The following is a 72089-nucleotide window of genomic DNA, read 5'->3' as shown; positions in this document are numbered from 1 at the left end:
TTATCTGTCTCGCTCATGTCTGCGGTAGGCTTGCTTAGCATAGGGGGTCTAGCCTTAGGACCCTTACTGGATACAGACGCCCCAGGCAGGAATCGAACTTGCGATCCTCTGTTCCAAAGGCGTGTAGTCTAACCACTACGCTATCCAGCTGCCATTATTTATTTATATATATATATATATATATATATATATATATATATATATATATATATATATATATATATATATATATATATATATATATATATATATATATATATATATATATATATACACACACACACACACACATATACATATACATATATACATACACTGGGTGAATGTGCAGTAGTAGCAGCAAGCAGGTGAATTCTGTACATTAATATGAATAGACATCTGACTATTTTACAGGATAGACAATATAAACATATTTAAAATTAAAGGAATTTGAAATGTACATTGTGCCTTGGTTTAGAGTGTCTGGAAGAGAGTCCTGTCTCAGTCAATTATAGATGATGTGAGAGGGCGGGTGTGTGTGTTTAGGGCACGGATGGCTTGGGGATAGAAGCTCCTCTTGAGTCTCTCTGTCTTTGCCCGGAAGATGCAGAACCTTCTACCAGATTGCAGAAGTTGGAACAGTTTGTTGCCTGGATGGGACGGGTCCTTCAATATCTGCGCTGCTCTAGTCCGGCATCTCCTGGTGTAGGTGTCCTGAAGCGGGGGGAGAGCAATCCTGCAGCAGCGTTCTGCTGTACGGATCACTCTCTGGAGAGCTTTTTGGTCCTTCACACAGCTGTTCCCGAACCACGATGTCATGTTCTGTGTGAGGATGCTCTCCACAGCGCCTGTATAGAAAATCCTGAGGATCTTTGGAGAGACCCTGAACTTCCTCAGTTGTCGTAGGTGATACAGGCGCTGCCTAGCCTTTTTGGTCTGGACCTGAATGTGGGCAGCCCATGTCAGGTCTGAGGAGATGTGGACACCAAGATACTTGAAGGACTGCACCCTCTCCACTGGAGCTCCATTGATGATAATGGGCTTGTAGTCTCTGTGCTGACCCCTTCTGAAGTCCACCACCAGCTCCTTGGTCTTGCAGACGTTCAGCTGGAGGTGGTTGTCCTGGCACCACGATGCCAGATTCTTCACTTCATCCATGTAGGCCGCCTCATCGTTGTTGGAGATGGCACCCAACAACAAATGAAGGTCCGGAAACAGCTAATTTCATCAGATTTGAAAGCTTAAACAGACTGTGTCTGCTGATACTCTTGTCCTCATCTAGATGATGGAGAACAAGGACAGTATATGCTTTCCAGAAGTCTTCAACTCTTCCTGCAGGAGACCAGCATTTCACTGGTCTGAAGCTGTGCCCCTGAATACCCTGCTGTGCTCCATCTCTGTAATCACCATAGCTCTGAACCTCCTTGTCATCATCTCAGTCTCCTACTTCAGGCAGATTCCATTTTCTATTAGATTTAATTTGGGAAGTTTTCGAAATATGATCGTGCAAAACCTGATGTACAGAAAACCACCACTACACCTTTCTCCAAAACAGGTTATTTTAATTGTTTTACAAAGTTAAATTTAACATAATGTTATGGCAAGTTCTGTGGCACTAACATAAAGTTTCTATTTTTAAGGGAAGATTTTTTTGGTAATGGTGCTTTTTTGACTTATTCCAGGCAGCTCCACACACCCACTAACATCCTCCTCCTCTCTTTGGCTGTGTCAGACTTTCTTGTGGGGCTCCTGTTGCTGCCTGGAGAAATCGTCCTAGGAATAGCCTGCTGGGCTTTCGGTAACCTTTTGTGTTCTCTCTTTAATTATGTGTCTTTCATCATTACCTCGGCTTCAGTGGGAAACATGGTTCTCATATCAGTTGACCGCTATGTGGCGATCTGTTATCCTCTGCATTACTCTACCAGAATTACTGTGACAAGAGTTAAACGTTCTGTTTGTTTGTGTTGGCTCTGTTGTGTTTTGTATAGTAGTCCTTTTAAAAGATGAGCTGATTCAACCAGGAAGGCATAATTCCTGCTATGGAGAATGTGTTTTTGTCATCAACTTTACAGGAACTGTTGATCTTTTGTTAACCTTTATTGTTCCTATTTCTGTTATCGTAGTTCTGTATATGAGAGTATTTGCAGTGGCTGTGTCTCAGGCCCGTGCCATGGGCTCTCATGTTACAGCTGTCACACTGCAGCTTTCAGTGAATCTGACAAAAAAGAAATCTGAGTTGAAAGCAGGAAGGACTCTTGGTGTTCTAATAGTTGTGTTTCTAATGTGTTTCTGTCCATACTATTGCATCTCTCTTGCAGGGGAAGACTCACTCAGTGAGTCATCCACATCAATTGTCCGTTATCTCTTCTATTTTAACTCCTGTTTGAACCCTCTGATCTATGCACTATTTTACCCCTGGTTTAGAAAAGCTATTAAACACATTGTCATGCTTCAGATATTTCACAGTGGCTCCCATGAGGCCAACATACTATAGAGAGGACCTAAATGAGTGAATAAGTGAAATCTGCTGAACATATATTTTTATCCTTAAACCGTATAATGTTATGCAAGATGCCTGGAATCATTTTGTTGTTTTAGCTCCAAAATTGTCATAAAATCAGCGGTATGTTCTTTGGTCCCTTTTCAACATCTGGTATGTAGTTGTTTGGCATTACTGTACACTATCAGTGTGTTATCAACGATTAAAAACAGAAGAACACATTTTCCTGAATAAGGCACTCAGAATATGTAAAAAAAAATATATATCATTTTCAATTTGAACTCTAAGCTGTAAAATATAGAATAATATCAAGTATGTGACCTTTGGCCATGTGGTTTGTTATTGGAAATCTTTGTCTAAATAAGTCACTGTGTTTTTGGCCCCTTGAATAGCTCCGAATGAAACTCCTCTCAAGCTACAGGCAAAAGCCTACATTGCACTGCTGGCACTTTTTGCTTGCTTTTATACAATATATTTTCCTGAGTCCATGTTACATCCCGGTCTAGGGGTACACAAGTGCAACATAAAGGCTAAAGAGGGTCCCCAAAACCAGACCCAAATAGCCAATATACTATTAAAGGTGAGGTTTATTGGCACCAATAACACCAAAACTGAAAGCATTAACTCCAGGGTTACCAAGGGTCAAAATAATAAACAAAAGAAGCTATTTCAAAAAGTGCTACCTAAACCCTGCATGACACAAAACTAAACAAAAGACAAGCACTAATGTTAGCGCCCTAATTTAACAAGCAAAAGAAAACAACAAATGGGTAGTTCACCCCCTTCTGCTTCCGTGCTCATTTACAAGTGGACCAGACTATTTACAACACTATATACAAAACCTAATTTCTCTCAGAAGACTAATACTCCACTGCACTTTGCTGAATTACCCAACTGAATTCAACCTTTCCACTACTGTTATTATTCCCTATATAAAAGTATTTGTGGTTTTGTTATGTTATTTGTAGCTTTGTGGTTAGTGGCTTTGGCTCATTGTAAACCAAAGATGGTAATGAAGGAGCTGGGCAACAAACGTTCTGTGACGTTCAGTCCTGTGACTTTATAGTGGATGGTGTTAATTTACAGGATAATATTATTAATTGTGTCTATAGACTTTCATTTTCCTGTTAAGGAAGGAGAAACGTTTACAATCAATTAGACAGAAAAAAAAAGACAGCCTACCATAATAAGTTTATCTGAACAGCAACAAAAATGTGGACCCATATGACCAAAGGTACAGTACTTCCTCAGAAAACCTAAAATATTGTTGTCTGTTTTTTACAAATAGAAAACTAAAGTATTTGTCTTGTGATTATGTTAATATATAGTTTTGTAATGCTTTAATGAGGAAAAAATAGAAGGAAGGGTTGAGGGAAGAAGCAGAGGAGATGGGAGCTGACAGAAGTAATGAGCGTGTGAGGTGTCTGGAAGGTGCCAGAGACATTTCTTGGCAGGAAGTCGAGACCACCCAGGACTCAGTGTGTCGCAGCAGGCCTCCCTGGGGGGATTTTTTTCCCCACCTCCAGTCAGTTACTGAAAGCTTCATCCGCATGCATTCAAAGTTTTGGTGTAAATACTCGTGAGGAGCCTTGTGCTGACGCTATCGTACAACACCTGCCCCACATTTCTTCTTTTTTCTTATAATTGCACCGTGAGACTCAGTCACACTTGTAATGTTCACTTGTTTGGAAACGTACGCCGAGACCGAAAAACAGACACATCTGTCTTGTTCAGGTGCAGAGTACACAAAACCTGATTTCTTTCTCCCCATGGGTTTTTAACACTGTTTTGCGCTCCCTTTAAATTCCTCCTTTATTGCATTGTTTTGAACCTGAATGAGCTCTTCATCAAGTACAACAAAACTGTGTAATAAAGCAAGAATTTTAAGAGGAGCCGATAACAGGGTTACAAGTCCCAGCGGAGATAAAATCATAACGACATACAGCACTTCTGCAGATGCAATTACAGGAGGTCTCATTCCAAAGCATCAAAACACCATTAGCCTCTAAAGTCACATCTAAAGTTAGAGTCTGGATAAGTTTAAGAGTTAATCCCAAATTGTTAAAACATTTTTAAAAAGTTCAGTGTGTTGCTTTACACCTTTTATTGTGCAGAAAGGGCTATTTCCAGATAATGTAGCACCTACTAGAAAAGCTCCTGGTTCAATCCGAGCACCATCGAGGAGAAGCTGTCTCTTCACTTCAACTAGACAGACATTCATTTGGCATTTAGGGCTCAAATTCTGAGCATTTCACAAAATCATTCATCAAATTAATGATTAAAGGTCTGAATCTTAAAGGTCGATGTAGGCAGTACCTCATATGTAAACTAGAGATGGCACGATACCACTTTTTTATGTCCGATACCGATACCGATATCATAAATTTGGATATCTGCCGATACCGATATGAATCCGATATAGTGTTTTTTAATCAACAAAACTGTTTTTTTTTAAATATCTTGCTGCATTTTGTATAAGTTCATACTCAAGTTTAAAACAACAACTACACTAAAGCTATTCTGTTATACCTGTATGCAAAAAAAAATATTTCATAGTTCAGCAATACTGATCAATCTAATAAACTCAAACCTACACCATCCTCCCTATTCTGGTATTTTAAAGAGTACTTAGCATAAATATTAAGCAACCTAACTAATAGGGTTCCAACTCCCAGCAACAACAAAAATAAATAAATAAAAAATAGGGAACCACCCCTCACGCTCCACCTCATGATGCTTAATCGACGTAATCAACCTTAATTTGATGCAGTGTGGAAAAAAATGCACAGAAATCAATTATTTTTCAAGAAATATTAAATAGATTCAACATCTTTCTTCAACAGAATTGCAGACTGCACAGATGGTACCTTCCCAAAGGAAAAAGTACTATAGCTTACTAGGGTATATATATTAGACTTAATAGTTACTATATACAGTAATTGACTTCTATTCATTTTACATCAAATTAAAACTTTGGGTGTCAGATAATTATTTATTAAAAGCTTGACATTTTAAATGAGAATAAGAAAGAAAAGTATGTCTTTGTGCCCCCTTTTCCCTGTTAAGCAACTTAAACGCTCTAAGAGGCATTCCTAAACCAGCTGAGAGATGTAACCTCAAGCATTTCCAGTGCCTGCTCCAGGGTCTCCTCCAAGTGTGTCAAGCCCAAGCAATCTAAACTGGCTCCTTTCAATGTGAAAGACTGCACTGTAAAAACTATGCAAACTTGTTGCCTCAAAAAAAAATTGAGTAAAGTTGATTTAAGACGACTACGTTTTTGCAACTTATTCACTTTGAGTACAGAGTATAAAATCTATTTAGCTTCCAGAACTCAAAAAAGCTATGCATAACTAAGTAAGGCTTACTTAAGATGACTGTTAGGATAACTTATTCATTGCAAGTCTGCAGTATTAAGAATAACTTGATATTTCTGACTGTGCAATACTAATTGTTTACCCTACTGACAAACATTTCAAGTTCAACTAAATTAAAAACCAATTTGTGGTAACCTGAATATGAGTAAAAAATAATTAACAACACTTTTCGTAATGATGTTAAAATCGGCCAAACTTTTTTTTTTCAAATGCAAAAAAGTATAATAGCCAACGTACTGGAGACTGTTCTGCTGAACAACAAACAATTATATTGCCATCATTGTTATAATCTCACAATGAAACAAAGTCTCAGATTTAATTATTATGAAACTAAGTTTAGGCTTTCCACAGCTTTTTTTTGTACTTACATTACTTATATAATGAAAATTAAATTTTTATTTATTGTTCAGTCACAAGTGCAGTCTCTACTTTACATAACACATTTTTTTTTCATTCAAAAACATGAGCTGGAATGTTATAATATTTTAAGGATGGCTTGTTTCCAGTCCAGGCATTATTGCCTGAGTGACTATCATGGATCGAGGTGATCCAAATGTAAGTGCAGGAGAAAGTCTTTAACTTCCCTTAAGTACAGTGGCAGTGGATGTGGATTGGAGATGCAATGAGCTTGAACCTGCAGGTGACCATCTTCACTGACCACACCATCTGTGACGGAGGACTCATCTCTCCTGGTGTCCTGCAAGCAAACAATCATATTTTTTGGAACACCAACTTATTTGCTTTCTTAAAACATTTTTTCTGCACTGCGTATAGATCAGACTCCAATTTAGACAATCTCAGGCCCCCTCCCCACCAGAGAGGGGAGGATGTCAATCTGGATAGCCCTGTCCACCACCCGACACACAATATGTCATGTATTTTTTTTTTTTTTTAAAAAGGGCTATGCAAACATGGCCAATAACTTTCATTCTAATGATGTGCAAATTTATTTGGGCACAAATTTCACTGTTCAAAAACTTCACTATATACAGTGCAGACAATGTAGACCCTCTAAACCAGCGGTCCCCAAACTTTTTTGCGCCATGGACCGGTTTATGCCCGACAATATTTTCACAGACCGGCCTTTAAGGTGTCACGGATAAATACAACAAAATAAAACTAGTACCGGTACCGAAAAAAAGGCCTCCTGAGGCCACATTTGTAGGCCAATTATGTCACAGCGACTGACGAAGGCTGTCCAAATTCGAAGACTCCAGCCGAAGACTCAATTCTCAAGTACGCAAGTCTGTACTTGCGTTCTATGTGCTGATTCTCATTCCCACTTGGCTGCGAACTATTCCTGTACGAACTGGAGGCCATTACCTGATGAAGCCAAAAGAACCAAGTCATCTCAAAAAGCAGAGATGACATTCTGAGACTGCCCAAGTGGAAGCCTTCCGCCACTTGGCTACACCTAGAAATTCTGTCCATGAAAATTATGAACAGAATCAGTGACAAAGATGACAAAGGGCAGCCCTGGTGAAGTCCATCACCCACCGGCAACAAGTCCAATGTATTGACAGCTATGTGGACCAAGATTTTGCAACGAATTGAATTGCCCGTAACAATGACCAGACACACACCATACTCCTGGAGCACCTCCCTACCGGACACTCCGAGGGACACGGCCAAATGCCTTTTCCAAATCCACAAAACACATATAGACTGGTGGGGCAAACTCCATGCATCCTCCAGTATCCTCAAGAGAATAAAGAGATGGCCCAATGTTCCACAACCAGGAAAAGGGTGGGGTGCTCACTCTGGGTTAGGAACGAGTTCCTGCTCCAAGTGGAGCGCATGGTTCCTCCTGTATCTTTCTAAGGGAGGCTGAGGAGTGTGATCCCCCTATATCAGAATCAAAATCAGCATACTTTTTTAATCCCTAAGGAAATTATGTAGGTTTAGTTGCTCCAGAACAGTAACAGAAACAGACTAGGCTATTTAACAATACAATATGTCGCAGATTCACAAATTTAAGAAATAGCACAATACATACAAATCACTCAATAATATATATGAAGGATTGACAGAGGGGTTTGTAAATAAATATCAAGAATACTGACAGCAACATTACTGAGTAGAAAAGAGTGTGTGCAAAAAGGATGAAACTATTGTAGTGTTTACAGTGTACAAGATGGAGGAGTTGTTCAGGGAGATGGCCAATAGCAGAATAATTTCCTGTGTTGTTCAGTGGTGCTTTTTGATAATCTCAGTCTCTCACTGAGCGTGCTCCTGTGGCTAGCAAGCATGTCATGGAGTGGGTGGGAGATATTATCCAACATTGTCTTTAAATTGGACAACATCCACCTCTCTGACATCACCTTAAGGGAATCCAGCTCCATCCCCATAACATTACTGGCCTTGTGGATCAATTTATTGAGTCTGTTGGCATCTGCGAATCTTAACCTGCTCCCCCAGCATGCAACCACATAGAGCATAGCACTGGCCACAACAGACTCACAGACAAATCCTGAGCATTGTCTGACAGATGTTGAAGGACTTCAGCCGCCTCAGAAAATAGAGATGACTCTAGCCTTTCCTGTAAAGTGCAGTGTTGTTTTTAACCCAGTCCAGTTTATTATCTAAGTATACTCCAAGGTATTTATAGTCCTCCACAATGTCCACATTGATCCCCTGGATTGAAACAGGGGTTAAGTCCACCATCAATTCCTTGGTCTTTGCCACGTTGAGCTGCAGATGTTTCTGCTTGCACCATGTAACAAAGGAATCAACCTGGTCAGCCCAGTACTCTGACTAATCACCCCTGCTGATGCATCCAACCACCAGAGAGTCATCAGAAAACTTCTGAAGATAGCAGGTCTGTGCAGTGGCTGTAGTCTGTGGTGTAGAGGGTGAAGAGGAAGGGGGAGAGGACATTCCCTTGTGGTGGCCCTGGTGGTCACCACCTCAAAGCCCCCAAAGCACTCCATTGAGCTCCCTCCCTATGATTACCTTGTCAGACACACAATGTGGAAAACGCACATATTGTGGTCTTCGCGGTTAGCATTTATGTTAGGTTATCACCCAGGAGGGTTGGCCTGATTGTGTTGAATGCACTGGAAAAGTAAAAAAACATGACCCTCACAGTGCTCACTGGCTGGTCCAGATGGGTGTAGACATGATGGAGCAGGTAGATGATGGTGTCCTCAGGGCGGGGCTGGTAAGCAAACTGAAGGGGATCCTGATGTGGTCTGACTATGGGTTGGAGCTGGTCCAGGATAAGTCCTTCCAGAATCTTCATGAATGTGGGAGGTCAGTGCCACAGGCCTGTAATGCTGGGGGCCACTGCGTCTTTGGTACAGGGATGAGGCATGATGTCTTCCACAGCACTTGGACCCCCTGTAGACTCAGACTCAACATGAACAGTTTATGAAAGACTCCACAAAGCTGGGAGGTGCAGGCCTTAAGGACACGGGGACTCACCCTATTTGGTCCAGCAGACTTGCCTGAGTGGAGTCTCCTCATTTGCTTCTGAACCCGGTCATGAGTGACAGTAATATGTGGGGGAGAGGTGTCAGGACTTTCACCGGAGGCAACTATGTGGAGAGAGAGAGAGAGACAGTGCACAGTTCAATGTCCGGGCAGCAAATCCTTTCTTTGATTGTTACGTGGGCAGGGTTACATCAACGGTTGTCAACAAGAACAGGAAGCCCCCGTCCTTTCACTTTGGCTATTAGTTTGCGGCGCTGTCCCTGTCTGCCCGAACAGCGTGGAAGCCTTCCCTTCCACGAATGTGTTGTGGTCGGGAATATCCTGGTGCATCCATGATTCAGTGAAACACATCGAGCTACACTCCCGGTATTTCCTCTGACTCCGTGGAGAAGTCAGAAATACTCCTGTCTCACCGTCTCCTTCCTTGTCCTCTTCTGTCCTCCACCTCTGCATCCTCGGTGTGTTTTCCTCCAGATTTCAGCTGGTACATCTGTGGTTCTGACCGTTGAGCAGGCGACATCAGTGCGATCAGCTTATCTCTCGAGTAAGCAGCCTGTGTGTATGTAGTAGTTGTGTTGTGGTCCCATTGCTCAATAAAGGTAACAGTTCTGCGGTCACAAGCAGAACAAAAGTTCTCTTGATCCACATGACTGAACGAAAGATATTCAAACAGACCAAAGTCCAAGTAAAGAAAAAGAATAAGTAAGAAAAAAGCTAAACTAAAGAGAAAAAAGCAGGAGCAATTGTAACAGGCCTCACGCTGGTTGCGCACAAAATCTATATCTTGATGCATGCTCAATCATCCAGATGAGTAAATCCCAAAAGGTTCTTTCTGTACATCTGGACGTAGCGTTTTCTTTGGGAGAAACATTTCATCACTCATCCAACTTCAGTCTGAGCTGACTGCAGGTTTCCCCAACCTTCCCAAAGTTTCTCCCACTGAAAGCTGTACTTCCAAATGAGCAGAATCAGCATTTTTGGGTTGGCTATAGTTGGAACACACCCTTTGATCCCCTTTCTTAAAAATGGGTACCAACACCCTAGTCTGGCAATCAATAGGTGCCACCCCTTATCTCCACAAAACATTGTAGACGCGCGTAAACCAAGACAGTTCTACAATATCCAGACCCTTCAGGAACTCAGGACGAACCTCATCCACCCCAGGGGCCCTGCCACCAAGGAGTTGTTGTTTAACTGCTTCACCCTGGAGATAGACGAGTCATTGCCCTTGTCCCTAGACTGCTTCCTCCAAAGAAGACTGTGAAATGCACTACACACAGGTACACACACACACACACACACACACACACACACACAGGTCTTTATCACCAGATTCCACATTTATTTATAGTTTTCCCTGGGTTATGACTGAACACAGTCTGACAGCTGTCGGTCCCAGCTGATTTCCCTCCCCCTCCGCTCCGTCTCACTATAAAAAGGGAAGGAAACCACCATCAGTCCAAATCGCCAACAGCTGTTCTCACCGGCATCTCCAGCACCGCCCCGTTGAGCTCACTGCACCACTCCTCCCCTGCAGCCGCGCCCGGGACCACACCTCCGCCACAAAGACATGCCAGTGGTATTCTTTTCACCACCTGACAATGAGTCAGGAGCGTGCCACACGCACTATACACACATTTACATTTCATGTTCATACTTGAGGTAACTTGTTTGATGCATATTCAGAAAATTGATGTTTGAGAATATTTTACATTTTATCATTATTTCAGTTTATTTTGAAAAATCTCAAGGATGTTGAGCTTTATTGTGAAAGGTTTATGTGGAAAATAAACAAGTGGCTGGCGGAGCCAACACTATGGTTTCACCGTCGTTGTTGCTAACAAACCGAGGCATAAAACTAGTTGTTTGTCTGTCCCAAATCCCTTGGTAGAACCTGGGACCATTTCGTGGCCTTTCCGTTTTTTAATTCCACGCCATTTCCACTGTGTTTAATGGAGTATAGCCAAATTTTCAAACATGTATTTTTTTCCCATTTTATTTTAAAATTTCAGTCTGAGTTTTTTAAATGAGCTTAAATGGCTGAATAAAAGGCATACATCCACTATCGAACCTCGTGGCCGATTTGTGCCCCATTGAAACCCATTATAAACGCTATTTTTCACTGTACAATTATTACCATTAACGTCGTGGCGATGGCTTAACTTTCACTTTCATTCTGGACTCAGGGCCTTAGAATTGTAATTTTTTATTTGGCCACCGGGTGGCGCCCTTGTTCCACATGTGACGCCTGCTGGAACATACACACCTTCTCCAGCGGCCTGCTCGAGACAGATACCCGGAAAAGGCAGACTAATTTCCCGCGTGCAGCAGCAGCTTGGCCCGCTGCTCGTTCCGGACCATTTTCTGCCCTTAGGATCGTTTGAGGGTGCATTAATTTTTTTTAATCAACAGGAAATGACGTATTTGTTTTCACGTGGTAGCGGAAGTGTGTGCTGCAGACACGGGAACCGAACCATATGCTCCGGCGCTGCGCGAAACACACCCGCGGCAGAGGCACTCCTCCCCGGGGGAGCAGGAGCAGCAGCGCCGCCTGGGGACATTTTCGGCTTCTGCAAAAAAAATTAAAAACGGATCGAAATTAATGTTGGTGCCAATCTTTTGTCCATCTAAAGGCCTAATTATAATAACAATAAAATATTACTTCAAATGTTTTTTTTGGAAAATATTTTATGTTTTATGTTTTTGGGGCAAAAAAAGCAGTGCGCTCATGTGACGAAACCGGGATATAAAGGGTTAAAATCCGCGAAATGTAATTAAAACTTGACATGAATATTTCAAGGAGAAGTAGGTCTAAAAGATTGGCTAATTTAAAGTGGAATAAAATATTAATATATAAATTTTTTATAGCACTTTTTGGGCGTGGTCGATAGTGTGCATTTTATGAAATGCGCTCCTGGAAAAAAAATAAAAGGCGATCGAAATGACTGTTGGTGCCAATCTTTAGTCCATCTAAAGGCCTAATTATAATAACAAACAAATATTACTTCAAATGTTTTTTTTGGAAAATATTTAGTTTTTTTGTTTTTTGGGGCTAAAAAAAAACAGGGCGCTCATGTAATAAAACTGGGATTTAAAGGGTTAAAACAATGAAAATATAATTAAAACTTGACATGGATATTTTAAGCAGAAGTAGTTTTAAAAGATTGACTAATTTAAAGTAGAAAAAAATATTGATATATAACATTTTTAGAGCACTTTTGGGGCGGGACCATTTTTGGTCCCGAGGTTCACGAAAGGATGGGATTTTGAGGTTCTACCAAAGGTTATAAATGTACAATAAAATGAAAACTCAGCAAGAATAATATAGCCACTACAGTTGGTTGTTTGTTTGGTTTTTTTATTCTTGTAATCACAACTGATTTCGGGGCAAGATATGTTTGGAAAAAGCAAAAACAAAGGACTGTAGAGAATTTAAACATATTTTTGGATATTCTGGTGGTCGTCATAGAATTCATCTTTTTACCTTCAAAAAAGACACAACACATTCTATTAAATTGTTTATTCTCAATTGATAATTTGTGTTTAACTAGCTCAGATTGCCCCAGGCTAAACCTCTTGATCCATCCAACATTGCAATAAACAAAATAAAAAAAAAGTGCTCTGGGTGAAATTAATTTTTATCTTTTACATTTTCTCTAGATACTGCAATAATATTGTGAACATAAAATTATTTTAGCCAACGCAATGAAACAAAAGCTCAGATAATGTAACAGCTGTATTTTCAAACAGAGTATTATTTGGCCACATCAACACAGTCTTGACTTATGAGATTCTGGATCGTTTTTGAATTTTATTAGCTCTCAAACTCTGAAAGTGCTGCCGCTGATCTCAATAAACAGACTTTACTCACTTCCTGTACAGAGATTTAGAGATGGGTAAAAGCGGAGTATAGATATGTCTGTGTAGGTTCTCAGTCATCCAGGTCTTTGTAGTCTAAGGAGCTTGGAAAGACAAGCGTCTGAACTTCTTTGAGTTGCTTGACGATGTTTCAGGTGAAACATCTTCCAGCAACTCAAAGGAGTATAGATTCTACAGGTGATATGCCATAAAAGGCAGAAATAGTCCACCATCAAAGCAGCCTGTTTTCCAAGTTTGATATGTATGTGGGGTTTTTTTTTTTACGGAGAACATTTTTGCTTTTGAAATTCAACATTATTACATTGTAAGTCAAATGGCAAACAAGTGCCAACTTGAAGTAGAATTTAACTCTGGCACAAATTTCACCCTGGTCTTGGCAAACAAAAATTTGTAATGTAAGTGGAAGTGCTCCTCAGCAGCCATTAGAGACACACAAATGTAAGAAGTCACTTAGTCTGAAAATATTGGCATCAGACAGGACATTCTTTTTTAGAAGAAAAAGAAGTTGTAAATGGTGAAGAAGGCTGAGTATACCAGTTAGAAAGATCAGAGAGAGACACAGCTAAGGGTACTGCAGAAAAGAAATTGAAATCCACAGTGAGGGATGGAGCACATAGATATCCAACTGACATTGAGAAAAAGACGAGGGGCGGAGTGAGAAGGGGTGAGTTATATAACTAATTCAGTTTGTAATGCTACATAGAGCTACAGGTCTCTCTGAAAATGGATACACAGGATGTGGCAGAGCTCTGTTTTCCACAACTCTTCAACACCTCCTGCAAGAAACCTCCTCTGTCAGAATTTGTGTTCCTTCATGTTGTGTTGTCCTCCATCTCGCTGCTAACTGTGACTCTCAACCTGCTCATTATCATCTCAGTCTCCCACTACAGGCAGAGTTGTTGTTATTTTTTTAATAGCTGTGTGTAGCTTATACATTCTGTGAGCTAATTGACTTAAGATGTTTTTGTGACCTCAGTGGTGTATACAATTAAACTATCTGATATAGAAGTGGTCGACAAGAAATGATCAAAACTGTTTTTCTCTTACCAAGAGCTAATGTTTTATTGTTTGTTGGGTTGCTTTAATTTAGCGATTTGAGGACTGTTAATTTAATAATTTTTGTGTCTTCTTGCAGGCAGCTCCACACACCCACTAACATCCTCCTCCTCTCTCTGGCTGTCTCAGACTTTCTTGTTGGTCTCCTGTTGATGCCTGGAGAAATCCTCCGAAATACAGCCTGCTGGTTTCTCGGTGACCTCACCTGTTCTATGTACAATTATATGTCTTTAATTGTTACCTCTACCTCAGTGGGAGACATGGTGTTAATATCAATTGACCGCTATGTGGCTATTTGTGACCCTCTGCATTACCCCACCAGAATCACAGACAGAAGAGTGAAACTCTGTGTTTGTCTGTGTTGGCTCTGCTCTGTTTTCTATAGCAGCCTGTTTGTAAAGGATGATCTAACTCAACCAGGGAAGCATAATTCCTGCTATGGAGAATGTACAATTGATGTTGACTTAATTACAGGAACGATTGACCTTCTTTTAACCTTTTTTGTTCCAGTTACTGTCATTGTAGTTCTGTATCTGAGAGTATTTGTGGTGGCTGTGTCTCAGGCTCGAGCCATGCGCTCTCATGTTACAGTTGCTGCTCTGCAGCTTTCAGTGACTCTAACAACAAAGAAATCAGAGTTAAAAGCAGCCAGGACTCTGGGTGTTCTTGTAGTTGTGTTTCTACTGTGTTTCTGCCCTTATTATTGTGTTACTCTTGCCAGGGACGACCTACTCAATAGTTCATCTGTATCCTTTTTGCTCTATCTGTTCTATTTTAACTCATGTCTAAACCCTTTGATCTATGCACTGCTCTACCCCTGGTTTAGAAAAGCTGTGAAACTCATAATCTCTTTACACATACTGCAGCCTGGCTCCTGTGAGATTAGCATTCTGTAAAAAAAACAAAACAAAACAAAAAAAAAACAAATAAAAGGAACACTGAACAATTGTTGAGTTATTTTGTTGCCCTACTGGTTGGCTACTTTTGGGCTTCCATTTGTGTTATTCTGTGGCGCTGGAAATGATGCTGTGTCAGTATCACTGTGTCATCGATGACAGTAACTTGTTGGAAAAGAAGGATGGAAAATATTTTTCATGTTGGCCCTATTAAATGCTGCTACCTGTAATCTGAACTCACCCATTGCTAATTAGCATTTTGTTTGTATATCATCAGAATTATCATTATCGCAAATTTGCCCAAGTATTGCAATATACTTTTGAAGCTATATTGCCCACTGCTACACAGTAATTGTCTCTTGTCTCTCTGTGATCCACAGAGAAGTTTGGTAAATGGCCAGCACCATGGACCTTTTTAGATGATCCAGACCGCAGCAGTCTTTAATGGCAGCGCCTTCAGCATTAGTACGCACATATGTAAAATTAGTCTCAGTCCTGGGCTCAGTTAGAGAGGTAAACAAAACGCACAGACAAAACTGTGGGTTTTCCATGTGTGTAACGTGCAAGAGCTGCGGCTCTGTCAGAGCTGTTTTTTTCCATGCTAACATACTTGATGATTGTGTGGAGCATACACCTGTGTGGGGAGCCTGCCGTTAATATTTAAATATGAGTTAAGGAGAGGGTCACTTGCTGTGGGGGGATAGTACTGTTCACCTACAGGATAACTGCTTACAACAACACAGCTATGGATTTAGGGGGAGAACATAAATGTAAATAGAAACTGTTTAAATAACCTGTTTAATCATCTCAGTTTATTATTGGTGAGAACTTGTGCCTTTTTAGAAATACAGTAAGCATGGCTTTTACTGTGATACCTCTGCATGTATGTGTATTTAATGTAATTTTCTCATTTCTAATTGGCACACTAACCAGATTAAAAAAACATTTGGATCACGTGAGGGATCACCTTGATATATGATATATATGTGATATTACCATTACCAATAAGTTTGATGTTGTCACGGCGGGGTGCACCGATGTGTGTGGAAACAGGACCCAAAAGCAGATGACGAGGAATTGTAATGATTAACAGAAAGGTGAACCTTTAATGCGATGACGGCAGGGAAATGAACCAAGAGACCAAAAAAACAGGCAAAACACTAAGAAACAAAATACTAAATGGTACTGAGACCAAAACCTAAACTATGACTGTGGTGGAAAAATAATAAACAAAGACCATGACTAAGACTAATAATACATAACAGATGAAAACTAGAACTATGACTGAGGTGAGGTAAACAGGCTAAGACCATGACTAAAACTGTGACCCTGGTGAGATAAACAGACGAACCGACAATGGCATGAAGAAAACAAAAGGCTTAAATACAGACATGAGGTGATCAGGGGAAGTGGGGACACATGGGGGAACAGCTGACAGACATAAACCTAATGACAGGACCAGGAGAGAAAGCTAAATACAATGAACAAAGAACACATGACATTGTCAAAATAAAACAGGAAATACTAACAACTAAACATGACAACACAACTCAACAGACCCAACACGTGATGAATAAATACCAAACCCCAAAACATAGAAAACCCAGGAACAATAACCAATAACTGCCTAAAATAAAGGCAAAATAGGAAATAACACAAACTAATAACATATCAAAAAATACAAAGAAAACTCAGAGTGCTGGGTCGGAGACCCAGCCTGTGACAGATGTGTCACATGGCCCTCTTCCTATTGAAAAAACAAAAGTTGTATCCAAGATGGCCGACTTCTAAATGGCCACCATGGTCACCACCCATCTTGAGGAGTTTGCCCCCTCACATATACTAATGTGCCACAAACAGGACTTTAATGTCACCAACCATTCCCATGTTATTACGGTGTATCCATATAAATGGCCCACCCTGTATATGTGTGTATATATAGAAAAGAATTGACTGCCCACAGGGGGCGAGTGGGGAATTTTTTTACATTTAGAGAGAGAGAGATATCTATCTGTGGTCGTGTCCAAATTCATGGGCTGCATCCTCCTGAGGCCGCATTTGTAGACCGATTACGTCACAGCGATGCGCCGAAGGCTGTCCAAATTCGTAGACTCCTCCGAAGGCACCCAACAAATGCGTCCTTCATTTCCCCGAATTTGAAGGATGGGTCGGGTGTGTCCTTCGTGGCCCACCAATATCCCAGAATTCATAGTGCGGCCCAGCCAAACTCCAGTTTCCAACAATGGCGGCCGCTACTAAGTTTTAAAATTACTCATACTGTCATGGTCCTGGGTCGTGCGACCCAGTGTTTTGTGTTTAGTCTATTTTGATGTTTATTGTTTGTTAGGTTCATTAAGTTATTCCAGCTCATTTGTAATTATATTACCCTTGTATTGAGCCTCCCTAGCCCTTCATGTGTTTATGTCTGTGTGTCTTGTGTTAAGTTCATGCTGTCGCTTCTGTCATCTTCCCCTGTACTCCGTCTCCCTGGTTCGTGCGTCTACCTGTCATGTCTGCATGGTTATGTTTAGTTCAGGTCATGTCTAATCTCCATGTTTCCTGTGTTACTTTGAAAGTCTGTATTCAATGTCAGTGTATTTAGTTTCACCTCTCCTGTCCTGTCGTTAGGTTCATGTGTGTCAGCTGTGCTCCCATGTGTGGCCACTTCCCCTAATCATCCCTCATGTGTATTTAGTCTCGGTGTTTCATGCAGTCTGTGTCGCGCCGTCTGTCTTCCCACCCTCCGTGTTTCCATGCCCAGTCTTTTGTATTCCAAGCCATAGCCTTACCATAGTTTGTTCCCAGTTTAGGTTTCTGTTTAGTTACTGCTCTTGCGCTGCCCTCATTCTTGTTTGTTTCTTTTGTGTTCATCAGCCACAATAAAGGCTCGCTTTTGTTTAAGTTCACTCCCGTATCACTTGTGTCTGCACCTGAGTCCTCCACACACAGCGGACCGTGACACATACTAATCTTTCTGGGTCACAAAATAAACTTAACATATTTTCAGGCGAGAAAGTAGCCATGTAAACATCAAATATCTGCTCTGTTTATCAAGATATCGCATCTTTGCTAAAGTGCTTCGACGTTTTCGGAGACGTCTGCTACCCACCAGCTCGATAGCTAGCCGGGAGCTCGAGGGTTACTGATGCGGCCGAGAACGGCACAACTCCCGGCACATCATTTTCAGATCACCGCGGACTTTTGCTGCTCGGGTTAAACGTAATATATAAGTCACTTAGACAACCTAAAAATGTTATTGTTGGGCCTTTTTCAGTGTTTTGTTTGTTCGTGAGTAAATCGGTTTGGCTGAGATTAAAGTTATTAGATTAGATTAGATAAAATAAAATTTTATTAATCCCCCGGGTGGGTTCCTCCTTGGTTTTTACACAGCTGACTAAACGTCAAACAGAAAACTGATTAAACAGAAGTATGAGACAGTCGAGAATTTACGCCAGTGTCCTGCTATATTTTAGATAGCAAGGAGCAGACGGCTGAGTTTATTAAACTCCACCGAGACAGCGGTGACGCTAATCAGAAGGCTAGACCGTCCAATTTCACGGCCGTTTACTTCCGGCCTACCCGACCTTCTGAGGACCCGGCCCACGTAGACTGCGAAGGCCGGGTCCTCAGGAGGATGCAGCCCATGAATTTGGACACAACGTGTGTGTGTGTGTGTGTGTGTGTGTGTGTGTGTGTGTGTGTGTGTGTGTGTGTGTGTGTGTGTGTGTGTGTGTGTGGGGGGGGGTAGTGTGTGTAAATAAGACTAGAATTACTTTATGTACTATTTAGGTTCAGTGCTTGGTCTGTGACCAGCAGCTGGCCTACAACAACAACACCTCATCAATGCTGAGGTATTTCCGTGCTAAGCATGATGCGGTCCCATCTACGAGTACAATGACAGTGAATCCAAGCATTTATGGTATGGACATCAACTGTCAGTCATTCATTCATGTCTCCCATCACTAGCACAAAATGTCACTAATTGCGTTTGACTTCACTTTTTGGGTGAGAGGATGTACTGGTTAGTGGTTCTTCCGCTTCCTATGAAATGTCCGCAGGCTATTGGTAAGATGGGAGACCCATTTACTTGATCCCACAACACATAATGACTATTGAACTACCTGCGAATAATGGCATTAAAGCCTAATCAACTTATACAACATGTTAAGCCTATTTTTATCCTCATATTCAAATGTTTGTGTGTATTGAAGGGATCATGAACACAAAGCCCACTAAGATGCTGCTTTGGTGAACATGATCGTGAAGGACTCGCAGCCCTTTTCCATTGTTGACGATGCTGGTTTCAGACAGTTTGTTGGTGTCTTGGACCCAACTTACACAATCCCCACCAGAAAGGCTCTAAAGGAAATGGTGGCGGAAAAGTTCAAAGAGGAAAAGGAGAAAGCAAAGAGAGAAGTGGAGAAGGCTAAAGCTGTCAGTCTCACCAGTGACATGTGGACATCCATTCATATGGATGCCTACTTGGCTGTGACATGTCATTTTGTCAATGAACAAGATACACTGTCCACAGTATTGCTAGGAGTGGGACATTTCTCCAAGGCAAATACAGCCGAAAATATTGCTGAGGTGAAAAAGGTTTTGATGGAGGAGTGGGGCATCCAAAATAAAGTCAGATGCCTCGTCACTGATGCAGCACCAAACATGATTTCCTCATCTAAAATATTGAAAGTGCGCCACACAAAGTGCATTGCACATACTCTGAACCTCATTGTGAGAAAATCAATTGACAACACGCCTGGGCTTGAGGAGATCAGAGGTAAGGCTTGTAAAATGGTAAGCTATTTCCGATCTAGCGCAACAGCAAAGGAGAAGCTCTGCCAAATGCAGCAGCAGATGGGCAGATCACATCTAAAGCTCCTTCAGGAGGTTGACACCAGGTGGAACAGCACATACACTATGCTGCAGCGTCTGTATGAGGAGAGAGAGACAGTTAGTGCTGCCCTTGTCTCAATGAGAACAGATCTCTCACCGGTCACTGCTGAGGAGTACCTCTCAGTTAAAGAGTGCCTGGAGGTGCTTTCTCCTTTTTACACAGCCACTACTGAACTTTCTGGAGAGCAGAGAGTATCTGGGTCCAAAGTCATTCCACTTGTCTGCATGCTGCGGTATTTAGCAATTTTAGCAATTGCTAAAAAAAAAAAAAGTTCTGGATGACAAAGCCCGCCAGCTGTGCATGAACCTCACAAGAATGCTGGGTGAATGTTCGTCTTACTTGGAAACAATGAGTGTCATGACCATTGCTACCCTGCTTGATCCAAGATTCAAGGCTGTGGGGTTTTGCAGTCAGACCAATGCTCAAGCTGCAGTGAGACGTCTGACTGCAGAATGTGCCACCATCATTGAAAATGAAAAAGACCAGATAATGCCTGTCCCTCCTGTCCCATCTACCTCGTCACAGCCAGAGCCAGCAACCAGTTCTGCAACTCAGTCAGGTATGGCTTTTGTTGACCTGAAGTCCATAACACAATGAAAGGGTTCCAGCTTATTCTAAAAATGTCTCAATTTTAAATACACGTAGACATTGAGGGCTAGCAGGAGGGACTATGCGCTTACCTGCTGCTCTCTGGCAGGTAGCTCCATGCCCTCCTGGGTTTTAATTGCACCTTAGAACACACATGCATCAACACTACAATGAGCGGGTGGAGGGAGGTTTGGAGTCTTCTCTCACCCCCGTTCTCTGCGGCCTGCTGGAGCGGGGGGGCTAGGAGGAGTTGGCCGTCCGACTGCGGTCTGGGGTGTGGGGCCTCCCTGCTGCTGCGGAGTCGGGGCGGTCTGCCTCTCCCCACCGCAGGGAAAAGGGTAACACCACCTGGGTCTGGGTGCAGTTCCCCCCTCCAGGGGCAAGGGTACCTAGACCCGGTTCGTAGAGTACGCTTGGGGAGTGTGATCGTGTATACAGCGTCTCTTTATGTCTGTCTCCACGTCGGTTGAGTGTGAAGTGCATATGAGAGCATGAGGGTGGGAATGGATGTTTGTGTCTGTGTGTGCCTGTATGTCTGTGTCTATATGTCAGGTTGGGTATCAGACGCCACCTCTCTGGGGACATCTCGGGCCCTCCAAGGTTTGGAGGCCTATCTCCCCCCACCACCACTTCCCCTGCCGGTGGCGGACTCCCTCAGGTGTCGGTGCGTTGGTGGTTCTTTGTATCTGGGGGTGGGCGTCCGGGTACACGCCGGCTCACTCCTTGGCGGCCGCTTATTGGGGCTTGCTCGGGCCACTTCGGAGGTGGGGTGCCCCCGGCCTCTCGGCCTGGGGCTCGGTCACTCAGGCACAGCTGGCTGCCGGCGGAGCTCAGGGGGAGTTGCACGTCACTGCAACTCCCCCTGGCTTCTGCTCCGCGGCTGCTGAATGAGCCCTCATCTGGGACTCTCCTTAGCTGTTACTGGGACAGTGGCGCAGCTGCCCCTCTGTGGGTCTTCCTTGGTCTCTTGTGCTCTGGGGGCCTCTGGATGTCTGGAGTTTTGATCTCCTCCATATCTGCTTGATACCATAGAGGACAGGGCTGTGGCTCCCCACACTCCCTAGCAGATCATTACATGGAGAAACCTTTGGAATGTAAGCATGCTGATCCACACAGGTATGCACACAGGTGTACACATGGGTATTCACAGACGCGGACTACAGCTTTCTTGGCTGCTGCCTCAAAGCACACTGTGCGCTGTCTATCTTGCGTGCTGCACAATATCGTTTATTATTTAGTAACTATTGATATCACTGCTAGCTAGTTTATTGTGATGGTGCTTTTTTTTCTTATTATGTTGCTCTTTGTTGTTTGCTTTCCCCTCTGTTTTTTTTTTCTCCATACAGGTGACCCAGGAGTTGTTTTTTTTGTTTGTTTGTTTGTGTTTTTCTCTCTTCCCCCCCTTCTCACCGTCTCTTCTCCCCTTTGGTTTTCTTTCTTTCTCTCCCTCTCTTTCTTTCATTCTTTCCCCCTGTCCTATCCCACAGTCATGTCTGTCCTGTTTGTAGCAACTGAAAATAAAATAAGTTCATAATTATAATCAAGGTCAGTCAAATGGACCAATATGGCAAGGCCATGATGATCCACTTGGTAAAATAAATCCGCTTGGCATCTTTCTTGGCCTTAAGACAACAATTCTGATGGCTATAGATCCAAACGGGACAAGAATAAAAAAATGTCTCAACAGTAAGAATGTTTTAATATCCCAAAGTTTCAATTCTGTTATTGGAGATATGTGACTACAAGAAGTTTTTTAACAAAACTAAAATCTGTTTGTCAAAATATACATTTCATTAGATATGTTTAGTATCACTTACATTTGAATATTCACATTTGATGTAATGCCCGACAATATTTTCACGGACCTTTTTCACGGCCTTTAAGGAGTCGCGGATAAATACAACAAAATAAAACTAGTACCGGTACCGAAAAAAAGAAGATTTATTCATAACACACGTGAAAAGACCCAGGAAAACAGAGTTAACGATAAAAACGATAACAAAATAACGCTGAAAACCGTTAAAAACCCTGAAAACCCATACATTTCACACTTGAGCCTCAACTCTCGCGGCCCGGTACCAAACGACTCACGGACCGGTACCGGTCTGAGGCCCGGGGGTTGGTCACCGCTGGTTTATAGGAAAGTGAATCATTCGCTGGATTTTGAGTTGATTTTGCTCAATTTATTTTATCTGCCGAAGTGAAAAACTTGAAACGTCCAAAATCATGTTACCATAATGTAAATATCATTACAGCATATGACTTTAAAAACACTTCCATGTGAATTAAAGCTAATAAAGACTAAAAAAAAAAAAAATGTATTTGACACTATACGTTAGATTCAATTACATTGCTACACATTTTAGAAAATCATTTTGTTTATTGTTTTCAGGTGATAGTCTGCAGGAAGCAGTTCCGGCACTCCACAGCCTCTTCTGTTCCATGCGAGAGGATTTTCTCTAGGGCAGGAGAAACTATTTCTAAGAAAAGAAACAGACTCGGCCAGTGCACAGTAAAACTAATCCTCTTTTTAAATGAAAATAACAAAAGGGCTACCTTACATAGATCATGTTTTTACTTTGCAAGTTCATGATTAGGGGTGGGTTTTGATTATCACTTTTCTGATTACAATCCATACTAAACTGAATAGTGATATTGATTCATTAAAATCCTGCGTCGATTTGTAAATTAAACGTTATTATGCCTGAAACGCCAGCATCTCAGGTTAAACCTCAAAATGTCGTCAAACACCAAACAGAATCAGAATCAGATTTTAATGTGTCGGCGGGTCCGCCCTGTGTTTACCTCTTTTTTTTTCCCCCGCTGGCTTCTGCAGCTTTCATAAATCTCTGTTTACATCTCTAAGTCTCACAAGTGTCAGCTTTCTTTTAATAGATACGAAATTATGGATATATACTGATAAATGATCAGAATTGTAATATTTCTGACTGTCTGAGGCAAAACTTTCCAGATTCCAATCAAATTGAATCGGATCCTGTATCGAATCAAAATGATTCTACAAATCAGTGACGATGCAGCCGTACTCAACCCCCTAAGCATTTCCCCTTTCCAGTTCACAATCAATCCTACCCCTAGGTCAAAAATATGTATAGGACAATTGGCCTAATCTAATAGTTTGTATGAACCTGACCAGCTGTCCAGTGATTAAATGCACAAGTAAATGGAGGCAGGACTTCACAGCAGGAGCATACTCCATCATGTGCTGTGCATTATCATATGTATATTATATATATTGCTCACTTATTGTATTTACCAACATCAAGGAGTCATGAGCAAAGAAAGGCCACACCATAGTGCATGTTTAAATAGGGAAAGTTTATTGATCAAAATGCAAATAAGCATTACATTTTTTTCAGCCCCCCAATCGAGAAAAAAAAACCAATTACATGTTCAAAGCAACGCAACGGTGGCAAAATATCAGAGAGAACTCCACCCTGTGGAATGAGCAGTGATAACTAAGCAGTCCGTTTTATTTTGCAGATTCAAGCTGCTCTTCATAATTTTCGCCACCAGATGTCACCGGGGAGGACTGTGTTGAAAAGCTTCGAGTAATGAACCATTTTTCAATACAAGCTTCAGTGCTTCAGAAAGCTTAATTTGGCCATCACTACCTCTCCCACCTGCTCCTACCACTCCACACCGTAGGCAGGGCACTCACACACCTAGCATTCAACATGGAGACACTAGAGAAAGCCACCCTGCCACATCCAGCCCATCCCCAGCTTATATAACCTCAGAGAGGTGATTGCTGACTGGGCCCAGGTGGTAAATGAGGCCAATGAGCAGCAGCTGTGTCCCGGGGAGAGAGAAGAGCAAGAGAGAGACAGAGGGGTGGAGCAAGAGAGGAGGAGGTGGAGAAAAACGCCACGCCCACACAAGGGCAGTTTCAGGAGGCCCAGCTAGGGCGTAACATTGCAAATCAAACAGTAAGCCTGTAACAGACTTTAAGTAGAAAGTACATTTTTAAACTAATATGAAGTTATTAAAGGCTTATTTTTTCTGACCTGTTTTGTTTTTTCTTACTGCTGGAACACAACAAGATTCTGACAGCAATGTAATGGCAGTTACCAGAGAAGAACCGCCTCCTGTGCTGGAAGATCCTGAGGTTCCCCCGCTGATGAGAACAGACAGCGTCTATGCAAGTTTGCTTTATGACATCTACACAACACCAGGATTATCTTTACTTTTCTTAGATATAATGCTTAATCCATGAAATACTGTTAATGCTAAATTGGTACTTGAACATCCTTGTTTTTTTATGCTTTAAAGTTTAACATTTAGAATACAAGGTTAAATAATTGTTGGCCTCGGTTTGAGTGGAAAACTAACTTAGTTTGAACATGTCTTACATTTGAGTCATCTCTGTGGACTTCTAGAAATGCTATTGTTTCAAGTTGTGAAAAAAAAACATGTTTAATTTGATTTTGATTTTCCAAGATATTTTTTTAATTACCACTGTTGCACAAGCTTGAGCCTTGGTCCTGTTAATTGTTTATACCTAAACTACTGCAAAAAATTGGAACAATGTGGGTTTTTTTTATTTTATTGTATATGCCACAAGACTACCTTGACCAGCTATCCAAGGTGTTGAATTAATCTGAGATCCTTTAAGCTGCGTCGAATTGACTGACAATGAATTTGTCCCACCACAGGAGCTGATGGAGGAAAGCAGTTCTGAAGGATCTGTTGATGTTCCTGCTCAGGCCCCAATGGAGGGGGAAAAAAAAAAAAAAAAAAAAAAAAAAAAAGGTCTAAGGACTTCCAAAAGAGCCAAACAGACAATTACTTGCTCAGACAAAGATTCCAGGAGTACAGAGAATGAGGAGGAAACTAACACAGGCAAGGTGTCTGCCATGAAGCTGCAGAAAAAGGAGGATGGTGAATTTACAGTAAGAAGCATTGTCTTTATTGTACGATTAGTTGCCACAAAATGGCAAGGCACTTGTTGTGGAAACACAGTTCTGAAACAGTGGTTGCAAAAGCAATAAGCTACCCTTTGACATCAAGACAAAGAAAACTACATTTTGGCCTCATCAGAAATAAAGGAGATCATGCTCATAATAATGAGGTCCTTAAATAAGGAAGTGATACCCTGATCCCAAGTGAGCAGGCTTCCAAACCAGAGAATGCGTTTGACTACATGCACTGTATTAACTGTGAGGCATTGCTCAAAAGAAAAGTATTATGGAGACATGTGTTACTATGCAGACTCTCACAAAAGTGCAGTAAACAGAAGCCAGGCAGAAGTCGAATTCAGTCTGTGCCTTCGCACAGCCTGCACCAGAAGGTGTGAGCCATAAAATTTGGGAACTACTAAATGTGATGGATCAGGAAGAGATCTCACAAGTTATAAATGAGGAGAAAAAAAAATCATAGAGCTTTGAGAGCAGCTGTAAGCTAAGTATGGCCACGAAAAGTCCAAACATGAATACATTAGACAGAAATTGAGAGAGATGGGAAGACTGGTTTGAGTTTCAAGAAAAGGGGGTAAAATTCAAAGAATGGAGGCGGTTTTTTTTTTTTTTATAAACACTCCAACTTCAATGTGGTTGTGGAAATGGTAAAAAAGGTGTTTGGTTTTGATAATGACACAAACACAAAATTCAGTCTTTGGCTCTCAAACTAGGTCATAGCTTGAAAAAGATTGCTGATATTTTGGAGTGTGAGACACAGATGTCGGAGCATGTTGATGACCAGTTTCTTGAAAACATAAAAAGGACGAGAAGTCTACTGGAAAAGAAGTGGGATGTGTGCATTTCATCACGTGTGTTGCGAACTCTGAGTGAAGGGAAATGGAACACACCACAGCTTCTTCCTTTCACAGAAGATATAATAAAAATGCGGGCCCCTTGGACCCTCCAGCGGGTGCAGGAGATGGCTGGACGGGCCCCTCGGAGCCTCCAGGGGAGACAGGCTGCTGAAACAAAAGGTGGAGTACTGGTTTGGGCTGGTATCATCAAAGATGAGCTTGTGGGGCCTTTTCGGGTTGAGGATGGAGTCAAGCTCAACTCCCAGTCCTACTGCCAGTTTCTGGAAGACACCTTCTTCAAGCAGTGGTGCAGGAAGAAGTCTGCATCCTTCAAGAAAAACATGATTTTCATGCAGGACAATGCTCCATCACACGCGTCCAAGTACTCCACAGCGTGGCTGGCAAGAAAGGGTATAAAAGAAGAAAAACTAATGACATGGCCACCTTGTTCACCTGATCTGAACCCCATTGAGAACCTGTGGTCCATCATCAAATGTGAGATTTACAAGGAGGGAAAACAGTACACCTCTCTGAACAGTGTCTGGGAGGCTGTGGTTGCTGCTGCACGCAATGTTGATGGTGAACAGATCAAAACACTGACAGAATCCATGGATGGCAGGCTTTTGAGTGTCCTTGCAAAGAAAGGTGGCTATATTGGTCGCTGATTTGTTTTTGAATGTCAGAAATGTATATTTGTGAATGTGGAGATGTTATATTGGTGTCACTGGTAAAAATAAATAATTGAAATGGGTATATTTGTTTTTGTTAAGTTGCCTAATAATTATGCACAGTAATAGTCACCTGCACACACAGATATCCCCCTAAAATAGCTAAAACTAAAAACAAACTAAAAACTTCCAAAAACATTCAGCTTTGATATTAATGAGTTTTTTGGGTTCATTGAGCACATGGTTGTTCAATAATAAAATTATTCCTCAAAAATACAACTTGCCTAATAAATTCTGCACTCCCTGTAGATTGGCGACAGAGCAACTGGGGACTAAAGTAAGGGCGACAGAGCTGTAGGAGACTGAACTAATGAATGAGCTATTGGTGGCGCAGGAAACTGAGCTAGGAACTTAACAGGTAGGTGAGCGATGGACTGCACAGGCAGCCGAACTAGAGGTCAAGCTGCACACTGATTAGCAGACTGGACTAATGACAACACAGGTGGCTGAATAGCAAGTTGAGTTCGTGGCTGAAGTGATGGTTGAGGTGAAAATGGAGCTAGTGGTGGAGTTGATTGCTGAGCAGGAGACACTGGAGACTGAGCTAGGGGAAGCTGAGCTGCGGGAGACGCAGGTGACTGAACTGAGGTTAGCTGGGCAGCTGACTGAACTGACAACTGAGCAGGAGCCTGAGCTAGTGATTGTAGTGACGGTTGTGGTGAAAGTGGAGTTGGTGGTTGAGTAAATGACTGCGCTAGAGACTGAGCTGCTGGTAGTAGAGCTAATGGCTGGGCTGCTAAGGGCAATTGAACAGAAGGCCGGGCGGCTAACTGGGCTACAGGCTGGGCGGCTAATGGCGAAGCTAATGATTGAGCAAACCAAGCTGCGAGGGTTTTTAGAAGGGTGGCTCAGTCCTCCTTGCCTGGGCCACCCATGCCAAACAGTTCAAAACAGCATTAAACTTCACCAAGAGGCACACAAGGAAAGACACAGCATAAGGGAAGACACAACACTGACGCAGAGAAACACAGGGCTTAAATTCACTGGGGAATAACGAGGGGAATGAGACACAGGAGGAGAGCACAGCTGGGAGAAGTCAGACATGACGAGACCAATGGGAAGCAAAACTAGAAACAGTGGGGGTGTCGAAATTCATGGGCTGCATCCTCCTGAGGCTGCATTTGTAGACCGATTACATCACAGCGACGCACCAAAGGCTGTCCAAATTTGTAGACTCCTCTGAATGCAGCCAACAAATGCGTCCTCCTTTTCTCTGAATTTCGAGGATGGGTCGGGTGTGTCCTTCGTGGCCCACCATATCCCAGAATTCATAGCGCGGCCTGGCCAACTCCAGTTTCCGGCAATGGCGGCCACTACTAAGTTTTAATATTACTCTTATTAATCTTTCTGGGTCACAAAATACATTCTTAACATATTTTCAGGCGAGAATGTGGGTGTGTAAACTTCAAATATCTGCTCGGTTTATCAAGATATCACATATTTGCAAAAGTGCTCCGACGTCTTCAGAGACATCCGTTATCCACCAGCTGGATAGCTAGCCGGCCCAGAATTCAATGTGGAACTTTTCATGTAATGATGGCGGCACAAATAGAAGATAAAGTTAAATTTTTATAGCGGTTATGTTGGTAGGTTTATGAATTTGCATAGACTTGTATTATTTATTTAAACAATCTTCGTAAAAAGTGACCGAAAACTAGCTTGTGGGTCCTGCGGTTTTTCATTGCCGCTTACATACAGCTAATTTTGATTTTTCGCAATTAGCTTTTTTGTGATATTTTTATAGGAACCAAAAAGCAAACAGTGGACTTCATAAAAATTAGAGGAGAAAACGATCACCTATTCACCGGGGTAAAAAATTCAGGCATTGTGGGATGGAGGTACAAGAATAGATCAATTTACACATCATATTCATCTTAGTACGGTTTCAATAACCCTCATTCTGTACAGAACCTGTGATGTCCAGACGGTATTCCTCTTGTGCTCTGCTGTGAAAACTTTTGGATTTAGGGATTATCATAGTTGTCATGGTTTTCTCTCTTCTCTTATTTTTTTTGTGCGATCAGGACAATTCTCGAGAAGATGGGCCTGCAGGGGAAAGTCACCCCCTTGCAGGCCAAAAAGAAATAGGACAACTTAAAGAAAAGATACAAAGTATGTGTGTTGTCAAGAAGATTTTTAAGAACAAAATTTAATAATGTACATTAAAATGTACATTTACTAAAAGTTGTGTTGTTTTTATTTGTCTGTCATTTCTGATTTCCTCAGCCTTTAGGATTGCAAGTATCCAGGGTCAGGAGAGGGAGTCAGTGGGAAGCCCACTGCTGCTACTTGGCTCTGGTTTGGCCTCATGGATGAGGTGACAGGGCAGAGGCCTTCCATTAGGCCTCCTGTCCTAATTTCCTTTCTCCCTGAGGACAATCCAGGGCCAAGTACAGCAGTGGGTGACAAAAAATAGGGGGAAGAAGAGACAGATGAGGAAGAAGATCAGCCATCCACAACAGTGAGGAAGAGGTGAAGGGATAGGGGGGATGAGAGGACATGAGATACCAAAGGGAGGCTGAGGAGAGGAGAGAACAGGAGAGCAGGGACAGGATGGACAGACTTTTTTCTATACTAGAAAGATTGGTTCCTAAATAAGTTACAAATATATTCAAATAATATTCTTACTTTGTTCTGTTTGTTGTTTCATTCTGAAAGTTTTTGATTAATGAAAGTTTGTTCCCAAATCGGTTGTGCCTTCAGATATTTTTTTTTATTTGAATACATTTCTTACTTTTTTCTATTTGTTGTGTTATTCTATGTGTTTTTTATTATGAATAAATTGATGAAAACAATTTTCACTGAACTCATTTCATTTACAGTTGTTTTTAACATGTATGAACATTAATCAAACAGTTTTAAAATTATATTTATTAAAGGTAAATAAAAATAAAACAATATTTCTAAAACATGAGTATTAGTTAAAAAAGGAACAAAAATATACAAATATTTACAATTTTTCACACAGGATTAACCTAAGTGACCTGTTCCTGGACCGTTTTTTAATATAGTTTGATAGATCACACAAACAGAAAGTCTCTGGCAGTGTTGCTGGATCTGCCGAAGCAAGATCAGACGTGGATGGGGTGCTGCGACTAAGACCCGCGGTTTGTCTTTTCTGGTTGGAGAGTGGAGAATCACACAGGGTGGTCTGCAAAGAGTGTTTTAGGACGCTTCCTCCCACTGCATGGTCCATCCACGGGTTTGCAGGGCTGGCTCAATCGACGGCTGCCACGCTACTAAGAGGTTTTTCAGAAATATGCAAACTGGAGAAAGTGGATTCTATATTACTACTAGTATAACGGTGCATACACACAGAACGCAATAGAAGACCAAAGAGTCAGGTTTGCATGTAACGTCGATAAAGAAGGATGATGAAGTGCGACTGTGGGTCCCATGCCAAATCAGAAGCAGATTTGCGTGGCGAAAATGCTTTTCTGCCCGATTTGCACAAACAATTAGCGCGAATGATGCGTTTGAAGCGCAAAGTAAAATACGCGCTGCATTTTATTTTGTGCATTCGTGCTTATTGCATCTGCCACTCAAGTTGGAAAAATCTGGACTCCAGCATCAAGTCGCGCCACGACAACCAATCAGGTGATTGGGTGTCAGTTATGCTGTGACTGCGTGAATGGAGTCACAGCATCAGCAGGACATGGATACTGATAAAGACCGTGGCTACGGGGTGGATCTAGAGAAATTTTCTTAGGGTGGCATAGAAATCAAATGGGGTGGCAAAATCAAAGCCTTTTTTTTTTCCAAACACATATGCAGGTGGTTACATATGGTTAAAATAATTCACGTAAGTATACACGTTTTTCATATAAATATAGTCTATAACATAATTATTGTCTGTAGCCTACATAATTAAACACTTTAGTTACATAAAACATGTGAGTTTTGATTTTATGTACTGTATAGCCTGTATAATAAATAAATGTGTAGCCCAATAAGTATAAAATCCAGAAAGCTACACAACATGGGGCGGTTCATTTACAAACACAAGTCTAACTTAAGTTTCACACTGTTTTTTGTTAGAAAAGAATCACATTGTTACATGCTTAAATTACACAAAATGTCAGAAATCTGCACTGTCATGAACAAAAATTTAAACCTAATTTTTCATGATTTGTTGGATTAACCCACCGAGGTCTGAAATACAACCGGCCATTTTTGACTCCTTTTGAGTTTACATTTGTATTTCACCCTCAAATTGTTTCATTTAATTTTTTTCCCCCTTGCCTGGTTTGGTATCATTCTTTTCAGCTCAACTGAATTTAGTTGTTTTTTTTCTGTCCCTCCAGAACTTGTACTGTTTTTTACTGTAAAAAACCCCCCACAGACATGTTGAGTCAATTTTTATAACTTGAAATGCAAATATAAAATGTACATTTTGTAAGCATATACATATACAACTATTTATCTGAAAATGCAGCCAATATACCTGCCGTTTTTTTTTTTTTCATTTTGTACAGCCACTTAAAAATATTACTAAAACTAAAATGAGAGAACAATCAAGTGTCGCAATAAGGCTACGTCCACACGTACACAGGTAATTTTGAAAACTGAGGTTTTCCGTTTTTGTTTTAAAAAATAATCCCGTCCACACGTAAACGCAGAAATGAAGGAAAACGCTGCTAGAAGCAGAACCGAGTCGTATGTGTGGAGGGACAGTAACTGTTAGGGGTGCAACGATACACAAAATTAACGGTTCGGTTCGATACTTTGGTGTCACGGTTCGATATTTTTTCGATACAAAAAATGTTCATGCTTTTTTAATTTGTCATCTATTAAAATTATAAATATATATTTTAACTCAAACATACAGTTTTTAAACTTAATGTTGCTGAAACAACAAAGGGATAAAATAATAAATCTATCTGATCGACAAATCACTCATCTTTGGAAAAGAGAGTTTATTACAGAGAAATGGCTCTTTCCAAAATAAAAGCTATACTATAACGGTCCCCATAAGGAGAATCATGTGCTAACAGCTGTCTAAATGACTTGGGTAAAGTTTGTAGCATGCGTGCTTGTTGTTTTTGCCTGCTTCCACTTGTCTTTGCACTAGGATGATGTCGGCGTAAATGTGCAGTCATATTCGTTGTGTTCCCACTAGTGCTGTCAGCGTAAATCTCGTTGCAGGGCTCTAGACTAACGCCATGGGCGTACCAGTACGTCTAACTTTAAAAAGTTAGCTGTACCGGCACAAAAGTTAGGCGCACACAAATTTTATAATAATTTATATAATATAATGTGTTTTTCTGGATACACTGTGCTTTTTCAGCGTTCAAAGATTGATGACACCGTGTCAGAGCACTGGCTATGAATTTCAGAAGGATCAGGTCTTAACTTAACAGAAAAGTTAGCAATAGTTCTTTTCCTATTACAGCTACATCCACATCTGTCGTGCCTAGGCTGCTCACTAGGGCTGGGTATCATCACTGATTTCTATAATCCATTCGATTCCGGTTTTCAAAGTTCCGATTCGATTCAACTTAGCCTCAGACAGTCAGAAATATTATAATTCTGATCATTTATCAGTACTGACTTCCTCAGAATTGTGAACATCACAGCAGATGCCTTTGTGTGAAAGTAACTGAGAATAAAACACAGAAAAACATGAAGGAGATTTTCCTGGTCTGGCTTTTTCTAGCAGATAACCTTAAAAATATTCTACAATGTTCTGCATATAAAGTTAAAATTTCTTCAGTATTGAACAACAGAAAAAATAGGCTTTCTTGTCCGAGGTCATTTAAGTGAAAAAAAGAAAAAGAAAAGAAAAAGACAGCAGCCACAGCGCTGTAAACAACGGTAGACTGGTGGGTAATAAGCGAATGAATAACACAGAAAACAGAGATTGGAGACGGGAAACTGTTCTTGAAGTACAGAGAGAGAGAGAGAGAGCTAGCTGTGCATGAAGTGCGATTTTAATAGTCGTGGAAGCAAAACAGCAAAATTCAGCTCGGAATCAGCGCAAAAAGACCTAATCACAGCGCGGACCGGACGCATCGGATTCGCTAAGCTCCGACAGCGTGTCCGTCTACGGGCCATCAGGTGAGAAAGCCGAAAAAGACAAAGTTAATTCTGATGCGTCGGGTCTGTTCTGTGTTTACGTCTTTGTGTGGAGTCCGTGTACCTGTTCTCATTTGCTGTTTGGTTGTTGTTGAACTGGTTTTGTGAGCTTTAATCTGAGAATCTGGCGTTTCTGGCAAAACACAGTTATATTTAAAAGTCGATTCAGGATTTAATGAATTGATATGGCTTTATTCAAGCTACTCACCTCCCACTTCCACCTGCACTTTCCACTGGACCACGGCCAATCAGAGAGGTCCCGCCCCTGACTATCTCTGATTGGTTTAGTCCACGATAGGGGCAAAATGTGTGTCTGTTGTTGACCACAGGGAAGGTTGCAGATTTTTTTATTTTTTTTTGCTACCCGAACAGTTGGTCGCACAGGTGCAACCAAATATTTTTTTTAGTCGCACCACTGAAAAATTTGGTCGCATTTGCGACCAAATTGGTTGCACTCTAGAGCCCTGCGTTGAAATGACGTTAATGCCACAACACGGCAAATCTCCATTAACGAGCTACCGCGGATCGCCCCGTGCGTGGGGCTGGACGGCCAACACGTTAATGAGCTAACTGCGCTAACGCACTAGTTCCCACCAATGTAATTGAGCATTGCGTGGCACATCCAACATACTGTTTTACTTTTGTCCATGACGCGCTTACCTTCAGGGTCATACGTCACATGAAAACCAAAATAGTTCTAAATGCCACATCTGAATGAGGGTGGGGGAGGTTCAATTTGCCATGTTGCAAGGAGAGCTTAACATCTGTCTTGCTAGCTTGCCCTGCGCTCAGTGAATTTGGGTTCGACTACTCCGCCTAGGTTGCACCGTCGAGCGCAGATCCACTGAGCACTCAACACAGACAGCATCGTCAGAAGGAAAATTGATAAAATAAATGAAAAATTTTGTATTGTTCGATACATATGCGTAACGAACCGAAAGCACTCTATCGATCGGTTCAATATCGATACGAGTATCGTTGCACCCCTAGTAACCGTATGTGTATATGTATGCATTTAAACACTGCAGAGAGTAAAATTAACAGTAAAAGTATCGTAGAAATTCATTTCACCGAAACAATAACGTGGCGCACAGTGTGACATCAAAAAAGGCGCACACCTTTGACGCTGCATTTTTTCTCGTCTACACGTAAATGCAAAAAACTGAGTTTTCGAAAATATCCACCCTGGCAGGCGTGTTTAGAAATCTCCGTTTTCAGTGACCAAAAACGCCGTTTAACATGTGGACAAAAGGTGCAAAACGCGTACAAACTCCAAAACACATTTCTAGCATTAACTGAACTTCCAAAACAGATACCTAGATCACTTAAATGACACAATTGAAAGCATATGTGTATTGTTTGTGTATTTATACACAAGCACTCATATATATTCAAATAATTAAAAAAAATGTTCATTTACCTGTTACTACCACACACCAAATCCAGTCGTTGGTACTTGCTGGCTCGTGTAGAGCCACTAGGTAACAAAAGCTCAACATTGCCCCTAGCATCCTGGAGCACTTCTGTTGTGTTTTGTACATGTTTTGGAGTTTTTACGTGTTTTGAAGTTTATACGTGCTTTGTCTCTAGGGGCCACTGTAAATATACTTTTATTTATTCACTCCACATAAAATGTGACAAATAATATAATGCAAAACCAACTAGTCACAGTTCAACTTTTTAACTATTTAAATTTTCAGCTTTTTCCTTTTAAACAAATTTAAAACGAAACAACACAAAACACTGCAAACCACAAAACAATTAAATATAAATTAAAATATGAAAACAAAAAGAAGATGCACATTCTCTGTCATATGGGCCTGCATGAATAAACTTTCTGAATCCTTTATTGGATGTGGATGATTACTATACCTTTCTAATGTGACGTTGTTGTCCCTGGCTCTCAATCTCTCTCTCTCCCTCCCACTCTGTTCCTGTGCTACTGCGAGTGTAATTACCGCCCCTCCCCCCTCTTCCCAGCGTGAAATAACCTTTTCTCGATATAAAAATGAAACTATTGCGATAGACCAATACAAATTAAGCTGCACAGAGCCAAACCAATCACAGCCGCAGCGTCACGTCACGTAACTTGTTACGTACAGCTCAAGTGCCAAGCCGCACATGTGTATTTGTTTGGGAAGCAGCCAGCTGCCATGCGGCTGGGTAATCGAGGAAATGACTAGAGAAAAATCAACCGAGAGCTTGGGTGACCAGGTTACCGAAGACAACACAGATGACGGTTCCAATGCAGGAGAGATTGTCGAAAGGAAAGGCCAGAGAAGTTCCGTAGTGTGGAGGTATTTCGGCTATTTGAAGTCTGACAAAAAACAGTAACGCGCACTGTAAATTGTGCCGAAAGCATGTTCCCAAGTCTGTCATCGTCTGTCATTTGTCATCGAAAACAACTAGGGGAATCCCTGCGAAGCAGCAACAGTCAATTGAGTCTGCTTTCTCCAGCGTCTTACCATATGACAAAAAAGCTAAGAGACATAGCAACATAACGAATGCCATAGCTTACTGTCTTGCTAAAGACATGCTACCAATAAACACGGTCAAAAATGAAGGATTCAAGCAGCTAATTAAGGTAATGGATCCTTGTTTCCAACTCCTTGGACATAAACATTTCTCTCAGACAGCGCTTCCAAAGCAATATTAAATAAGTTAGTCAATTTTGTCTCTTCTTCTGTAAAATAAACTAAGATTTATTTTTAGAATTAATATTTTGTTTCTAAGTGGAACTGACAATCTAGTAGTCTGTTTTGTTTGTTCTATTTTGAAACTTAAATGGTTTAGCGGCTACCTTTTGTGTAGTTTGTAATATTTGCCTTTATTTTGCCTAAACTGAAGCCTCATTTTAAGTACATCTACCCTGTTGAACTTATTATGGGAAATAAATATTTAAATCAAAACAAGCTGCTGATTATTTCACATTTTACTTGTGAGCAACAGCACATTTTAAATCTTACATATATAGTTATTTGGCTTATATCGTGATATATATCATTATCGCCTGAAATGAAAAAAGCATATCGTGATATGAAAAAATCTTGTATCGCCCAGCTCTACTTCTACACAACAGAACAACTACACAAGACAGCACAACACACTAAGTATACACTCCACACTAAACGTCACAAATCTCCCACATCTAAAAACTAACTCTCTGTCTCTCACTAGGTCGCTCTGTCTCGCTGCTGTTACCGTCACTCCCAAAACTTTCCCCTCTTCCTGAACAACCAAATCCTATGTGTTAAATTGGTCGACATGGTACATCTTTCCACTGATAGGAAAGAGGTGGCTTTTTTTCCCCCTGTTTTCTCGCTGTCCTTAGAAAACGCTTAAAACACACACACAAAAATGTGACTACAGTATTTAGAAAAAAGCGTGTCTTATATATATTGTCATAACTCTTGATTTACTGGCTTGTAATTAAAATTTAAAAACTTTGAAGTCCGAACTTTCAATGTGGGCTTAAATAGAGACTCAGCGTGGCTGCAGCTTGTTGCTATGTCAGCTTAGATCAGTCATGTGATTTGGAGGTGCAGTGTGTCCCTGGACCACGGAGGGTTAATAACACTCACCTTCTTCCATTTCCAGAGTGTAACATCCAACCACCTGTGTAAAAAGCAAAATTCCCATGGTGTTGTTCAAAATGTGCTCTGGCACAATCATAAATATTGCTTGCTACTGAAAACAAGAAAAAAGCTGGTCCTACTATGGGCTGAACCATTTGTAAATGGTGGAGGGGCGGGGACACTATGCAATATATTCAGTTTTAGCATTTGTATTCACTGTTGACTGTAACTACGCTCAAACTGTTAATGCTATCTTATTTTAATAAACTGGAGCTGGAGGTAGCAGAGCTGAAGATGTTGAGGTTCTCTTTAGGAGTGACGAGGGACATACACAGAGGGAGAGCTCAGGTTGGATGTTTTGGAGATCAAGCCAGGGAAGCCAGATTGAGATGGTTTGGACACGTTCAGAGGAGGGACAGCGATTATGTTGGTAAAAGGATGTTGAGGTTCATGCTGCCAGAAAGGCAGCATGAACTCTTCCTCCTAGAGGAAGACCAAAGAGGAGGTTCATGGATTTAGTGAAGGATGACATGAGGGTGGTTGTTGTGAGTGAGGCGGATGCAGAGGATAGGGTTAGATGGAGGCAGGTGATTCGCTGTGGAGACCCCTGAAGAGCGTAGACAAAAGGAAAAGAAGTGCTTTTTTCTGTCTGACATCTTGTAAAATACTCTTAATTTTATTACCAGGAACCACCAGATTGAAGAATAAAAGCATACAATGGAGCCTGAAAAGTGTCCCTCCAGAACTTGTATTTCCCAAACTTTATACTACACTTTAAGTACTTCTCAAAAAGGGCTGCTATTGTGTGCTAATAATATAGTTTTTTGGTTTTTTTTATGTATAAGCGAATAATGTAAACAATATTATCCAGAAATATGTGATAGCCTTTCAGCTCAAAGAATATTTAGATGTCTGAGAGTACCTGCATCTTCAAGAAAAATCCAGCATTTAGAGGCTCACACACACATTCTGCACAACCCAATTAACATTTGACTTGTTTGCTCTTTCATCCATTCACTCAAACTGCTCCCACCTGACACATTAGAATTAACTACAAAAACAAAAAGTTATCAACTGTGATAGATCAGTGTAGCAGTCAGTGTTAAAATGTAAAGATTTCTTTTTAAAATTAACTTTTACAGGTTATAAATTTCGGTTTCAGTTTGTTTACCTTTATGTAATTTGAGATATTACTAGTGTAGACATAGTCAATAATGTCTAAGCTGTCTGGAGAGAAGTTTCTAATTTAATGTTTTGTTTTTTATAAACAGGCCCTTCGGTCACAACATACTCCTGTGAAAGCTATTTTTACAATTTACTCAAGAGCCATGGTGATATTTTTTCTTGTGTAGGCTGGACCTCAAAGATGAAAATCAGACAAGAGTTTTACCTGCCAGCTTTTATTTCCAGTTATTTACATCTGAAACAGACAATCAACTTAGATGATATCGTTTGTTTAAACTAGAGATCCACCAATATGTTTTTTTGGGGGCCGAATATCAATTATTGTCATGGTCCTGCGTCCATGACTCAGTGATTTTGTGTTTTTTATTGTTATTATTTTCATTATTATTCGTGGGCTGTTTTGGGATGGTTTGTGTTTTGGGATTTTAGATACTGGGTTCTGGGGTTGTGTTCCCTCTATTGGTCCCTGGTGTTAGTGTTCCCCTGTCTCGTCAGGTTAATCAGGTCCAGCTGTGTCTCCCACCTGTGTGTGATTTCCCAGTGTCTCTCTGTGTACTTATAGTGTGTGTTTGCCTCTGTTCCTCGTCGCGTCGTCTGTGTTCATACTCTGTGAATTCCCCTGCGTGCTAAGTAACAGTATATTCAACAGCATTGGACTGTGTGTAACATTTAATACAGCTTTAGTATTAATCTACTTTTTTTCACCTCTTGTAATCCATGAAACTGCTTCAAACAAAGAGATGATGTGAATCGGATGCATGACAACGACTTTAAGTTAACAAAACAACCCTAAATAACAATCATTAGTTCCTTAACTTCAAATATAAATGTTAATGGTGGGAACTGTAACTTTAATTTTTATATTTAAACTCGCATAACAATATTCCCAAAAAATCAATAAGCCTAAGTAACAGTGAAACTTTTGGCTATGTAAAACATTTTTCAAGCATGGTAAAGTTTATTCAACATCCAGTGTCTACAAATTGCTTTTAAATAAGGCCGAAACCTGTGGCACAAGTTGCAATGCAATCATCAACCTGTTTGGAAAAGACATTGTACTTGTGGAAGTGCCCGGCACACGCAACGTTCCAAAACATGTAGAGGATATGAGGTAGTCTGCTTTGACTACTTCAACCTTCATGGTACCAGTCGGAATTTCCCACCCGACCTAAAACCTCATCAGCTGGCTGAGCTGGAATGGAGTGGCTGTAAAAATAATCAATGCATTAGAAATCAAATTAGATTCAAATTTTGAATCACAATGTAATTACACTTGCCTGTTTCAATGTAGGTCTTCAGAAATCCCACTGTTTGCATTTGGATGCTTAGTGGCTAAGGTGGATTATCATCGTCTTCATCATCGCCCTTATCTCCTGGCCAAACAATGTGGCTAAGAACAGCCTAAAATGAGATTTCAGAGACACACTTAAGAATGCAACTCCCTTAAAAACAGTTTTTTACATGTTAAATCTGTGAAGGGACTTTTTTCCGACACTTGGCATTTATATATGGTGTATTCTATGGGGGGCTCATGATGGCACTGGATTATCTGGCAGCCTTTAAAAGAATTTCCCTCAGGATGAATAAAGTATTATCAATCAATCATTTTGTCTCACTTAACGTATAATGGTAAAAGGACTGATTCTTACTTTTCTACTCTCCCAGACCCTTCAAAGATTTTTCTACAATAACTATCATTCTCACAATCACATTCTTATTTTCAGTACTTCCTACCAAAAATTCATACAGAGCGGGGAGCCAGGGATCTTAACAAGCTGCTGATTAGTAGATGACCTGCTCTAACTCCTGAACTCTGCAGCCTCCTCTAAAAGCAGCATTAACTGTCATGCAATCTAGCTTTGTCACTGTAGTCAGCATGTTAGAAATGCATTGAAATACCTGTGCAGTAAGAATGTTGTCTTCATGCTGGGGGAAAAAGACCACTGTGTCAGGTCTTTGTTGAAGCATGGTCAACAATCCGGTGTCCTTCAGACCTTTTCTGATGTGTTTTGTCTGCCTTTTAGTTCGGCCTATCACCTAAAACCATAATTAAAAATAACCACATGACATTTTCTTAGGTGATGACAATCTAAAAACAATTTTTGAAGGGGAATCTTACTGCATGATGGAGAAGCTGTTGGAACAGCCATCTGCGGATTTCTGCACTGACGGGTGGCAAGTCCCAGGAAATGGCCAAATTGTTAATGTCATCCCTCTGCTGCTCAGTGAGGTGTTTATTACCATCAAGCTTATGGACGAGAAAAGTTCCATTTTAGTATGTTGCAAATATATTGCCTAAAAAATCTGCATTTTCTGGGGGGGGATATCTAGATCTGGCACATCATCGGGCTGGACAGTGACAGTGTCTCTATCAGCTTGGACCAACATGTGAATAATAGCCTTGTTGAGGCCATGCAATCGTGGCCCATCGTTCAAAAATGAATGCCCAATTATTCTGCCTGCTACCACAAATAAGTCACTGTCTGCTAGTGATGGGACGGTCGTGAACGAAATGGCTCTTAGAGCCGGCTCTTTGACGTGAACGGCGCGAGCCGGCTCCTTATCGCGAGCCGTGTTTTTTTTTTTTTTTTTTTTTTTCTCTCACTCTCTCTCTCTCTCGCACTTTTTTTCCACTTCACTCAGCATGCAAGCCTTGCACTGTAGTGATGGGATTTCCGGCTTTTTTTAGAGATCCGGCTCTTTCGGTTCGGCTCACTAAAAAGATCCGGCTCTTTCGGCTCCGAACCGGCTCTTCAGGTTGTTTTGTTGCTTTAATTAATTTATTATTAACAATAATATAAAATTATGCACAAAAGGAATTAATAACGTAAAAAAGTGGTTTTATTTATATATGTTTATATATAAATAAATGCGGTGGCCCCTAGAGACAAAACACGTACAAACTCCAAAACACATTTCTAGCATGAACTGAACTTCCAAAGCAGAGCTACTAGATCACTTAAATTACACAATTGAAAGCATGTGTGTATTCTTTGTGTATTTATACACAGGCACTCATATATATTCAAATAATTAAAAAAAAAAAGTTCATTTACCTGTTACTACCACACACCAAATCCGGTCGTTGGTACTCGCTGGCTTGTGTAGCCACAAGATAACAAAGGCTCAACACTGCGCCCAGCGTCCTGGAGCACTTCTGTTGTCTTTTGTACGTGTTTTGAGTTTTTATGTGCTTCTGAGTTTTTACGTGCTTCGGAGTTTGTACGTGTTTTGGAGTTCGTACGTGATTTGAAGTTTGTATGTGCTTTGTCTCTTGGGGCCACCATAAATATACTTTTATTTATTCACTCCACATAAAATGTAATAAATAAATCATATAATACAAAAATCAACTATTCACATTTCAACTTTTAACTATTTAAATTTTCAGCTTTTTCCTTTTACAAATTTAAAGTGAAAAGAACACAAAACACTGCAAACCACAACACAATTAAATATAAATTAAAATATGAAAACAAACAGAAGATGCACATTCTCTGTCATATGGACCTGCATGAATAAACTTTCTGAATCCTTTATCATCTGCAACCGAAAATAGTTGTGGATGATTACTATACCTTTCTAATGTGACGTTGTTGTCCCTGGATCGCTGTCTCTCTCTCTCTCTCTCTCGCTCCTGCTCTGTTCCTGTGCTACTGAGTGTAACTACCGCCCCCCCCCCCCCCCCTCTGCCCAACGTAAAGCACAAGGCTCGCGTGCTGAGTGAAGTGGAAAAAAGTGCGAGAGAGAGAGGCTGAGAGAAAGAAAAAAAAAAAAAAACCCACGTGACGGCTCGCGATAAGGAGCTGGCTCGCATCGTTCACGTCAAAGAGTGGCTCTAAGAACCATTTCGTTCGCGAACGACCCATCACTATTGCGCTGGGCAGAGGGGGAGGGGCAGTAGTTACACTCAGTAGCACAGGAACAGAGCAGGAGCGAGAGAGAGAGACAGCGATCCAGGGACAACAACGTCACATTAGAAAGGTATAGTAATCATCCACAACTATTTTCAGTTGCAGATGATAAAGGATTCACAAAGTTTATTCATGCAGGTCCATATGACAGAGAACATGCATGTTCTTTTTGTTTTCATATTATAATTTATATTTAATTGTGTTGTGGTTTGCAGTGTTTTGTGTTGTTTCACTTTAAATCTGTGTAAAAGGAGAAAGCTGAAAATTTAAATAGTTACAAGTTGAAATGTGAATTGTGGATTTTTGTATTATATGATTTATTTATTACATTTTATGTGGAGTGAATAAATAAAAGTATATTTATGGTGGCCCCTACAGACAAAGCACGTACAAACTTCAAAACACGTACAAACCCTGAAGCACGTAAAAACTCCAAAACACATAACACGTACAATCTCCAAAATACGTAAAAATTCAGAAGCCCATAAAAACGCAAAACACGTACAAAAGACAACAGAAGTGCTCCAGGATGATAGGGGCAGTGTTGAACTTTTGTTACCTATTGGCTACAGAAGCCAGCCAGTACCAACGACCATATTTGGTGTGTGGTAATAATGGGTAAATGAACTTTTTTTAAAAAATTATTTGACTATATATGAATGCTTGTGTATAAATACACAAACAATACACATATGCTTTCAATTGTGTAATTTAAGTGATCTAGGTAGCTCTGTTTTGGAAGTTCAGTTCATGCTAGAAATGTGTTTTGGAGTTTGTACGTGTTTTGTCTCTGGGGACCACCACATATTTATATATAAACATATATAAATTAAACTACTTTTTTTTTCTTACATTAGTAATTCCTTTTGTGCATAATCTTATATTATTGTTAATAATAAATTAATTAAAGCAACAAAACAGCCTGAAGAGCCGGTTCGGAGCTGAAAGAGCCGGCTCTTTTTAGTGAGCCGAACGAAAGAGCCAGTTCTCTAAAAAGAGCTGGAAATCCCATCACTACTCTCTGCCAAAATCTGAGAAGTAGAAGGCACTAGATGGTTCTCTTGTCCCTCAAAGACAAGGGTCATGTTTGCTGCACCTGGAGAAGAACAGTACAAGCAAAATAAAAAAGCTATAGCTTTATCTATTGACGTAAGTAGTTGTCAAACATGATGCAAATACTTCAATGGTATCTTTTATTTTATTTCTGGAGTAAATTTTTCGAGGGATTATTTTAAAAACTCATCTCACATTAATTAAGAAAAGGATATAGAAACATACCGCTATGGATGTTTAAGCCATGTTGCAACTTTAGCATTGCCATGCTGAAAAAATGTCTCTGGACCCCAGTGCCAACAGCTGTGTCACCTATTTTAAAATTGGGAAAAGGGAAAAAAAACAACAACAACACAAGTAAAGTTACAAACTACTTTACAGCACCCTTTAATGGAAAATTCTCATTTACCAAGTTGGAATGTTAAACCGCCTTTAAAGAAACTAACTGACTCTATGCTTCACCATAAGCATTACCTTGTAAAGAACAACGAAAAGGTCCTGCCCAATCAATCTGTGGTCTTTTGTAGAAAGAAGTGATCTCTCGGCTCTGGGATGTTTGATCTTGTCAAATGTCAATGATAGCTGTGATTTTGGGGTTCTCCTCCTTTTCCTTTAAGAGATGCCTCTTAAACAAAACTGATCTTGGGGATCACTGGCCTTTTTCCACTGTTCTACTAAAAGATAAAGTACATTGTATGCAAAAATAACATTTTGTACTGTAAACCCAGTAAGCCAAAAAATTAAGACCCAGCACACTTTCTGGTAAGCATGTCAATATGGAATTTTAAATATACTCTGACATTTGGTATGAAAAGTAAATTCATAAAATTCATAAAAAAAAGGGGCTATGAATAAGATAGGAAATAAATATGAAAAATTAAAGTTAAAAATGAAATAACTGTATAACACTAACTGGGAAAGAATAAGATAAAATATATAATTTAAAGTTGAAAATAAAATAACTGTACAACAAAATACACAATACACAGTATAGAACTATATAAGAATGTATGAAGAAATATGAATAAATAAATATATGCACGCACACACACACAATAACAGCAGCTGTATAAGTATTAACTGGAAATGAAGAATATAGTGACCAGTGTTGTGTAATCCACATTATGTCTTGTGCAGTGCAAATATGCTTAAAGTGATTTAAGTGATAACAATGTCCAGTGTGTGTGTAAGAACTATATGTGTGGGTCAGTACTGTGTGGTGGTGTGATTGAGAGACCGTATCGCCTGCGGGAAGAAGCTCCTCCTCAGTCTCTCTGTGTTGGTCTTCAGGGAGCGGAATCGCTTTCCTGACCTCAACAGAGAGAACAGTCCGTTGTTGGGATGGCTGAGGTCCTTCACGATCTTCCTGGCCTTGGTCCAGCACCGCCTGCTGTAGATTGAGTGCAGGTCAAGGAGCTCGGAGCGGATGGTGCGCTCAGCTGACCGCACAACCCTCTGTAGAGCTCGTCTGTCCTGCATTGGTGCTGTTCCTGAACCAGGTTAAGATGTTTCCCGTCAGGATGCTCTCTATGGTGCACGAGTAAAAGTTCCTGAGCACCTTGGAGGGCAGTTGGAAGTCTCTCAAGCGTCTGAGGTGGTAGAGACGCTGACGGGCCTTTTTCACCACGGAGTTGATGTGACAGGACCATGACATGAACTGCGAGGTATTTGAAGCTGTACACTCTCTCCACTGGGCACTCGTTGATGACGGGGGTCTGGTAGTTCCTCTCCTGCTTAGTGCTGAAGTCCACTATCAGCTCCTTTGTCTTACTGACGTTTAGAAGGAGGTTGTTCCTCTGGCACCAGTTCTCCAGATTCCTAATCTCCTTCAGGTAGGCCGTCTCGTTGTTATCAGAGATCAGGCCCACCACGACGGTGTCGTCAGCAAACTTGATGATGGTGGTGGAGCTGGTAGTGGCCACGCAGTCATGTGTACAGAGAGTACAGCAGGGGGCTCAGAACACATCCCTGGGGGGCTCCAGTGCTGAGAGTGGTGGAGGCTGAGACATGTCCGCCCATTCTTACTGCCTGTGGTCTGCCAGTTAGGAAGTTGGAGATCCACTGACACATAGATGAGCTGAGTCCCAGATGCTCCAGCTTGGTGGTGAGTTTGGAGGGAATTATGGTATTAAATGCAGAGCTGTAGTCTATGAAGAGCATTTTAACATAATTCCCCCTTCTAGTGTCCAAGTGAGTGAGTGATGTGTGGAGGAGATGAGAGATGGCATCGTCTGTGGAAAGATTTGGACGGTAAGCAAACTGTAGTGGGTCCAGTGTGTCTGGTAGTGAAGAAATGATGAAGTCTCTGACCAGGCGTTCAAAGCACTTCATCACTACTGAGGTGAGGGCTACAGGGCGATAGTCATTGAGAGAAGCAGGGTGGGGTTTCTTCGGGACAGGAACAATGATGGACTCTTTGAAGCATGTGGGGATCACCGACTGAGATAAAGAGATGTTAAATATCTCAGTGAACACAGGAGCTAGCTGGTATGCGCAGTCTCTTAGGATACGACCTGGGATGCCGTCTGGTCCTGCTGTTTTCCTGGTGTTCACTCTCTTGAAGGCTCTCCTAACTTCATGCTCGGAGATGACGAGCACGTTTCCGGTGCTGGCAGTATCTTCCTGTCTGCAGCCGTTAGCGCCGCTAGCACTAGCATTGTTGGAGTCCTTAGCTGCAGCTTCGAAGTGAGCATAGAAAGTGTTCAGCTCGTCTGCCAGAGTCACGGCCGCGTTCGTCATACCGGTCGTTGGTGCTTTATAGTCCGTTATTGTCCTTAGTCCCCGCCATAGGCTCCTAGAGTCACTCTGTTGGAGTTGTGACTCTAGTTTCCTCCCGTAGCGCTGCTTCGCCTCTTTCACCGCCCTCCGCACGTTATATGACGCGGCTTTGTATGGGTCCATGTCCCCCGTCATGAGTCCCGTGTTGTAGGCAGCGGTGCGGGATCTCAGAGCGTCGCGGATGGTTTTATCCACCCACGGCTTCTGGTTGGGAAACGTTGTGATAGTCTTTGTCTCCACGGTATCATCCGCTAGTTTCCCGATGAATCCCACAACCGCTTCCGTAAACACGTTGACATCATCATCGGAGCTGTTTCTGAACATGCCCCAGTCTGCGTCATCGAGTGCGTCCTTTAACGCGGCCACCGATTGATCAGTCCAGCGCGCGATCTTCCTCTGAACCGGAACTTCCTGTTTTAGCCTTTGTTTGTATTTTGGCATGAGGAAGATGGCGGCGTGATCGGATTTGCCATACGGAGGGCGGGATTGTGCCTTGTAGCCGTCCTTGACCGTAGTGTAGCAGTGGTCCAGTGTCCTTTCACCATCCTTATTGTTGGCTGGGATGTCAGTGTTCATCTCAGCAGCAAAATTGAGAAGTGTGTCTCTGACTTCATGTGCTGTGTGATGAAGGTCATCCACTTCACTTTAACCAAAGTGGTGCAAAAGAAAAAAAAAGATCAGTGTTTAAACATATATACACTGATCTATCTATCTATCTATCTATCTATCTATCTATCTAGATAGATAGATAGATAGATAGATAGATAGATAGATAGATAGATGCAGGAATACTGTCAATAAAAGACAAGGTCACCTAAATAATGCACTCTAAAGAAGCAAAAGTATATTGTCAAAATGCCAGGATGAACACTGATAAAAGCTCATCCATGTGGTCAACATGATCATAGAAGATGAACAGGTTAGGTAAGGATGAGCCCCTGTTATGACATGATGCAAAGACAGAAGCAAGAGCATCTATAATTGTGCTACACATAGTATTTGTTTAGTGTTGTCCAACTAAAATGAACTTACCAATCACCACATGTACTGGCATGCAAGACCAAGTCATCTGGAGGATAACGATTTCCACAAACAGGTAGTGATGTGCGGATCGATCCTGAAATATCAGTTCCTCCGATACCAGTCATTTATGTTCTAGAATCGATTCTCACATTAAAATATCGATATTTTTAGTAATTTAGGGTTAATTTGTAGTTTATGATTAACAGCAACACAGTGGAAAGAAAATATAACATTCGGATTGTCTACATTCAAAGGAACTACTTCCTCTTCCGCCTTTCATAGTCATGTGCGAAATACGGCTGTATAAATGTCTCGCAGCCCCTTGGCACGCGCACTCACAACAATAGCTGAGCGTAATTGTGCAGACGTATTTTACCTCCACAAACAGCTGAGACATGGTTTGCGATACATGTGGCAAAAAAGTGCTCCAAGAGTGAGGTGTTGTGGCTATACTTTCCCAACCTTGAGACCTCAGAATTAGGGAGACATTCAAAAGGGCTGTTGGGGGGGTGATAAATACATTTTACAGTGTTTATTTATCGGATAAAATACGTTAAATGTCACCGTTATTATTAGCTGGTCCGGAAACAGCGGGGGTGTCCAAATTCAGAGGCTGCTTCCACCTGAGGACCCGCCCTTCGGGGTCTAAAGAAAGCCGTGTAGTACGGCATGAGTTCCCTCGGTGGAGTGAAACTCAGCCGTCTGCTCCTTGCTATCTAAAATATAACCTGGCGCTGGCGTAAACTCTCGACCATCTCACACTTTCTTTAATTAGTTTTCTGTTTGATGTTTATTCAGCTGTGTGAAAACCCCAGAGGAACCCACCCGAGGGATTAATAAAGTTTAATTTAATCTAATCTAATAACTTTAATCTCAGCCAAACCGATTTACTCACGAACAAATAAAACACTGAAAAAGCCAAACAATAACATTTTTAAGTTATCAAAGTGACTTATATATCATGTTTAACTCCGAGTAGCGAAAGGCCGCAGGGGTTTGAAAACGATGTGTCGATCGGCTCAGATATTTGAAATTTACACAGCTACATTCTCACCTGAAAACATGTTAAAAGTTGGGGGTTTTTTTGCGACCCAGAAAGAGAAATAAGAGTAATATTAAAACTAAGTAGCTGCCGCCATTGTTGGAAACTGGAATTGGCTCGGCCGCTCTATGAATTCTGCAATATGGTTTTTCAATTTTGTTGTCCAGGTGGAAATTCGGGAGAATGGTGGCTCCGGGATTCTCCCGGAAAAATCGGGAGGGTTGGCATGTATGGTTGTGGCAACATCACTAACCTTGTCAAACACCTCAGAGTAAATCATATCACAGAATATGAGGCGTGTCTGTTGAGAGGAACTGAAGAGGAGGAGAGGGACAGGTGCTGCTAGGGCGAGACAGACGTCTCTCATGGAGTCCTTTAATGCTGCAGGCAGGCAACGTGTTCAAATAGCACACAACTTCAGGTTTTTTTTTTTTTTATTTCTATATGATGAACTCTGCATTATTAAGTGATAAGAACAAGTAATCTGATGTCCTGTAATCATTATGACGCTATAATTTGAGATGCAATAAATAAAATACGTTTTTTTGTATAAAGTATCGGTATCGGATCAGTATCGTCGATACCACCCTGAATATTACTTGGTATCGGATCGGAAAGGAAATCAGTGGTATCGCACATCACTACAAACAGGACAAGAAGGCTGAAGAGGATATTGCAATTAAAAAGTGTATTAATTTTAGTCCTAGCAAAGATGAACAGTCCAAATCTAGCACAGAATGCCACAGGTAATTAGGAAATAATGAAACAGTTGAACAAAGATCCGCTTGGAATTTTGTATTGTCCATATTACAATGTTAAATATATCTGGGAACTCACCTCCAATTGGACTTCATTCTGATGTGCCTGGTCAGTCATGCTTTCACACGCAGCTTCCTGGTAAAGGAATATAATGTTACATTACACATTTATGGTAGGTACATGCTGCTCACGATTTGTCATTTAGAGCAAACTAGGGGATCAACGTCCCTCATGGGGACACTCCAATAGGGCATAAAGTTTTGGACTCTCCACCAATTGCTCTAAAGAAACGAAGAAGCTTCTCAGATGAGAGGTGGCATATTTTCAAAGAAACTTATAGAAGTCCAGATGTTTTCTTTGAAAACTCTTTAGACTACAATGACTGGGATGATTGAGAAACTTCACAGACATTTAGAGCAAAAATTACGACTGATTTCAGCACATACATTGACGCATGTATGGAAATTCACCCAAAGTGGTCTTGGGTAAAGCATAATATTCTGTCCTTGCATTTTGAAAGTAGTAAAAAGAATACAACTTAAAGACTGCAGGAGCCAAAGACTGCTCCTGTTGAAAATATATTTATATGTTATTGAACATCTGCATCTTCATTTAAACAATACCATATGGTTTCCGGATATATCCCTATTCCCTTACTAACCTAATATTAAAATAGTTAACAGTATAACTAATAGTCAGAAGTGAGAGTTTAAAAGAACACTAAGGAAGCTCGTTAGGCCATAGTTACAGAGGTAGAAGAAAATTTAAATCAAATACTTTATACACGCACATATTTGTGCTGTCAGTGGTAATCTCCTTAAAATGACGTTAACCGATTTTCCGTTAGCAAGTTAGCGCAGGGTAACACATTAGCGCGGTTTGCTCCTTAATGCGTTAGCAGCTACTGAAAGTTAAGCTAGGTCACCTAACTTTCAGTAGCTGCTGAAAGTTGTTGTATACTATAATTACTGTAGTATTACTGTAACACAAACTCAGGGGTGACCAGGGACCAGTGCTAAGGTCAAGTCAGAGCATTTCAGTTCCAACTAGAAAAATTTGCATTTCCTGCGAAAATGCTGTGTGGATGCCTTAACGCTGAAAAAAGTTGAAAAAAAACAAACAAAAAAAATGTTGCCCTGAGGAGGATTCGAACCTGGCCCTTCTGGTACTCAAGGCAGGTACTCATCTCACTGCGCCAAACTCTTTCTCACAAAGAAGAGGTGGAGAGACTGACAATTGTGCTGAAATGAGCAGAAGAGGCTGAGAATTGTGCTGATAAGAGGTGCAAATTTTGTAGAAACGAGGTGAAAATTCTGCTGAAAAGAGTTGAATGAGCAGAATTCTGCTGAAAAGGTTTTTGCTGAAAAAGCTGGTATTTGTGCTGAAAAGTGGTGAAAAAACTGAAAAATGTTCTGAAAGGGGGTGAAAAAGCTTAAATTTGTGTCGAAAAGAGTTAAAAAAGTTTAAGTGTTAACTGAAAGAAATGTTGCCATGAGTGGGATTTGAACCCGGGCCTCTCAGTCCGAGAACGGATGCTCATCTCACTGAGCTAAAACACAGCTCAACCCAGCAAGGAAAATCAGTGAGGCCACTGATAATATGCAAAAAAGGGCAAAAAATATTGAAAAGAAAAATCAATATCTCAAAAAGTATATAAGTTATGAGCACCAAAAGTCATAGATGGAATTAGCAGAAAGAGCAGAATTTAAGATTTGAACTGAGAAAATCGGCTGAAAATTGAGGGAGTAGTTAAGCGCCGAAAAACGTAGGAAGCAACTTGAAGATGAAGAAAAGATAAAGAACTAGAAAAAATTGCATTTCCTGCGAAAATGCTGTGTGGATGCCTTAATGCTGAAGATGTCTGCTGAAAAAGTGTAAAAAAAAAACAAAAACATTGCGGTGAGCAAGATTCGAACCTGGCCCTTCTGGTCTCAAGGCAGCTACTCATCTCACTGAGCCAAACTCATTCTCACAAAGAAGAGGTGGAGAGACTGAGAATTCTGCTGAAATAAGCAGAAGCTGCTGAGAATTGTGCTGATAAGAGGTGAAAAGGCTGAAAATGTTTCAGAAGAGGTGAAAAAGCAGATTTTGGGCAGAAAAGAGGTGAAAATTCTGCTGAAGAGAGTTCAATGCGCAGAATTTCTGCTGAAAAGTTTTTTTTCCTGAAAACAGCAGAAAAAAACTGAAAATTTTGCTGAAAAAAGGTGAATGAGCAGAATTCTGCTGAAAAGAGCAGAAGCTGCTGAGAATTATGCTGATAAGAGGTGAAATGTTTGAAGATTTGGCAGAAAAGAGGTGAATGAGCAGAATTTCTGCTCCAAAAAGTTTTTCCCGAAAACAGCTGAGATTTGTGCTGATAAGAGGTGAAAAGGGTTGAATGAGCAGAATGTCTGCAGAAAAGATGGAAAGAAGCAGAACATTGCGCTGAAAAGAGTTAAAAAAGTTTAACTGTTAACTGAAAGAAATGTTGCCATGAGCGGGATTTTAACCCGGGCCTCCCAGTCTGAGAACGGATCTCATCTCACTGAGCTAAAACACACCTCAACCCAGCAAGGAAAATCAGTAGTAGTATTCAAACCTGCACCAACAGATATCACAGCAATCACAGCAGCTGCTAATCTCACTGAGCCAAAGCAGTTTTTGTCCCAACAAGAGATATGATGAGAGAAAAAATATGCAGGGGGGGGGGGGGCGAAGAAGCTGAATTGTTGTGAAAAGAGGTGAAGAAGCAGAACTGTATGCTAGAAATAGTGCTGATAAGTGGTAAAAACACTGAACTTTCAGCTGAAAAGAGGCAGAACAACCTGGTTTTGCTCAATTTCACCAATTAGAGGTACTGCTTCTGTCTGCTTCATAAGGATGTGTTTAACTGGCACCCTTAAAATGTGTAGTGAAATGTTTACTCGTAGTTGTATTCACCCTTTTCCTCACTCTCCCTCACCTCACCAGACTGACCTTGTTTCCTCATTTATTTTCTCACCACTGATTGCCTCTGCAGTCTGTGCTTTCATTGAACACACCTGGCACACATTATATATGAACTGCACTCACCTCCAGCTCCTTCATCTCAGTCCCATTGCAGTTGAGGTGAGTTTGATTTGGTTCTTCCGTACACTTTTTGGCACTTAACTACTTCCACAATTTTCAGCCGATTTTCTGCTAATGTGTGCTATGTCTTTTGGTATTTTTCACTATTATACTTTTTAAAATATTAAGCTTAATTTGTCTCATTGAAATGAATGGGAAACTTCTGCAATTCTGCTAAAATTTTCTTGTATTTGAAACTTAACTTCTTCCTCATATTTTCACCTAGAACAACCATTCAAACTTTAAAATCTTCTCAAATTATTGGGCTATTCAGGTATAAATCAGCTTTTTCAAATCTTTTACCGTTTTACTTTTATGCCTCTTAAAGTTTTGAGTTGCAAAATTGTGATTTTTCACAAAATACATGCGTTGTTAGGGTTGCTATGCTCTTGGCAACCAGTGTGCCACTGAAGCTTTTGCAGTCTTCTCTTCATGTCCGAACAACTGTTTGCTACTTGCTCAATTTCCACTCAACTTCCACAAATTATACATCAAAACGTAGGTATTTTTGCTGGCTTTCAGAAAATGTCACTATCATTGTTGTGGGATTTATAGAACTTTGGCAAATCTCCTCAGACCAACACAAGGTCTCAAAACTCTGCATAGAAAGTCAATGGAGAGCTTGTTCAAAATCATCGCTGAATTTCTGTAATGAGAGGCATATTCGAATCGTCATATCTCCTTAACGAAGCAAAGTTAAGACATGAGGCTTGTCCCGGTATATCTTCAGACACTCGTGATGCTCACAATTCAAGAATTTCTTTCTCACCTATTACTGTTCTGAAATGAGTTACTTTTTTGAGGGTAGGAAATTCATCCTTTGCTAAGATTTCAAACTCTGGAAATGAACCACTTTTTTCTCTCGTCATAACTTTTTGTTGGATTTCCACAGAGACCTGAAAATTTTCATGACTGTTCACCAAAGCCTGCTGTCTCTTACGGTGAAAGAATGATATCAATACTCCAAACAGATTTAGAGTTAAAAAGCGTTGTTTGGGGGCAAGTCAAGGCAGTTTTTGCTTCGCTCTACTCAGTTATGGTGCATTAGAAGTCAAATATCTTTAATAATTCATATTTTAATGATAAATTTTCAACACTGGAAGATTCCCCCATCTCTTCTGAACAAAACGGTGTAAGAATGACCGCTCTAGCCCCTACGGTTAGGAAATTATAGTCATTTGTTTGAGGGGAGTCCTCACTATGAGAAATAGACTGCAAAAATCCTGTGTCTCTCTGTCTCTGTGCTGCATGCACCTGTTTTGGCGGGAAAAAGTACACAGCCTCTCTGATTGGTGGATTCAAATTCAGCAGCTCTCAGGCTGCTTGACTGAACTAAAGTTGCTTTTCTCTTCCTGTGTGTGTGTGTGTGTGTGTGTGTGTGTGTGTGTGTGTGTGTGTGTGAGACAGAGAGAGAGAGCGAGCCTTTTTATGGGATGATCTTATTGTAAGATTTAAATTCAATATACAGTGGGGCAAAAAAGTATTTAGTCAGCCACCGATTGTGCAAGTTCCCCCACCTAAAATGATGACAGAGGTCAGTAATTTGCACCAGAGGTACACTTCAACTGTGAGAGACAGAATGTGGAAAAAAAAAAAATCCATGAATCCACATGGTAGGATTTGTAAAGAATTTATTCGTAAATCAGGGTGGAAAATAAGTATTTGGTCAATAACAAAAATACAACTCAATACTTTGTAACATAACCTTTGTTGGCAATAACAGAGGTCAAACGTTTACTATAGGTCTTTACCAGGTTTGCACACACAGTAGCTGGTACTTTGGCCCATTCCTCCATGCAGATCTTCTCGAGAGCAGTGATGTTTTGGGGCTGTCGCCGAGCAACACGGACTTTCAACTCCCGCCACAGATTTTCTATGGGGTTGAGGTCTGGAGACTGGCTAGGCCACTCCAGGACTTTCAAATGCTTCTTACGGAGCCACTCCTTTGTTGCCCGGGCGGTGTGTTTTGGATCATTGTCATGTTGGAAGACCCAGCCTCGTTTCATCTTCAAAGTTCTCACTGATGGAAGGAGGTTTTGGCTCAAAATCTCACGATACATGGCCCCATGCATTCTGTCCTTAACACGGATCAGTCGTCCTGTCCCCTTGGCAGAAAAACAGCCCCATAGCATGATGTTTCCACCCCCATGCTTCACAGTAGGTATGGTGTTCTTGGGATGCAACTCAGTATTCTTCGTCCTCCAAACACGACGAGTTGAGTTTATACCAAAAAGTTCTACTTTGGTTTCATCTGACCACATGACATTCTCCCAATCCTCTGCTGTATCATCCATGTGCTCTCTGGCAAACTTCAGACGGGCCTGGACATGCACTGGCTTCAGCAGCGGAACACGTCTGGCACTGCGGGATTTGATTCCCTGCCGTTGTAGTGTGTTACTGATGGTGACCTTTGTTACTTTGGTCCCAGCTCTCTGCAGGTCATTCACCAGGTCCCCCCGTGTGGTTCTGGGATCTTTGCTCACCGTTCTCATGATCATTTTGACCCCACGGGATGAGATCTTGCGTGGAGCCCCAGATCGTGGGAGATTATCAGTGGTCTTGTATGTCTTCCATTTTCTGATGATTGCTCCCACAGTTGGTTTTTTCACACCAAGCTGCTTGCCTATTGTAGATTCACTCTTCCCAGTCTGGTGCAGGTCTACAATACTTTTCCTGGTGTCCTTCAAAAGCTCTTTGGTCTTGGCCATGGCGGAGTTTGGAGTCTGACTGTTTGAGGCTGTGGACAGGTGTCTTTTATACAGATGATGAGTTCAAACAGGTGCCATTCATACAGGTAACGAGTGGGGGACAGAAAAGCTTCTTACAGAAGACGTTACAGGTCTGTGAGAGCCAGAGATTTTCCTTGTTTGAGGTGACCAAATACTTATTTTCCACCCTGATTTAGGAATAAATTCTTTACAAATCCTACCATGTGAATTCATGGATTCTTTTTTCACATTCTGTCTCTCACAGTTGAAGTGTACCTCTGGTGCAAATTACTGACCTCTGTCATCATTTTAAGTGGGGGAACTTGCACAATCGGTGGCTGACTAAATACTTTTTTGCCCCACTGTATTTAGACTGGTTGACTGAATTGGATCTTGTGTTCGTGTGTGTGTGTGTGTCTGTGTGTGTGTGACAGAGAGAGAGAGAGCCTTTTTATGGGATGATCTTATTGTAAGATTTAAATTCAATATATTTAGACTGGTTGACTGAATTGGATCGTGTGTGTGTGTGTGTGTGTGTGTGTGTGTGTGTGTGTGTGTGTGTGTGTGTGTGTGTGTGTGTGTGTTTCCTTATGTGTCCATATTTGTGATTGTGTGGCTTATATTTTTTTGCCGATTTTTTTTATTTAACAAGTATATTTGAGGGACCCTCAGCATGTTCAGCATTTTTTCAGCTTGTGATTTTACTTTTCCAGTATTTTCACTTACTATTTGTATGTATTTAAAGAACGGTGATAAGTGTGAAGTTTATTTTGAGAATATTTTATGATGATGGTAATTTGACAGAAGTACTGTAATGATTTGTGGGCTGTAGTTTTTGAACTTCAGGAACTTCAGAAACACATTTGGGGTGTAAGGCAGGGATGGGCATTCCAGGCCTTATGGGCTGGTGTTTTAGATGCGTCCTTCATCCATCACAGCTGAGTACAATTGCATTATCAACATGTCATGAAGTTCTCCAGACGCCTGGTAATAAACTAATCATTTGATTCAGGTGTGTTGGCCCAGGGTCATATCTGAAAGCTGCAGGACACTGGCCTTAGAGGCCTGCAGTAGCCCACACCTGGTGTAAGAGGTGAAGAGGTTTGTCTGGGGAAAATACAGAGACTGCATGAATGCAAAATGTTTTATTGTAATATCAGAAGTGTATCTAGCAGATATGTATAAATTTGTGTGTAAATATATTGTTTTTTTCTTTCAGAATGGCCTTGATGCAACTCATCAATACTCGTCCGGAGACCCCTTATTTCCGGCCACCAGCGTTACATGTCTGTGTGCTTAAAGTTAGTGAACAGGCAAGGGTGACTAAATGGGACATAAATGAGGGAGTGGCAAAAGCTGTCACTACAAAGCGTAACAAGGTGGCAGCCCTCTCTGATGGGAAGATTGTTGTTAAGGTGAGGTTGTATGAGGCTTTTGTATCAAAAGTGCAGTAAGGCTTTTCCTATATAATAAAAGGGCACGAGCTAAGAGGGACAGCTCCCCCCTATAGCATTTATATTAGTGCCTCCACACAATTTTTCAAGTCCTCTGCCCAGTGTGTGTCCGAAGAGCTTTTTTCCAAAGCAGAGGATCTTTTGCATCCCCCGGCTCCTTTGATGCAGCTGAAGATGAGCTCCATAAATGCCTATTTAGGCATCTACACAATTATTACCAAAACGCCATCTCATCTATTTGAACACATGCAACACTAGGGCTAATGTTGAGAGCCCTTTTTAAGCTAGCTTTTGGCACCGTGAAAAAGTTACAGTCTAGTAACCGAACATGATATTCAAAAATATATTGTGTCCAAATTCATGGGCTGCATTCTCCTGAGGCCGCATTTGTAGACCGATTACGTCACAGCGACGCGCCGAAGGCTGTCCAAATTCGTAGACCCCTCCGAATGCAGCCGACAAATGCGTGCTCCTTTTTCCGAATTTGAAGGATGGGTCGGGTGTGTCCTTCGTGGCCCACCATATCCCAGAATTCATAGCGCGGCCCAGCCAAGCTCCAGTTTCCGGCTAATGGCGGCCGCTACTAAGTTTTAAAATTACTCTTATTAATCTTTCTGGGTCACAAAATAAACTTTTAACATATTTTCAGGCGAGAAAGTAGCTGTGTAAACATCAAATATCTGCTCGGTTTATCAAGATATCGCATCTTTGCTAAAGTGCTTCGACGTTTTCGGAGACGTCTGCTACCCACCAGCTTGATAGCTAGCCGGGAGCTCGAGGGTTACTGATGCGGCCGAGAACGGCACAACTCCCGGCACATCATTTTCAGATCACCGCGGACTTTCGCTGCTCGGGTTAAACGTTGTCAGCCGGTGATCAGCTGATCACGGGGCCGGGGTTAAAAGAGAGACGCCACCCACCTGTTCGCCGCTCAGACATCATTCTCTTCGTGTCAGGAGTTCCGAAACTCTGCCGACGTCAGTCTCCGCCTGATTCAGCAACCGTGAGTGATTATCCCTTCAATCCTTTTTCTCTTCCCGGCTCCGCTCGCTCTCTGTCGGTAACGACCATTCCGAAGCCACGCTTCGTGCACTGATCGTTACTAGAATAACTGCGTGCCTGCTCCAAACCCACCGCTAGCCTTCGCCGCGCTTGGGTCTAGCCAGCACGCCACACGGGCACGCCGAATTACTGTGTGTAACCCGCCCAGCCGTGACAAACGTAATATATAAGTCACTTAGACAACCTAAAAATGTTATTGTTGGGCTTTTTTCAGTGTTTTGTTTGTTCGTGAGTAAATCGGTTTGGCTGAGATTAAAGTTATTAGATTAGATAAAATAAAACTTTATTAATCCCCCGGGTGGGTTCCTCCTTGGTTTTTACACAGCTGACTAAACGTCAAACAGAAAACTGATTAAACAGAAGTGTGAGATGGCCGAGAGTTTACTCCAGTGTCCTGTTATATTTTAGACAGCAAGGAGCAGACGGCTGAGTTTATTAAACTCCACCGAGACAGCGGTGACGCTAATCAGAAGGCTAGACCGTCCAATTTCACGGCCGTTTACTTCCGGCCTACCCGATCTTCTGAGGACCCGGCCCACGTAGACCGCGAAGGCCGGGTCCTCAGGAGGATGCAGCTCATGAATTTGGACACGACCTATGTCGTTCCAGTAAACCATAAATTAAAGCTTACCTGCGCCGCAGAAGCGCCACCGCTGTCCTCCATCTTCTAACTGTGTTACCCTTCCAGGACCTGAAGGTCCGTAAAGCACCCCCCTCTTTACTTGAAAAAAAAAAGGCACTTGAAAAGTAACACAAAATTACCTGCCTTTGCAGAAAAACACAAACTTTTCAGAAGTACTTTAGGTTTTGTGTGACACAAAAACAAAACCTTGTTTACTCTTTCCCTCCTACTCTTCTAGACTTGTGATTTGTGACATATCTACACAGTTAGCATGTTTTTGACAGCGTTTGACTTCAATTTCATGTGGACAGTTTTTATTTTATTTTTTTTAAACTGCTCGTGTGGATGGGATTTTTTTTTTTTTTTTTAACAAAAAACCAAAAATCTCAGTTTTCAGAAATACCCGTGTACGTTTGAATGTAGCCTTAGGGTATGCAGAAATCCAGTGTATTTGTTTGGTTTCATTTTTTTCCGTCCCTTCAGAGACAAAAGATCTGTTAGGTTATTTTGTAGAAATTAATTCCTGAATAATAAATGACTTGAATTGTGTATTCTGATACAGATTGTGACAGCAGGGATTGTCGTGTGTTTAAAAAGCGGACCAAAAGTGCAGACATGGAAGAAAACACACTATAACAAAAAGCGAGCCTTTATTTTGGCTGAATACCATGAACAGAAAACGAGGGAAAATTTAAACTAAAACCTATCCTGGGATAAACTAAGGTTAACTATGAAAACTGTGACAAGAAACATGAATCTGGACTGGAGCAGAAAACCTGGAGAAACATGAAGCAAGACAAACAGACAACCCAACACTGAACAGAGGAGACAGAGGACTTAAATACACAGGAGGGTAACAAGGGAAGTGGAAACACCTGGGGAGACACAGCTGCCACAAACGATCATAATGCCACAGGGAAAAAAATAAAACATGGCAACAGGAAACATGGAGAGATACAGACATGACAAGACCAGGTTGACAATTAGAACATGGAACACGGGGAGAGACTAACGCACAGGCATACTGAAAGTAAAACGCTGAGGACAAAATGGACTACATAGAGGACAGGAAAAGACTCATAAATCAGGAGACATAGATGAACAAAAACTAGACTCAACATTTTGTTTTCTCTCTTAGAAAAACCCAACACCCCTGGCCATCAGAAATAATGCTCTGGAATGATTGTAGATACTGTTGTAGTTATTTTAAACCTCAAATCCCTGTACAGGAGAATCCAGTTCAAAGTTAAAATATCTTTGTTTATTTACATAACTGGCCAATAACTCCTGTGAACTTTGGTGTGGGTCAGCCTCTTCAGAACTCCGTCAACAATCGTGTTTACTGCAGCCAGGTCAATGTCTTTCTTCTGCAATATATCAGATGCAGTAGCATTCATTTGGAAGTTGGGACAGGTGATCTCCAGACACAGGATGAATTCAAAATTGATGCTTTTGAGAAGGATCATTGCATCACCTGCTGAAGAGTCTGGGGGGATCTTGCTGTAGTATTTCCCTCAGAAACTGCATGACAACTGGGAGGATCTTCCTCATTGTGTTGAGGAAAGTTTCTCTGCAGTCCACCTAGTATCTAACAGCTCCAGTGGGTGCTGCTCATGGTACAACTTCTCCTGCATTTTAAATACAGTGTTGTTTAGATGAGTTGGCCACAAAAGTGAAAAGCTTTTCAATTACGTTGAAAAAGCTGACAAAACACGTTTGACTCTCTACCAAAACCAGATTAAGGCAATTTGCCTGACAGTGGACATATAAGGCCTTTGGATTTTTTTTTTTTTTGTATTCTTAACTTAAGTAAAGCACCAGCTCATGTTTGCAGTTCTTGCAATTTCCAGTTGTTGACTCCAAATTACCTAAAGGAAGCGGTTACTACTTTCCATGTTGTGCACGTCTGACAACAAAGGAAACCTGCTCGGTCTGCGATACATCTGTGGTTTCATCCATCAACATAGAAAAGATTTCACACTCTTGGATGACACATAGAATAGAATAGAATTCAACTTTATTCTCATTGCACATGCACAGGTACAGGGCAACGAAATGCAGTTTGCATCCATCCAGAAGTGCTTTAGTGATATAGATATATTACAATATATATTAGCAATAGTATAGATATGAAAGTATATTACAGAAATGGGTCTATTATGGTATGTTATAATGTACACGGTATGAAGTATGCTGTGAATATTCTATAACTATAAGTATGCGTGGCTTTGGCCACATCTTACTGATGTGGCCAAAGCTTTGATTATGCTGTTTTGGCTTCTGTTTGAGAGGAGTGAGAGGTCTTTTTCCAGGTCCCTGTCTCTCTTTTATGGCATGAAATTTAATCACACTGTCATACTTACTGAACAATTCAACTCGATTTTTGGCTCATCATGTCCCCTGAAAGGCGTACCCTGTCTTGCAAGGTAGAGAGTGATGGCTATGAAACAAGACAACATTTCTCTGTTTCTCTCTCTCTCTTTGTCTTTTGCAGCTTGTGACACTTGGTCAGCTACTTTAAAAGCTGCCTTCAAGGTTGTTGTTTTTTAATGAGTTCCACCTTACCATACCACACATGTGAGAATCTGAGGCACTATGCTCTTTAATCTTTTCTAAAGCCCTTCTCCACCGATTTAACCCGTTTCCCGGGTTTTGTGACTTGTGTACTTTTTGTAATTTAAGAAAAGATGGCAGCTGAAACAAAACATATCATCAGCACTTGGAGAATACTCTAGCCATGGATTATTCTAATACCATTTCTTTTAAAATTATCATCCTGTCACGGGCTGCGATGGCAGACCGTGGAGTGACAGTGAAAGCAGGGCCCAAACGCGAGACTCTAAGTGAAGGACAGTGGATTTATTTACAGGAGGTGAAAAACACACAACTATATACAAAATCCCAGCACTGTGGTCCCGTGGTGATTCTCCCTGAATCCCACACAGTGCAGATGTCCGTGAGAAGTGAAAGGTGGCGACTCCAAAAAACTCCAATTCCCACACCGTGACTTTAGAGGCGTACTCCGCTCCCGATTCCTGGTAACACAAAAGGCAGAGGGTTAGCAGGGGATCTGTTTCCGCGGAGGTTACGTAAAAGCTCACGGCAGTACTGACGAGTTCTGACTCAAGGATCCAGCGTCGGCCTCAGCTCAGCTGCAGTCCTAAATGCCGTTCCTAGACGAGCGTAATCTGCTGCAGCTGGCAGAGGACGACGAGCGGCAGGTGCGGCCGTCTCTCGAGTAGACCACTTCCGGGTTCGCAGTCTCCTCAGCGAACCCACACCTCCGGAAGCTCACACAGAGACACATGGAGAGATGGAGAGCAAACCAATACAACACACGGAAAACATAAACATACACTGAAAATGCCTGAGCCCTGGGTCCCTAGACCCAGGCCATGACACATCCCTCTTCATTCTTTGGATATGATGACAGTACTGGTTGGCAGGGTCCAATATTATCACACATTTGAATAAAGGCCTCATCATACTGTGTGTGGAATTGCATGACATGGGCAGGATAATCAATTTGTGAACCTTGTGTAAGTTTTTTTTAGGCATCCTAAATAATCAATTCCTGCTCAAATTTCTGGGCTCCCAACCCATTAAACATTAGCTGCCTCCCCCGCTTGGCCATCTGAATCTTTTTTATCAAGCCATTTTGCCTTCTTCAGTGATGCACATTACTTTAGATTAGAACTTCTATTTCTGTTATTTAGACTTCTGTTTATCATACCTACTCAATTCTTAAATGGTATGTCCTATTCTGTGTCTTTATTATTCTTCTGTGTTCAGTGCACTAAATATTTAGCACCGTCATCGGGTTTTGGGGGTACTAGAAATGGTAATAGTTAGCAGGAGAATGTATATTTTGTGTTGACTTCATTGCAAGAGTTGCTATCTAGGGCCCATGCCATGGGCTCTCAGGTTACAGCTGTCTCACTGCAGATCTCAGTGACTCTAACAACAACAAAAATCGGCATTATAAGAGCCAGGACATATTGTGTTTTTGCCCGTATTACTATGTTTCCATTTTAGGTTACAGATTTAGAATTTAGAATAAAATGGGGAATTTCTGTTTATCTGAAAGGTCTGTAAGTAACATTACAGCTTGGTATTTGCTACTGCTGTTGTTTCAAATAGTGAATATTGTATTTTCAGCAGTGTTATCAAAAGGTATCACTATTTTCTTGAAACACCTGATCGCCAAACACCACAGGTTATTCAAAGGTTTATTTCCACACAAGAAGCTGCTACCAAGCATCATTTCATGATGCATTATCCTACATGTATACTTAAAACAGGACCACTTTTGCATAGCTGGTGCATACACAATGAAGCAAAATACAGCTTCTTTAAAAAAAACAATTGAAAAGTTGCATAATTGGCAAGGTTGATGCTTACATTAGCTTCTGCTAAAGTAATGTCATTAGACTACTCACAGACAGCATTAAGGTATATATCACTAAACTAAGTTTAGCATTGCTCAATAGCTGCTTTGGGTAGTATAATTGACCAGAGTAGTGTGTTTTTAGCAAATCCAGTGCACCAATGTTTTATCCAAAAAAGGTCGGTGAGCACATGTGTTTTACTCCAAACTGAGTCATGAAAATGGACTTTTTTTACCTGATGTTCTGTTAGTAATATGTGTGTTTTATCGAGGATTGACGTTTGTGGATGTTTCACCAGTTCAGTTTGAAAGCACGTGTGGTTTACTCTGAATTGAGTCACATACACGACTGTTTTCGCATGATCTTTGGTTAGGAGCATGTGTGTTTAATGGAGTGAATCTTGTATGTGTACTGCTGTTAGTTTAGCAAGCACGTGTGTTTTACTCGAATTGAAAAGCATACATGGTTGCAGCCTGCACAAGTGTGCAGTTTTAGATGTTTCTTAAGCCCTATGTGTTTTGTGTGTGCCTGTGTTTTGTTCAATTTTGTAAGTATTTGTAGTAAATCTAATTATTTAAAAATATCCCTTTCATATCATGAAGGATGCAAGCTGTGCAGGTGAAGTGCAGAGAACAACAGAAGTACATGAATTTTGAGGGCCAGCTGACCTACAGATCATGTGTTGAGTAAAAAACGTCAACATTTCCTGTGTATTTCATAGTGTGAAACACGCAGTCTGCTATACCAACCGTTTAGGTTTATTTTGCTCAATTTATTTAATTTCACTTTCTTTGCCTTGTTCTGGTGTTTATTTCAAATATATAATGCAATTTTATTATGTTCACAGTTGCCAAGAAGTTCAACATCCCAAACATATGGCTTCTCAGAATCAGAATCAGAAAGGGTTTTATTGCCAAATGTTGAGCAGGTTTACAACGTTAGGAAATTGCTGTGGTGCTTCAGTGCAAACATACTGTCATAAAAATATAAAAATAAGAATTAAAAGTGCTAAGTAGATAGATATATACATGACATATACATGAGTGCAGGTGGTGATCAGTGCCAAACATGGAATGATGCAGTGAACACAGCGTAGGGTCATGTGTTAGTGGTGGGAACAGTCATACGGTTATTGTTCATGTGTCCAACAGCAGAGGGGAAGAAACTGTTCTTATGGCGAGAGGTTCTGGTGCGAATGGACCGGAGCCTCCTGCCTGAGGGGAGCAGGTCAAACAGTCTGTGTCCAGGGTGCGAAGGGTCAGCTGAGATCCGAGCTGCACGCCCCAGTGTCCTGGAGGTGTATAGGTCCTGCAGAGATGGGAGTCTGCAGCCAATCACCTTCTCAGCAGAGCGCACAACACGCTGCAGTCTCTGTTTGTTTCTGATAGTGGCTCCAGCGTACCACACGGTGATGGAGGAGGTGAGGATGGACTCGATGATTGCAGTGTAGAATTGCATCATCGTCCGTGTTGGCAGGTTGAATTTCTTCAGCTGCCTCAGGAAGTACATTCTCTGCTGGGCTTTCTTAATGACGGAAGTGATGGTGGGCTCCCACTTCAGGTCCTGGGTGATGGTGGTACCCAGGAAGCGGAATGAGTCCACAGAGGTGATGGGGGTGTCAGACAGGATGATGGGGGGGAGTGGAGCTGTGTGCTTCCTGAAGTCCACAATAATCTCCACTGTCTTCTGGGCATTCAGCACCAGGTTGTTGTGGCTGCACCAGGACACCAGACGTTCAACCTCCCTCCTGTAGGCAGACTCATCCCCGTCCGAGATGAGTCCAATAACGGTGGTGTCATCTGCAAACTTGATTAGCTTGACAGACTGGTGGGTGGAGGTGCAGCAGTTGGTATACAGGGAGAAGAGCAGAGGAGAAAGAACACAGCCCTGAGGGGAGCCGGTGCTGATGGTCCGGGAGTCCGAGACATTCTTTCCCAGGCTCACATGCTGCTTCCTGTCCGTCAGGAAGTCAGTGATCCACCGGCAGATGGGATCAGGCACATTCATCTGGGAAAGCTTGCCTTGGAGATGGTCTGGAAGGACGGTGTTGAAGGCAGAGCTGAAGTCCACAAACAGGATCCTGGCGTAGGTTCCTGAGGAGTCCAGATGCTGCAGGATGAAGTGTAGGGCCATGTTGATTGCGTCATCTACAGACCTGTTGGCTCTGTATGCAAACTGCAGGGGATCCAGGAGGGGGGCCGTGAGGGTCTTGAGATAGGAGAGAACCAGGCGCTCAAATGACTTCATGACCACAGATGTCAGAGCCACGGGTCTGTAGTCATTTAGTCCAGTGATCCTAGGTTTCTTGGGGACAGGGATTATGGTAGAGGACTTGAAGCAGGCAGGCACATGACATGTCTGCAGTGAGGAGTTGAAAATGCCAGAAAACACTGGGGCCAGCTCGTTGCACTGGGGCCAGCTCGTTGGATCTAAGATACTTGATCCAATTGTGAAGGATATGAAAATCCTGGAGGGGATGGAATTACGATTGCCCTGCATAATGACCCAGTACATGGAACTATTGTCCAAGTTACTACTGACAACCTTGGTCTTCACTGTCTGTTTGGTTTTCTAGAGTCATTTAGTGCTAGATATTGTTGCCACTTTTGTCTTGCTGAGAAAGAGGACTTTCAGAAAGTGTTTACAGAGGATTCACCTAAGACACAGCTGGACTGGCCATCGGGCATACCGGGCATTTGCCCGGTGGGCCGCTGGCGACTTTTTGTTTTTATGGGCGATTTTTTTTTTCTTTTTTTTTTTTTAGGAAGGGTATATATAATGAAAGGTGTTGGATTGGCCAATTGGTCATGATCGACTCTGGGCTGGACCAATTACAGCCGAGGAGGCCGGATGCACCCTACCCCTTGTTTAGCAATCACGTGATTTTCGCGCATTGCATGCCGGGAACTCGTGGCAAAACAATCGAAGTAGCGCATCAAATGCAAGCATTTGCAGCACCGCAAAACGTTCATTCTCCGGTTCCAATACCTTCTTGTTTTTTCTTTGCTGCACAAAAAAGGAACGTACAAAACAAAAGGAGAACAATGCCGGTCCGTACTAGTGATGGGTCGTTCGCGAACGAAATGGCTCTTAGAGCCGGGTCTTTAACGTGAACGACACGAGCCGGCTCCTTATCGCGAGCCGTCACGTGGTTTTTTTTTTTCTCTCACCCTCTCTCTCTCTCTCGCACTTTTTTTCTGCTTCACTCAGCAAGCGAGCCTTGTGCTTTACGCTGGGCAGAGGGGGGAGGGGCGGTAATTACACTCAGTAGCACAGGAACAGATCCAGAGGGGGAAAGAGAGCCAGGGACAACAACATCACTTTAGAAAGGTATAGTAATCATCCACAACTATTTTCGGTTGCAGATGATAAAGGATTCAGAAAGTTTATTCATGCAGGTCCATATGACAGAGAATGTGCATGTTTCTTTTTGTTTTCATATGTGTTATGGTTTGCAGTGTTTTGTGTTGTTTCACTTTAAATTTGTAAAAGGAAAAAGCTGAAAATTTAAATAGTTAAAAGTTGAAATGTGAATAGTTGATTTTTGTATTATGATTTATTTATTACATTTTATGTGGAGTGAATAAATAAAAGTATATTTATGGTGGCCCCAAGAGACAAAGCACATACAAACTTCAAATCACGTACGAACTCTGAAGCCTGTACAAACTCAAAAACACGTACAAACTCCAAAACACGTAAAAACACATACAAACTCCAAAAACACGTAAAAACTCAAAGCACATAAAAACTCAAAACACGTACAAAAGACAACAGAAGTGCTCCAGGATGCTAGGGGCAGTGTTGAACTTTTGTTACCGAGTGACTACACAAAGCCAGCAAGTACCAATGACTGGATTTGCTGTGTGGTAGTAACAGGTAAATGAATATTTTTTTTTAAATTATTTGAATATATATGAGTGCTTGTGTATAAATACACAAAGAATACACACATGCTTTCAATTGTGTCATTCAAGTGATCTAGTAGCTCTGCTTTGGAAGTTCAGTTCATGCTAGAAATGTGTCTTGGAGTTTGTACGTGTTTTGTCTCTAGGGACCACCGCATATATTTATATATAAACATATATAGATAAAACCACTTTTTTTACGTTAGTAATTCCTTTTGTGCATAATTTTATAATATTGTTAATAATAAATTAATTAAAGCAACAAAACAACCTGAAGAGCCGGTTCGGAGCCGAAAGAGCCGGCTCTTTTTAGTGAGCCGAACCGAAAGAGCCGGATCTCTAAAAAGAGCCGGAAATCCCATCACTAGTCCGTACAAAGACAGACTCGACGAAAAGACAAAGAAAAGATACGAGGAAAAAATCAAAGGAGTGAAAGGGTCAGACTCTTACGAGCACACAGAGTGGACAAAAGACGTTAGCGTGCTGCCCAACTTTCACCACGCTCAGATTTATAATTATACGGTTCTTGGAGTGAGTACATACACTCATGAAGTTTAGTAACTTCAGGTCACTGCAACAAGCCCAGGTACAGTTTACCGACGGATGGGTACAGGACCTTGAAATGCACCGTGTAGAACGAAAGACCATCGTACGAACAAAGGTAAGTTTACCAGTCTCACAAATCGTCGTCATAAATACACATTTGTTAACCGTTTATTAATAGGACCTTTGAGCTCAACGGTAATTAATTAGTAGTGGAAATAATTTCTGGTAGCATTACAGAAATGTAGCAGTGACAATAATATTGTATGTTGTAATCGCACTGGACAATTAGTGATACAAAACAACTGTTTTATCCTGTGAATAAAAGTATATTTTTTTGTCAATGTACCATGGTAATAACAGAAGCAAAACGCAATATTGTGTCAGGACAATTCACTATTTATGCACAATAAACAAAGGAGCATAGCGCGACAATTTCTGTTCAGCGCCAGACTTGCTTGTAACCTGTATCACCAATTATGTTAAGAAAAATGACGCATTAACTACTACAAAACTCTGACCTTTGTGGAATGCTTGGAGCAGACTAACATGTGAGCTGGAGTGTTCTGGGACGTTATATTTGGTATATCCAGACCATCCGTCGGCTCTTACTTCGGAAACATGGCTTAAAAAATTTCTCTTCAACGAAGTAATCCGATTGAAAAAAAAACGATCTCTTTACCCGTCGGCTTCCTGTGGCTGTCATGCGACCGGCTGTTGCAGTTAATAATACAACAGCTTCTTGCCATTTTTTGTGTTTCTTTTTATCGCTGTGTAACTGAGTTCAATTGAAAGCCTGCGTGTGCTAGTACCTTTTGCCACAAGTTCCCAGAATCCTTTGCGGTTTTACCCCTGAATGACGTCACATTTTCAAATCTTTATCCTGGTGGGCCGATTTTTTCTCCCAGTCCAGCCTTGACCCAAGATAATCATGCAAACTCAAGCCCTTCATACTGATCATTGCCAAAAACTGGAGGCAAATCCCAGACTGCCTTATGTGATGGGTGTTAAACAGTCTTGGATTCTAAACTCAATGCAGTACTTCAATACATGTGAAAATTTCTCTGTTGATATTATGCACAATATCTTGGAGGGAGTTGCACAATATGAAATGAAACTGATTATGTTACATGCAATAGATCAGTATACAACATCAAAGGAAGTGGACATGAGAATTAAGAGCTTTAACTATGGTTAAATGGAACAAAACAACAAACCACCTACAGTGAAGTTGGAAGAGGACTCAAATGACTTTGAGTTAAATGCCATCCAGTCCTGGTGTTTACATCGGCATCCACTACTCATCTTTGGAGACTTAGTTTGTCCAAACGATCAGCACTGGTATTTGCTACTGCTGTTGTTTCAAATAGTGAATATTGTATTTTCAGCAGTGTTATCAAAAGGTATCACTATTTTCTTGAAACACCTGATCGCCAAACACCACAGGTTATTCAAAGGTTTATTTCCACACAAGAAGCTGCTACCAAGCATCATTTCATGATGCATTATCCTACATGTATACTTAAAACAGGACCACTTTTGCATAGCTGGTGCATACGCAATGAAGCAAAATACAGCTTCTTAAAAAGAAAAAAAATTGAAAAGTTTCAAAAATGTAATTAAAACATTGGCAACAAAACATCAAAGTCCTATTGCTTTCAGTTGGCAGACATTTGACCCCAAGAGACTGACCACTGGATCAGGTAACATGCTTTCTTGAAATGGGTTGGACTGGGGCTGTGAGATGGCAGAGACTCTTCAGCTACCAATCAACACCAAGGTGTTAAATGTTAGATGGGCAAAACACCATGGAAATATTTATTGTGCAGATTTAGTTGTTTGTATAAAAGTCCATTGTGAAATGCCAAGTTCTACCATGTTGTTGTGAAGGATGAGAGGTTATTGTTTTGCACTGCAAACAGCGTGTCTCAATGAGCATTTCAATGATTTTCAAGTTCTGTGTAAAAGAGACGGACCTCATGTAATTCATGCCAAAGAGCTTTTCTGTTGTAAAGCATTTGATTTACAGGTGTCATACATGGTGATTCCAGTTTTTATATTGTACCATACTGTTTCCTCTGAACAATAAAGGTGGCTGCTAAAACAAAAATATATTTTTCTGGTTTATTTATTGTACCGCATTTTCACGACCATAAGGCGCACTGTGCTAAAAGGCGCAGTCTCAGTTATGTGTGCCCTTACTGTATTTAACACACACATAAGGCGCACTGGATCATAGGGCGCATACAAGTACCGTATGCGTATTTAAAAATAAAGCGGGAGCAAACCTGAGTTCGGTACCTTACTCACATTTCTATTGCCGGTAATCGTCATCATCAACAACACACAAGCATACAAGTGTGCATATTTAAAAATAAAGCAGGAGCAAAACTGAGTTTGGTACTCACATTTTTATCATCAATCAAACCCATCGAAGTCCTCATCCTCTGTGTCTGAATTGAACAGCTGCGCTAAATCTCCATCAAACATGCCAGGTTCACTTTCTTCACTGTCAGAGTCACTTTCCGTGCCGTGCGGCTCCTTGGAAACGATGCCGGCTTTTGCGAAAGCTCGAACAACAGTGCCAGCAGACATGTTAGCCCAAGCATCTACAATCCATTGGCAAATTGTGGCGTAACTCGCCCGGCGCTGCCTTCCACTCTTGGTGAAACTGTGGTCTCCACCGGTCATCCATCGCTCCCAGGCCGCTCGCAGCCTTACTTTGAACGGGCGGTTCACACCGATGTCCAGCGGTTGGAGTTCCTTTGTCAGGCCTCCCGGAATGACAGCAAGCTCACAGTGCATTTGTTTCACTAGTTTTTTCACATCGGCTGTGAGATGGGCACGCATAGAGTCACAGATCAACAGCGATGGTGATGCGTGGAAAAAACCACCTGGTCTCCTTACATACACCTCCCTCATCCATCCAGCCCTTTTCATTTGCCTTAATGATGATTCCTGCTGGAAACTTCTCTTTAGGCAAAGTCTTTCGCTTAAAAATCACCATAGGCGGCAGTTTCTGTCCATTAGCATGGCAGCCAAGCACAACAGTAAAAGAAGACTTTTCATACCCCGTTGTGCGTATCGCTACCGTGCTGGTCCCCTTCTTCTCCACAGTGTGACTCACCGGGATGTCAAAAGTGAGCGGGACCTCGTCCATGTTAGTGATGTGGCTGGGCTGGATGTTTTTGTCACCGATGTGTTTGCTGCAGTAGGAGCGGAAGACGGCCAGCTTTTCCTTATAATCCGCTGGAAGTTGCTGCGCTATCGTAGTCCTGGTCCGGATGGAAAAATGGCACCGTTTCATAAAAAGTGAAAGTGAAACTGCTTTTAGCCGAATGGTGACCGTCGAAACTGCTTCTCCCGCTCGCTCTTTGCTCGATGATCCACCGCTCGAGTCTTTCCTCCAACTCGAGCCACCTCGCCTTATGTCCGCGGAAACTCAGCTGCGTTTTCTTGACCTGCCGGAGCTTGTTTTCCAGCTTCCTCCACTTGCAAACCATCGATTCATTAATCTTAAATTCTCTCGCCGCTGCTCGATTTCCATGTTCCTCCGCGTAGCTGATGGCCTTCAGTTTAAACTGTGCTTCGTAAGCGTGTCTCTTTGCCATTTTCAGGGTTGTTAAAACAACGATGTCCTGCATAATGCACATACCTGTTCTTTTATACAGGTATGTGCGATTGTCCCGGTATATACGATCAACGCCCACACTTCACCCTTTAACGTTCTCATGGTGTTCTCTACTACGTCCTCCTTACAACACACAGGGCGCACTGCGCTATAGGGCGCGCCGCACTTTTTGAAGAAAATCTAAGACTTTTAAGTGCGCCTTATGGTCGTGAAAATACGGTACCTTTAAAACCTTGCAGTGAATGATTGTAATACAGTTACATAGTGAGTGAAATAAAGTTAATTAAAGTTAAATGAAGTTAATTAAATACTTATACTGGAAAAGAGAATCGTGATCTCAATTCTAAGCCAAAGAAATCGTGATTCTCATTTTATGCAAAATCGTGCAGCCCTAAGCTATAGTACTTTTTCCTTTGGGAAGGAAAGGAAGTCTGCAATTCTGTTGAAGAAAGATGTGGAATCTATTAAATTATTGTAGAAAAATAATTGATTTCTGTGCATTTGTTTTACACTTGCATTAAATGAAAGTTGATTACATCCATTAAGGGCGGGGGGTGGTTCCCTAATATTTTCACTGGGATCCTGCTAGTTAGGTAGGTAAGTACTCTTTAAAATGCCAGAATAGGGAGGATGGTGTAGGTTTAAGTTTATTTGATTGATCAGTGTTGCTGAACTATAAAATGTTTTGGGCGGAGTGGAATTTTTGCATACAGGTATAACAGAATAGCTTCAGTCTCTTGTTTTTCCAAAACTTGCGTATGAACTTATACAAAATGCAGCAAGATATTTATAAAAAAAAAAGTTTTATTGATTACAAAATACGCTATATCGTATTCATATCGGTATCGGCAGATATCCAAATTTATGATATCGATATCGGACATTAAAAAGTGGTATCGTGCCATCTCTAATTTTTGTTTTAATTATATTTTATTACATATTTATGTCTTCTTTCAGGCTGATGCAGAAATCCACATTTTTCTCCTCTCTTAAGCTGTTAGTGTACCAGGGTCATTGACTCAGTGTTTTGAGTGCTGCATTATTATTGAACTTTGATTTTGTCAGTATTTATCATTTCTAGTCTTTTGGATTCAGTGTAAGGCTACGTTCATACTGCAGGTGTTAATGCTCAATTCCGATTTTTTGATCAAATCCGATTTTTTTGTCTGCTTGTTCACACTACAAATAAAATGCAACAGCAAACGCTCTCTAGTGTGAACGCTCAAAGCGGCCTGCATGCGCAAAAGAAGATGTCACACACAACACGCTCTGTTCAGACCCAGAGCAAACAGTATTTGACTGATGGCCCTTAATATAAAGACTTCGGACTTTACGTTTCCCAATTTTTGCTTTAAGTTATTTTGTTATTTACATAATAATGTAAATAACCTAATGATTATCCTTATTGCTGTTTTAGAGAGGAGCGGTGCTTCAAAGGATAGTTGCAGATTTCTGTCAGAATCTGCAGATTATACAGTATAAATAAAATGTTCACGTTTCTCCAACGTTGTCTTCCCAACAGTTTCACTGACATCTACGCTGGATGGCCAGGAAGCGTTCGCGATGTCTTCTCCGGCGCTGATAATTGGCGTCTGTCTTGTGTCAGTGACGTAAAAGTGACGGATTTAATGCGACATGACCGTTCAAACAGCAGTCGCTTTCTAAAACATCGGATATGTATCAGTACCACATACAAAAGTGACCCAGATCGGATTCGAAAATATCGGATTTGTGCTGTTCACACTGTCATACCATGATCAGATATGGGTCACATAGGGTCAAAAAAATCGGATTTGATGCGCTTTCGCCTGCAGTGTGAATGTAGCCTAAGAGTTCTTAGTCTTCTGGTTTCTGTCAGCTGTATCTCCTTGTCAGGTCTGTGTCTCTGTGTTATGTTTCCTGTTTTACTTTGAGTCTGTGTCTCATGGGTTAGGATTAGGGTTCTTGCTGATGGTTATTGTGTATATCTCCTGTGTCTTATATGTAGTTTTACTTGGCTTGTCTGGCTACCTTTATTAGTTTCAGCTGTGTCTTGTTATCCTCCTGTGTGATTATTGTCACGTTAGACATGACTTGTCAGATATTACCTAACATCTCATCTTCATTGTTTATATTGAATGATTTAAATTTGTTTTACCATTTTGGGTTTTGTTTTATTTGTTTATGTATTTTTGCATTCCAATTTA

General features: G+C 41.3%; 2 protein-coding genes and 1 long non-coding RNA gene across 3 annotated transcripts; 1 reads left to right on the top strand and 2 right to left on the bottom strand.

Moving 5' to 3' along the window:
- Nucleotides 1-13887: 13887 nt before the first annotated feature.
- On the top strand, nt 13888-15116 carry LOC309691011 (trace amine-associated receptor 13c-like; the record flags this gene model as incomplete). Its single annotated transcript, XM_082508538.1, has 2 exons — nt 13888-14054; nt 14300-15116. 2 exons carry the CDS (start codon nt 13888-13890, stop codon nt 15114-15116), a joined length of 984 nt encoding a protein of 327 aa, XP_082364664.1.
- Nucleotides 15117-44417: 29301 nt separating this feature from the next.
- Nucleotides 44418-57453, bottom strand: LOC309691007 (uncharacterized protein). Its single transcript, XM_082508533.1, has 2 exons — nt 57443-57453; nt 44418-46319 (listed from the first exon to the last, which is right to left on the bottom strand). The coding sequence occupies exon 2, from the start codon at nt 46250-46252 to the stop codon at nt 44825-44827; it is 1428 nt and encodes a 475-aa protein (XP_082364659.1). The 5' UTR covers nt 46253-46319; nt 57443-57453; the 3' UTR covers nt 44418-44824.
- A 2820-nt stretch (nt 57454-60273) lies between these two features.
- On the bottom strand, nt 60274-60831 carry LOC309691306. The gene is made up of 2 exons (XR_014271947.1): nt 60547-60831; nt 60274-60468 (listed from the first exon to the last, which is right to left on the bottom strand). It is a non-coding gene; the product is annotated as an uncharacterized lncRNA (long non-coding RNA).
- Between the last annotated feature and the right edge of the window lie 11258 nt (nt 60832-72089).

Source organism: Aulonocara stuartgranti (genome assembly GCF_965226115.1).
Source record: "Aulonocara stuartgranti genome assembly, chromosome: 16".
In the NCBI taxonomy this organism is placed as follows: Eukaryota; Metazoa; Chordata; class Actinopteri; order Cichliformes; family Cichlidae; genus Aulonocara; species Aulonocara stuartgranti.
Note: the sequence above shows the minus strand (reverse complement) of the source record. Positions and strands in the feature narration are given on the sequence as shown.

Bases quoted from the DNA above. Each gene is read 5' to 3' on its own strand.
- LOC309691007 (XM_082508533.1), bottom strand. From the start codon at position 46,252: ATGAACACTGACATCCCAGCCAACAATAAGGATGGTGAAAGGACACTG.